Consider the following 72089-nt stretch of genomic DNA (forward strand, 5'->3'; position numbering starts at 1 on the left):
GCGCATTCGCGTCTAAACCATTCATCAGTCCAGAACATTCGCGTCTACACCATTCATCTGTCCAGCGAATTCCCCTCTACACTATTCATCAGTCCAGAGCATTCACGTGTACACCATTCATCAATCCAGATGATACGCGTACACCATTTGTCAGTCCAGCGCATTCGCGTGTACACCGTTCATCAGTCCAGAGCAATCGCGTCTACAGCATTCATTAGTCCAGCACATTTGCGTCCAAACCATTAATCAGTCCAGAGCATTTAAGTATACACCATTCATCAGTCCAGAGCATTCGCGTCCACACCATTCATCAGTAAAGATAATTCGCGTCTAAACTATTCATCAGACCAAACCATTAGCGTCCACACCATTCATCAGACCAGAGTATTCGCGTCCAAACCATTCATCAGTACAGAGCATTCGCGTCTACACCATTCATCAGTCCCGAGCATTGGCATCTAAACAATTCAGCAGTCCAAACCATTCCCGTCTACACCATTCATAAGTCCAGAGCATTCGCGTCCACATCATTCATTAGTACAGATCATTCGCGTCTAATCCATTCATCAGTCCAGAGCATTCGCGTCTAAACGATTCTGATGTCCAGAGCATTCGCGTTTACACCATTCATCAGTCCAGAGCATTCGCGTGTACACCATTCATCAGTCCGGAGTATTCGCGTCCACACCATTCATCAGTCCAGACCATTCGCGTCCACACCATTCATCAGTCCAGACCATTCGCGTCCAAACCATTTATCAGTCCAGAGTATTCGCGTCTTAACCATTCAACAGTCAAGAGCATTCAATCAAACACCATTCATCAGTCCAGAGAAATTGCGCGTACACCATTCATCTGTCGAGAGCATTCGCGTCTACAGCATTCTTCATCCCAGAGCATTCACGTCTACACCTTTAATCAGTCCAGAGCATTCGCGTGTACACCATTCATCCGTCCAGCGAATTCCCCTCTACACCATTCATCTTTCCAGCGCATTCGCCTCTACACAATCATTCAGTTCAAAGCATTTGCAGCTAAACCATTCATCAGTCCAGAGCATTTGTGTATACACCATTCATCATCCCAGAGCATTCGCGTCTACACCTTTAATCAGTCCAGAGCATTCGCGTGTACACCATTCATCAGTCCTGAGCATTCGCACGTACACCATTCATCAGTCCAGAGAGTTTGTGCATACACCATTCATCTGTCCAGAGCATTCACGACTACACCTTTCATCTGTCCAGAGCATTTGCACGTACACCATTCATCAGTCCAGAGCATTCGCGCGTACACCATTCATCAGTCCAGCGCATTCGCGTGTACACCGTTCTTCAACCAGAGCATTCACATCTACACCATTCATCAGTCCAGAGCAATCGCGTCTACAGCATTCATCAGTCCAGTACATTTGCGTCCACACCATTCATCAGTCCAGAGCATTTGCGTATACACCATTCATCAGTCCACAGCATTTGGGTCTACACCATTCATCAGTCCAGAGCATTCACGTCCACACCTTTCAACAGTCTAGAGCATTTGCGTGTACACCATTCATCAGTCCAGAGAATTCACGCGTACACCATTCATCAGTCCAGAGTATTCGCTTCCACACCATTCATCAGTCCAGAGCATTCGCATCCACACCATTCATCAGTCCAGAGAAATTGCGCGTACACCATTCATCTGTCGAGAGCATTCGCGTCTACAGCATTTTTCATCCCAGAGCATTCGCGTCTACATCTTTAATCAGTCCAGAGCATTCGCGTCTACACCATTCATCTGTCCAGCGAATTCGCCTCTACACAATTCATCCGTTCAGGAAAGTCGCGTCTACACCATTCATCAGTCCAGAGCAACCGCGTCTACAGCATTCATCAGTCCAGCACATTTGCGTCCACACCATTCATCAGTCCAGAGCATTCGCGTCTACACCATTCATCAATCCAGAGGATTCACGTCCACAACTTTCATCAGTCTAGAGCATTTGCGTGTACACCATTCATCAGTCAGGAGAATTCGCGCGTACACCATTCATCAGTCCAGAATATTCGCTTCCACACCATTCATCAGTCCAGCGCATTACCATTCATCAGTCCAGCGCATTCGCGTCAAAACCATTCATCAGTCCAGAACATTCGCATCTACACCATTCATCAGTCCAGAGCATTCGCTTTTCCAGCATTCATCAGTGCAATACATTCGCGTCAACACCATTCATCAGTCCAGAGCATTCGCGTCTACACCTTTAATCAGTACAGAGCATTCACGTCTTAACCATTCATCTGTCCAGAGGATTCGCGTCTGCACCATTCATCAGTCCTGATCTTTCGCGTCTAAACCTTTCATCAGTTTATAACATTCGCGTCCACGACATTCATCAGTCCAGAGCATTCACGTCCACACCATCAGTCTAGCGCCTTCGCGTCTACACCATTCATCAGTCAAGAGCATTCAATCGAACACCATTCATCAGTCCAGAGAAATCGCGCGTACACCATTCATCAGTCCAGAGCATTCGATCGTACACCATTCATCAGTCCAGAGAAATCGCGCGTACACCATTCATCTGTCGAGAGCATTCGCGTCTACAGCATTCTTCATCCCAGAGCATTCGCGTCTACATCTTTAATCAGTCCAGAGCATTCGCGTTTACACCATTCATCTGTCCAGCGAATTCCCCTCTACACCATTCATCTTTCCAGCGCATTCGCCTCTACACAATCATTCAGTTCAAAGCATTTGCAGCAAAACCATTCATCAGTCCAGAACATTTGTGTATAGACTATTCATCAGTCCAGCGCATTCGCCTCTACACAATTCATCCGTCCAGAAAAGTCGCGTCTACACCATTCATCTGTCCAGAGCATTCGCGTCTAGACAATTCATCAGTCCAGAGCATTTGCGTCTACACCATTCATCAGTCCAGAGCATTCTCGTCTAAACCAATCAGCAGTCCAGACCATTCACCTCTACACCATTCATCAGTCCAGACAATTCGCGTCCACACCATTCATTAGTCCAGAGTATTCGCGTCCAAACCATTCAACATTCCAGAGCATTCGCGTCTACACCATTCATCAGTCCAGAGCATTCACGTTTACAGCATTCATCAGTCCAGCGCATTCACGTCCAAACCATTCATCAGTCCAGATCATTCGCTTCCAAATATTCATCAGTCCAGCGCATTCACTTCCAAACCATTCATCAGTCCAGATCATTCGCGTCTGCACCATTCATCAGTCCAGGGCATTCGCGTCTGCACCATTCATCAGTACAGATCATTCGCGTCCAAACCATTCATCAGTATATATCATCTACGTCTAAACCATTCATCTGTCCAGAACATTCGCGTCTACAACATTCATCAGTCCAGAGCATTCGCGTCCACACCATTCATCAGTAAAGATCATTCGCGTCTAAACTATTCATCAGACCAAACTATTAGCGTCCACACAATTCATCAGTCAAGAGTATTCGCGTCCAAACCATTCATCAGTACAGAGCATTCGTGTCTACACCATTCATCTGTCCAGAGCATTCGCGTCTACACCATTCATCAGTCCAGATCATTCGCGTCTAAACCATTCATCAGTCCAGATCTTTCGCGTCTAAACCATTCATCAGTCCAGAGCATTCACGTCTACACCATCAGTCTAGAGCATTTGCGTGTACACCATTAATCAGTGCAGAGAATTCACGTGTACACCATTCATCAGTCCAGAGCATTCGCGTCCACACCATTAATCAGTCCAGATAATTGGGTCTACACCATTCCGCAGTCCAGAGCATTTGCGTCTACACCATTCATCAGTCCAGAACATTCGCGTCTACACCATTCATCCGTCCAGAGGATTCGCGTCTGCACCATTCATCATTCCACATCATTCGCGTCTAAACCATTCATCAGTCCATAACATTTGCGTCTACACCATTCATCAGTCAAGAGAAATCGCGCGTACACCATTCATCATTCCAGAGCATTCGATCGTACACCATGCATCAGTCCAGAGAAATTGCGCGTACACCATTCATCTGTCCAGCGAATTCCCCTCTACACCATTCATCTTTCCAGCGCATTCGCCTCTACACAATCATTCAGTTCAAAGCATTTGCAGCTAAACAATTCATCAGTCCAGAGCATTCCCGTGTACACCATTCATCAGTCCGGAGTATTCGCGTCCAGACCATTCGCGTCCACACCATTCATCAGTCCAGACCATTCGCGTCTAAACCATTCATCAGTCCAGAACATTTGCGTCTACACCATTCATCTGTCCAGCGAATTCCCCTCTACACCATTCATCAGTCCAGAGCATTCACGCGTACACCATTCATCATTCCAGATAATTCGCGCGTACACCATTAATCAGTCCAGACCATTCGCGTCCACACCATTCATCAGTCCAGAGCAATCTCGTCTGCAACATTCATCAGTCCAGAGCATTCGCGCGTAAACCATTCATCAGTCCAGAGAATTCGCGCGTACAACATTCATCAGTCCAGAGCATTCGCTTCCACGTCATTCATCAGTCCAGACCATTTGCGTCCACACCATTCATCAGACCAGAGCAATCTCGTCTACACCATTAGTCAGTCCAGCGCATTCGCGTGTACACCGTTCATCAGTCCAGAGCAATCTCGTCTGCACCATTCATCAGTCCAGGGCATTCGCGTCTAAAACATTCAGTAGTCCTGATCTTTCGCGTCTAAACCATTTATCAGTCCATAACATTCGCGTCCGCAACATTCATCAGTCCAGAGCATTCGCGCGTAAACCATTCATCAGTCCAGAGAATTCGCGCGTACACCATTCATCAGTCCAGAGCATTCGCTTCCACGTCATTCATCAGTCCAGAGCATTCACGTCCACACCATCAGTCTAGCGCATTCGCGTCTACACCATTCATCAGTCAAGAGCATTCAATCGTACACCATTCATCAGTCCAGAGAAATCGCGCGTACACCATTCATCATTCCAGAGCATTCGATCGTACACCATTCATCAGTCCAGAGAAATTGCGCGTACACCATTCATCTGTCCAGGGAATTCCCCTCTACACCATTCATCTTTCCAGCGCATTCGCCTCTACACAATCATTCAGTTCAAAGCATTTGCAGCTAAACCATTCATCAGTCCAGAGCATTCGCGTCTACACAATTCATCAGTCCAGAGAATTTGCGCATACACCATTCATCTATCCAGAGCATTCACGTCTACACCATTCATCTGTCCAGAGCATTCGCGTCTACACCATTCCTCAGTCCAGATCATTCGCGTCGAAACCATTCATCAGTCCAGATCTTTCATGTCTAAACCATTCTTCAGTCCATAACATTCGCGTCCACGACATTCATCAGTCTAGAGCATTCACGTCCACAACATTCATCAGTCCAGACCATTCGCGTCCACACCATTCATCAGTCCAGACCATTCGCGTCCAAACCATTCATCAGTCCAGAGTATTCGCGTCTAAAACATTCAACAGTCCAGAGCATACGCGTCTACAACATTCTCAAGTCCAGATCATTCGCGTCTACACCATTCATCAGTCCAGAGCATTCGCGTCTAAACCATTCATCAGTCCAGACCATTTGCGTCTACACCATTCATCAGACCAGAGAAATCTCATCTACACCATTATTCAGTCCAGCGCATTCGCGTGTACACCATTCATCAGTCCAGGGCATTCGCGTCTGCACCATTCATCAGTACAGATCATTCGCGTCTACACAATTCATCAGTCCAGAGCATTCGCGTCTACACCATTCATCAGTCCAGAGCATTCGCGTCCACACCATTCATCAGTCCAGAGCATTCGCGTTTACAGCATTCATCAGTCCAGCGCATTCGCGTCCAAACCATTCATCAGTCCAGATCATTCGCGTCCAAACCATTCATCAGTCCAGAACATTCGCGTCTACACCATTCATCAGTCCAGAGCAATCTCGTCTGCACCATTCATCAGTCCAGAGCATTCGCTTCTGCACCATTCATCAGTACAGATCATTCGCGTCCAAACCTTTCATCAGTATAGAGCATCTACGTCCAAACCATTCATCAGTCCAGAACATTCGCGTCTACAACATTCATAAGACCAAACCATCAGCATCCACACCATTCATCAGTCCAGAGTATTCGCGTCCAAACCATTCATCAGTACGGAGCATTCGCGTCTAAACCATTCATCAGTCCAGATCTTTCGCGTCTAAACCATTCATCAGTCCAGAGCATTCACGTCCACACCATCAGTCTAGAGCATTTGCGTGTACACCATTAATCAGTCCAGAGAATTCACGTGTACACCATTCATCAGTCCAGATAATTGGGTCTACACCATTCTGCAGTCCAGAGCATTTGCGTCTACACCATTCATCAGTCCAGCGCATTCGCGACAAAAATATTCATCAGTCCAGAACATTCGCGTCTACACCATTCATCAGTCCAGAGAATTCGCGTCCAAACCATTCATCTGTCCAGAGTATTCGCGTCTACACCATTCATAAGACCAGAGCATTTGCGTCAAAACCATTCATCAGTCCAGAGCATTTGCGTCTACACCATTCATCAGTCCAGAGTACTCGCGTCAAAACCATTCATCAGTCCAGAGCATTTGTGTCTACACCATTTATCAGTCCAGAGCATTCGCGTCTACACCATTCATCAGTACAGCGCATTCGCGTCAAAACCATTCATCAGTCCAGAGCATTTGCGTCCACACCATCCTGCAGTCCAGCGCATTCGCGTCCAAACCATCCATCAGTCCAGACCGTTCGCGTCCACACCATTCATCAGTCCAGACCATTCGCGTCCACACCATTCATCATTCCAGAGTATTCGCGTCCAAACCATTCATCGGTCCGGAGAATTTGCGTCCACACCATTCTGCAGTCCACAGCATTCGTGTCTACACCATTCATCAGTCCAGCGCATTCGCGTCTAAACCATTCATCAGTCCAGAACATTCGCGTCTACACCATTCATCTGTCCAGCGAATTCCCCTCTACACTATTCATCAGTCCAGAGCATTCACGTGTACACCATTCATCAATCCAGATGATACGCGCGTACACCATTTGTCAGTCCAGCGCATTCGCGTGTACACCGTTCATCAGTCCAGAGCAATCGCGTCTACAGCATTCATCAGTCCAGCACATTTGCGTCCAAACCATTAATCAGTCCAGAGCATTTAAGTATACACCATTCATCAGTCCAGAGCATTTGTGTCAACACCATTCATCAGTACAGATCATTCGCGTCTACAACATTCATCAGTCCAGAGCATTCGCGTCCACACCATTCATCAGCAAAGATAATTCGAGTCTAAACTATTCATCAGACCAAACCATTAGCGTCCACACCATTCATCAGTACAGAGCACTCGCGTCCACACCATTCATCAGTCCCGAGCATTGGCATCTAAACCATTCAGCAGTCCAAACCATTCCCGTCTACACCATTCATCAGTCCAGAGCATTCGCGTCCACATCATTCATTAGTACAGATCATTCGCGTCTAATCCATTCATCAGTCCAGAGCATTCGCGTCCAAACGATTCTGATGTCCAGAGCATTCGCGTTTACACCATTCATCAGTCCAGAGCATTTGTGTCTACACCATTCATCAGTCCAGAGCATTCGCGTCTACACCATTCATCAGTACAGCGCATTCGCGTCAAAACCATTCATCAGTCCAGAGCATTTGCGTCCACACCATTCTGCAGTCCAGCGCATTCGCGTCCAAACCATTTTACAGTCCAGAACATTTGCGTCCATACCATTCATCAGTCCAGAGCATTTACGTACACACCATTTATCAGTACAGATCATTCGCGTCCAAATCATTCATCACTACAGATCATTTGCGTCTAAACCATTCATCACTCCAGAGCATTCACGTCCACACCATTCATCAGTCCAGAGCATTCGCGTCCAAACCATCCATCAGTCCAGACTGTTCGCGTCCACACCATTCATCAGTCCAGACCATTCGCGTCCACACCATTCATCATTCCAGAGTATTCGCGTCCAAACCATTCATCGGTCCGGAGAATTTGCGTCCACACCATTCTGCAGTCCACAGCATTCGCGTGTACACCATTCATCAGTCCAGCGCATTCGCGTCTAAACCATTCATCAGGCCAGAACATTCGCGTCTACACCATTCATCTGTCCAGCGAATTCCCCTCTACACTATTCATCAGTCCAGAGCATTCACGTGTACACCATTCATCAATCCAGATGATACGCGCGTACACCATTTGTCAGTCCAGCGCATTCGCGTGTACACCGTTCATCAGTCCAGAGCAATCGCGTCTACAGCATTCATCAGTCCAGCACATTTGCGTCCAAACCATTAATCAGTCCAGAGCATTTAAGTATACACCATTCATCAGTCCAGAGCATTCGTGTCAACACCATTCATCAGTACAGATCATTCGCGTCTACAACATTCATCAGTCCAGAGCATTCGCGTCCACACCATTCATCAGCAAAGATAATTCGAGTCTAAACTATTCATCAGACCAAACCATTAGCGTCCACACCATTCATCAGACCAGAGTATTCGCGTCCAAACCATTCATCAGTACAGAGCACTCGCGTCTACACCATTCATCAGTCCCGATCATTGGCATCTAAACCATTCAGCAGTCCAAACCATTCCTGTCTACACCATTCATCAGTCCAGAGCATTCGCGTCTACATCATTCATTAGTACAGATCATTCGCGTCTAATCCATTCATCAGACCAGAGCATTCGCGTCCAAACGATTCTGATGTCCAGAGCATTCGCGTTTACACCATTCATCAGTCCAGAGCATTCGCGTGTACACCATTCATCAGTCCGGACCATTCGCGTCCACACCATTCATCAGTCCAGACCATTCGCGTCCACACCATTCATCAGTCCAGACCATTCGCGTCCAAACCATTTATCAGTCCAGAGTATTCGCGTCTTAACCATTCAACAGTCAAGAGCATTCAATCAAACACCATTCATCAGTCCAGAGAAATCGCGCGTACACCATTCATCAGTCCAGAGCATTCGATGGTACACCATTCATCAGTCCAGAGAAATTGCACGTACACCATTCATCAGTCCAGAGCATTCGCGCGTACACCATTCATCAGTCCAGCGCATTCGCGTGTACACCGTTCTTCAACCAGAGCATTCACATCTACACCATTCATCAGTCCAGAGCAATCGCGTCTACAGCATTCATCAGTCCAGTACATTTGCGTCCACACCATTCATCAGTCCAGAGCATTTGCGTATACACCATTCATCAGTCCACAGCATTTGGGTCTACACCATTCATCAGTCCAGAGCATTCACGTCCACACCTTTCAACAGTCTAGAGCATTTGCGTGTACACCATTCATCAGTCCAGAGAATTCACGCGTACACCATTCATCAGTCCAGAGTATTCGCTTCCACACCATTCATCAGTCCAGAGCATTCGCATCCACACCATTCATCAGTCCAGAGAAATTGCGCGTACACCATTCATCTGTCGAGAGCATTCGCGTCTACAGCATTCTTCATCCCAGAACATTCGCGTCTACATCTTTAATCAGTCCAGAGCATTCGCGTCTACACCATTCATCTGTCCAGCGAATTCGCCTCTACACAATTCATCCGTTCAGGAAAGTCGCGTCTACACCATTCATCAGTCCAGAGCAACCGCGTCTACAGCATTCATCAGTCCAGCACATTTGCGTCCACACCATTCATCAGTCCAGAGCATTCGCGTCTACACCATTCATCAATCCAGAGGATTCACGTCCACAACTTTCATCAGTCTAGAGCATTTGCGTGTACACCATTCATCAGTCAGGAGAATTCGCGCGTACACCATTCATCAGTCCAGAGTATTCGCTTCCACACCATTCATCAGTCCAGCGCATTACCATTCATCAGTCCAGCGCATTCGCGTCAAAACCATTCATCAGTCCAGAACATTCGCATCTACACCATTCATCGGTCCAGAGCATTCGCTTTTCCAGCATTCATCAGTGCAATACATTCGCGTCAACACCATTCATCAGTCCAGAGCATTCGCGTCCACACCATTCAACAGTACAGATCATTCGCGTCCAAATCATTCATCAGACTAAACCATTTGCGTCCACACCATTCATCAGTACAGAGCATTCACGTCTACACCATTCATCTGTCCAGAGGATTCGCGTCTGCACTATTCATCAGTCCTGATCTTTCGCGTCTAAACCTTTCATCAGTTCATAACATTCGCGTCCACGACATTCATCAGTCCAGAGCATTCACGTCCACACCATCAGTCTAGCGCCTTCGCGTCTACACCATTCATCAGTCAAGAGCATTCAATCGAACACCATTCATCAGTCCAGAGAAATCGCGCGTACACCATTCATCAGTCCAGAGCATTCGAACGTACACCATTCATCAGTCCAGAGAAATCGCGCGTACACCATTCATCTGTCGAGAGCATTCGCGTCTACAGCATTCTTCATCCCAGAGCATTCGCGTCTACATCTTTAATCAGTCCAGAGCATTCGCGTTTACACCATTCATCTGTCCAGCGAATTCCCCTCTACACCATTCATCTTTCCAGCGCATTCGCCTTTACACAATCATTCAGTTCAAAGCATTTGCAGCAAAACCATTCATCAGTCCAGAGCATTTGTGTATAGACCATTCATCAGTCCAGCGCATTCGCCTCTACACAATTCATCCGTCCAGAAAAGTCGCGTCTACACCATTCATCTGTCCAGAGCATTCGCGTCTAGACAATTCATCAGTCCAGAGCATTTGCGTCTACACCATTCATCAGTCCAGAGCATTCTCGTCTAAACCAATCAGCAGTCCAGACCATTCACCTCTACACCATTCATCAGTCCAGACAATTCGCGTCCACACCATTCATTAGTCCAGAGTATTCGCGTCCAAACCATTCAACATTCCAGAGCATTCGCGTCTACACCATTCATCTGTCCAGAGCATTCACATTTACAGCATTCATCAGTCCAGCGCATTCACGTCCAAACCATTCATCAGTCCAGATCATTCGCTTCCAAATATTCATCAGTCCAGCGCATTCACTTCCAAACCATTCATCAGTCCAGATCATTCGCGTCTGCACCATTCATCAGTCCAGGGCATTCGCGTCTGCACCATTCATCAGTACAGATAGTTCAAGTCCAAACCATTCATCAGTATATATCATCTACGTCTAAACCATTCATCTGTCCAGAACATTCGCGTCTACAACATTCATCAGTCCAGAGCATTCGCGTCCACACCATTCATCAGTAAAGATCATTCGCGTCTAAACTATTCATCAGACCAAACTATTAGCGTCCACACAATTCATCAGTCAAGAGTATTCGCGTCCAAACCATTCATCAGTACAGAGCATTCGTGTCTACACCATTCATCTGTCCAGAGCATTTGCGTCTACACCATTCATCAGTCCAGATCATTCGCGTCTAAACCATTCATCAGTCCAGATCTTTCACGTCTAAACCATTCATCAGTCCAGAGCATTCATGTCTACACCATCAGTCTAGAGCATTTGCGTGTACACCATTAATCAGTGCAGAGAATTCACGTGTACACCATTCATCGGTCCAGAGCATTCGCGTCCACACCATTAATCAGTCCAGATAATTGGGTCTACACCATTCCGCAGTCCAGAGCATTCGCGTCTAAAACATTCATCAGTCCTGATCTTTCGCGTCTAAACCATTCATCAGTCCAAAACATTCGCGTTTACACCATTCATCAGTCCAGAGACTTTGCGTCTACACCATTCATCAGTAAAGATCATGCGCATCTAAATCATTTATAAGACCAAACTATTTGCGTCCACACCATTCATCAGTACAGAGCATTCACGTCTACACCATTCATCCGTCCAGAGGATTCGCGTCTGCACCATTCATCATTCCACATCATTCGCGTCTAAACCATTCATCAGTCCTGATCTTTCGCGTCTAAACCGTTCATCAGTCCATAACATTCGCGTCCACGACATTCATCAGTCCAGAGCATTCACCTCCACACCATCAGTCTAGCGCATTCGCGTCTACACCATTCATCAGTCAAGAGAAATCGCGCGTACACCATTCATCATTCCAGAGCATTCGATCGTACACCATTCATCAGTCCAGAGAAATTCCCCTCTACACCATTCATCTTTCCAGCGCATTCGCCTCTACACAATCGTTCAGTTCAAAGCATTTGCAGCTAAACAATTCATCAGTCCAGAGCATTCCCGTGTACACCATTCATCAGTCCGGAGTATTCGCGTCCAGACCATTCGCGTCCACACCATTCATCAGTCCAGACCATTCGCGTCTAAACCATTCATCAGTCCAGAACATTTGCGTCTACACCATTCTTCTGTCCAGCGAATTCCCCTCTACACCATTCATCAGTCCAGAGCATTCACGCGTACACCATTCATCAGTCCAGATAATTCGCGCGTACACCATTAATCAGTCCAGACCATTCGCGTCCACACCATTCATCAGTCCAGAGCAATCTCGTCTGCACCATTCATCAGTCCAGAGTATTCGCGTCCGCAACATTCATCAGTCCAGAGCATTCGCGCGTAAACCATTCATCAGTCCAGAGAATTCGCGCGTACACCATTCATCAGTCCAGAGCATTCGCTTCCACGTCATTCATCAGTCCAGACCATTTGCGTCCACACCATTCATCAGACCAGAGCAATCTCGTCTACACCATTAGTCAGTCCAGCGCATTCGCGTGTACACCGTTCATCAGTCCAGAGCAATCTCGTCTGCACCATTCATCAGTCCAGGGCATTCGCGTCTAAAACATTCATCAGTCCTGATCTTTCGCGTCTAAACCATTTATCAGTCCATAACATTCGCGTCCACGACATTCATCAGTCCAGAGCATTCACGTCCACACCATCAGTCTAGCGCATTCGCGTCTACACCATTCATCAGTCAAGAGCATTCAATCGTACACCATTCATCAGTCCAGAGAAATCGCGCGTACACCATTCATCATTCCAGAGCATTCGATCGTACACCATTCATCAGTACAGAGAAATTGCGCGTACACCATTCATCTGTAAATCCTTGAAAAAGTTGTAGTAAAACAGCTTTGTCGCCACCTGCAGGACAATAACTTATTTGAAGTTTTCCAGTCAGGGTTCAGAGCCCACCACAGCACTGAAACTGCACTAGTTAAAGTCACAAATGATTTGTTATTAGCCGCTGACGATGGACTGGTCTCAATCCTGGTTCTGTTGGACCTCAGCGCAGCGTTTGACACCATCGACCACAACATTCTACTGCAGAGGTTAGAATGTGATGTAGGTGTTGGAGGAACAGCCCTCAGCTGGTTTAAATCCTATCTATCTGATAGGTTCCAATTTGTTAATGTAAACCAGAGCTCCTCACCAAGCTCTAAAGTAATTTACGGTGTGCCACAGGGTTCGGTACTCGGTCCAATTCTGTTTACTCTTTATATGCTACCATTAGGCAACATTATCAGAAAGCATGACATTAACTTCCACTGCTATGCAGACGACACTCAGCTGTATTTATCAATGAAACCTGATCAGAGCGATCAAGTAGACAGACTTAGTACTTGTGTGAAGGAGATAAAAACCTGGATGACACTAAACTACCTGCTTCTTAACCCTGAAAAAACCGAGGTCATTGTGCTTGGCCCTAAGCATCTACGAGACGCTCTATCTGAGCAGATAGTCACACTGGACAATGTCAGTGTAGCCTCCAGTTCTACTGTAAGAAACCTTGGAGTCTTATTTGACCAGGAGCTCTCATTTAAAGCTCATATAAATCAAGCTTGTAAAACAGCCTATTTCCATTTGCGCAACATCGCCAAAATCAGAAGAATCCTGCCTAAAAGTGATGCCGAAAAACTTATCCATGCATTTGTAACGACTAGATTAGACTACTGTAACTCCCTGCTTGCAGCGTGTCCTAAAAGCTCCATAAAAAGCTTTCAACTGGTTCAAAATGCAGCAGCAAGATTACTAACAGGAACAAAAAGAAGAGAGCACATTACGCCAGTGCTGAAGTCTCTTCACTGGCTCCCCGTCGAGTCCAGAATCAAATTCAAAATTCTACTCTTGACCTACAAAGCCATAAATGACATGGCCCCATCCTACCTCAAAGATGCTATAGAACCATATCATCCAAACAGAGCTCTTCGCTCTCAGAATGCCGGCCTTCTGGTGGTGCCAAGAGTCTCTAAAAGTACTGTAGGAGGTAGAGCGTTTAGCTACCAAGCCCCTGTGTTATGGAATCAGCTCCCGACCCATGTTAAATATGCTGACACAGTCTCTTCATTTAAGTCCAGGCTTAAAACGTTCCTCTTCGAAATCGCTTATGGTCAGAGTAGTTAGGAACAGAAAGATAAACCCACAGCTTCAGCTACGCTGCCCTAGGAGTAACTGTGCTGGGGGAAGTATGACAGCTTGAGCACTATCCTCTTCTTCTGACTACTTATGCTATCAAACAATATTTATTTTTTAATTCCACTTGCAAACTGTTCACCGCCTTCTTTTTCTTTCTCTCACTCCTGAGGACCTGTGGACCCAGATGTCCCTCTCCTGGTGAAGTGGTCCCTGCCCCATGTGGACGGTCCCTCATCTGCCTGAAGAGTGGCTCCAGTTCGCCTCAGTCGGTCCCTCATCTGCCTGAAGAGTGGGTCCAGCTCGCCTCCCACGGTCCCTCATCTGCCTGAGGAGTGGGTCCAGTTCGCCTCCGACGGTCCCTCATCTGCCTGAAGAGTGGGTCCTGCTCGACTCCGACGGTCCCTCATCTGCCTGAAGAGTGGGTCCAGTTCGCCTCAGACGGTCCCTCTTCTGCCTGAAGAGTGGGTCCAGCTCCAGTCTCCTCGTGTCCGTCTGTCCGTCTGTGAGAGTCGGATCTCTCCTTCACTGGAACTCCTCCAGGTTTCTACGCTTTTTTCCCAAAGAGGTTTTTTTTGTAGTTTTTCCTGGCCGAGAAGGAGAGTCTAAGGACAGAGGACCCTGGGACATCGTCCCTCGCCACCACAGACATTGTCTGACTTCATCGCCACCACAGACATTGTTGATTCATTTCTCCCTGTGGCCCTCAGAGGCAACTGTTGTTGTGATTTTGGGCCTTACAAAAATAAATTGATTTGATTTGATTTGATCTGTTCAGCGAATTCCCCTCTACACCATTCATCTTTCCAGCGCATTCGCCTCTACACAATCATTCAGTTCAAAGCATTTGCAGCTAAACCATTCATCAGTCCAGAGCATTTGTGTATACACCATTCTTCAGTCCAGCGCATTCGCCTCTACACAATTCATCCGTCCAGAAAAGTCGCGTCTACACCAATCATCTGTCCAGTGCATTCGCGTCTACACAATTCATCAGTCCAGAGAATTTGCGCATACACCATTCATCTATCCAGAGCATTCACGTCTACACCATTCATCTGTCCAGAGCATTCGCGTCTACACCATTCCTCAGTCCAGATCATTCGCGTCTAAACCATTCATCAGTCCAGATCATTCATGTCTAAACCATTCATCAGTCCATAACATTCGCGTCCACGACATTCATCAGTCTAGAGCATTCACTTCCACAACATTCATCAGTCCAGACCATTCGCGTCCACACCATTCATCAGTCCAGACCATTTGCGTCCAAACCATTCATCAGTCCAGAGCATTCGCGTCTACACCATTCTCAAGTCCAGATCATTCGCGTCTACACCATTCATCAGTCCAGAGCATTCGCGTCTAAACCATTCATCAGTCCAGACCATTTGCGTCTACACCATTCATCAGACCAGAGAAATCTCATCTACACCATTATTCAGTCCAGCGCATTCGCGTGTACACCATTCATCAGTCCAGGGCATTCGCGTCTGCACCATTCATCAGTACAGATCATTCGCGTCTACACAATTCATCAGTCCAGAGCATTCAGGTCTACACCATTCATCAGTCCAGAGCATTCGCGTCCACACCATTCATCAGTCCAGAGCATTCGCGTTTACAGCATTCATCAGTCCAGCGCATTTGCGTCCAAACCATTCATCAGTCCAGATCATTCGCGTCCAAACCATTCATCAGTCCAGAACATTCGCGTCTACACCATTCATCAGTCCAGAGCATTCGCTTCTGCACCATTCATCAGTACAGATCATTCGCGTCCAAACCTTTCATCAGTATAGAGCATCTACGTCCAAACCATTCATCAGTCCAGAACATTCGCGTCTACAACATTCATAAGACCAAACCATTAGCATCCACACCATTCATCAGTCCAGAGTATTCGCGTCCAAACCATTCATCAGTACCGAGCATTCGCGTCTAAACCATTCATCAGTCCAGATCTTTCGCGTCTAAACCATTCATCAGTCCAGAGCATTCACGTCCACACCATCAGTCTAGAGCATTTGCGTGTACACCATTAATCAGTCCAGAGAATTCACGTGTACACCATTCATCAGTCCAGATAATTGGGTCTACACCATTCTGCAGTCCAGAGCATTTGCGTCTACACCATTCATCAGTCCAGCGCATTTGCGTCAAAAATATTCATCAGTCCAGAACATTCGCGTCTACACTATTCATCAGTCCAGAGAATTCGCGTCCAAACCATTCATCTGTCCAGAGTATTCGCGTCTACACCATTCATCAGTCCAGAGTACTCGCGTCAAAACCATTCATCAGTCCAGAGCATTTGCGTCTACACCATTCATCAGTCCAGAGCATTCGCGTCTACACCATTCATCAGTCCAGCGCATTCGCGTCAAAACCATTCATCAGCCCAGAGCATTTGCGTCCACACCATTCTGCAGTCCAGCGCATTCGCGTCCAAATCATTCATCACTACAGATCATTTGCGTCTAAACCATTCATCACTCCAGAGCATTCACGTCCACACCATTCATCAGTCCAGAGCATTCGCGTCCAAACCATCCATCAGTCCAGACCGTTCGCGTCCACACCATTCATCAGTCCAGACCATTCGCGTCCACACCATTCATCATTCCAGAGTATTCGCGTCCAAACCATTCATCGGTCCAGAGCATTTGCGTCCACACCATTCTGCAGTCCACAGCATTCGCGTCTACACCATTCATCAGTCCAGCGCATTCGCGTCTAAACCATTCATCAGTCCAGAACATTCGCGTCTACACCATTCATCTGTCCAGCGAATTCCCCTCTACACTATTCATCAGTCCAGAGCATTCACGTGTACACCATTCATCAATCCAGATGATACGCGCGTACACCATTTGTCAGTCCAGCGCATTCGCGTGTACACCGTTCATCAGTCCAGAGCAATCGCGTCTACAGCATTCATCAGTCCAGCACATTTGCGTCCAAACCATTAATCAGTCCAGAGCATTTAAGTATACACCATTCATCAGTCCAGAGCATTCGTGTCAACACCATTCATCAGTACAGATCATTCGCGTCTACAACATTCATCAGTCCAGAGCATTCGCGTCCACACCATTCATCAGCAAAGATAATTCGCGTCTAAACTATTCATCAGACCAAACCATTAGCGTCCACACCATTCATCAGACCAGAGTATTCGCGTCCAAACCATTCATCAGTACAGAGCATTCGCGTCTACACCATTCATCAGTCCCGAGCATTGGCATCTAAACCATTCAGCAGTCCAAACCATTCCCGTCTACACCATTCATCAGTCCAGAGCATTCGCGTCCACATCATTCATTAGTACAGATCATTCGCGTCTAATCCATTCATCAGTCCAGAGCATTCGCGTCCAAACGATTCTGATGTCCAGAGCATTCGCGTTTACACCATTCATCAGTCCAGAGCATTTGCGTGTACACCATTCATCAGTCCGGACCATTCGCGTCCACACCATTCATCAGTCCAGACCATTCGCGTCCACACCATTCATCAGTTCAGACCATTCGCGTCCAAACCATTTATCAGTCCAGAGTATTCGCGTCTTAACCATTCAACAGTCAAGAGCATTCAATCAAACACCATTCATCAGTCCAGAGAAATCGCGCGTACACCATTCATCAGTCCAGAGCATTCGATGGTACACCATTCATCAGTCCAGAGAAATTGCGCGTACACCATTCATCTGTCGAGAGCATTCGCGTCTACAGCATTCTTCATCCCAGAGCATTCACGTCTACACCTTTAATCAGTCCAGAGCATTTGCGTCTACACCATTCATCAGTCCAGAGTACTCGCGTCAAAACCATTCATCAGTCCAGAGCATTTGCGTCTACACCATTCATCAGTCCAGAGCATTCGCGTCTACAACATTCATCAGTCCAGCGCATTCGCGTCAAAACCATTCATCAGTCCAGAGCATTTGCGTCCACACCATTCTGCAGTCCAGCGCATTCGCGTCCAAACCATTTTACAGTCCAGAACATTTGCGTCCATACCATTCATCAGTCCAGAGCATTTACGTACACACCATTTATCAGTACAGATCATTCGCGTCCAAATCATTCATCACTACAGATCATTTGCGTCTAAACCATTCATCACTCCAGAGCATTCACGTCCACACCATTCATCAGTCCAGAGCATTCGCGTCCAAACCATCCATCAGTCCAGACCGTTCGCGTCCACACCATTCATCAGTCCAGACCATTCGCGTCCACACCATTCATCATTCCAGAGTATTCGCGTCCAAACCATTCATCGGTCCAGAGCATTTGCGTCCACACCATTCTGCAGTCCACAGCATTCGCGTCTACACCATTCATCAGTCCAGCGCATTCGCGTCTAAACCATTTATCAGTCCAGAACATTCTCGTCTACACCATTCATCTGTCCAGCGAATTCCCCTCTACACTATTCATCAGTCCAGAGCATTCACGTGTACACCATTAATCAAACCAGATGATACGCGCGTACACCATTTGTCAGTCCAGCGCATTCGCGTGTACACCATTCATCAGTCCAGAGTATTCGCATCCGCAACATTCATCAGTCCAGAGCATTCGCGCGTAAACCATTCATCAGTCCAGAGAAATCGCGCGTACACCATTCATCATTCCAGAGCATTCGATCGTACACCATTCATCAGTCCAGAGAAATTGCGCGTACACCATTCATCTGTCCAGCGAATTCCCCTCTACACCATTCATCTTTCCAGCGCATTCGCCTCTACACAATCATTCAGTTCAAAGCATTTGCAGCTAAACCATTCATCAGTCCAGAGCATTTGTGTATACACCATTCTTCAGTCCAGCGCATTCGCCTCTACACAATTCATCCGTCCAGAAAAGTCGCGTCTACACCAATCATCTGTCCAGAGCATTCGCGTCTACACAAATCATCAGTCCAGAGAATTTGCGCATACACCATTCATCTATCCAGAGCATTCACGTCTACACCATTCATCTGTCCAGAGCATTCGCGTCTACACCATTCCTCAGTCCAGATCATTCGCGTCTAAATCATTCATCAGTCCAGATCTTTCATGTCTAAACCATTCATCAGTCCATAACATTCGCGTCCACGACATTCATCAGTCTAGAGCATTCGCGTCCACACCATTCATCAGTCCAGACCATTCGCGTCCAAACCATTCATCAGTCAAGAGTATTCGCGTCTAAAACATTCAACAGTCCAGAGCATTCGCGTCTACACCATTCTCAAGTCCAGATCATTCGCGTCTACACCATTCATCAGTCCAGAGCATTCGCGTCTAAACCATTCATCAGTCCAGACCATTTGCGTCTACACCATTCATCAGACCAGAGAAATCTCATCTACACCATTATTCAGTCCAGCGCATTCGCGTGTACACCATTCATCAGTCCAGGGCATTCGTGTCTGCACCATTCATCAGTACAGATCATTCGCGTCTACACAATTCATCAGTCCAGAGCATTCGCGTCTACACCATTCATCAGTCCAGAGCATTCGCGTCCACACCATTCATCAGTCCAGAGCATTCGCGTTTACAGCATTCATCAGTCCAGCGCATTCGCGTCCAAACCATTCATCAGTCCAGATCATTCGCGTCCAAACCATTCATCAGTCCAGAACATTCGCGTCTACACCATTCATCAGTCCAGAGCAATCTCGTCTGAGCCATTCATCAGTCCAGAGCATTCGCTTCTGCACCATTCATCAGTACAGATCATTCTCGTCCAAACCTTTCATCAGTATAGAGCATCTACGTCCAAACCATTCATCAGTCCAGAACATTCGCGTCTACAACATTCATAAGCCCAAACCATTAGCATCCACACCATTCATCAGTCCAGAGTATTCGCGTCCAAACCATTCATCAGTCCCGAGCATTCGCGTCTAAACCATTCATCAGTCCAGAACTTTCGCGTCTAAAGCATTCATCAGTCCAGAGCATTCACGTCCACACCATCAGTCTAGAGCATTTGCGTGTACACCATTAATCAGTCCAGAGAATTCACGTGTACACCATTCATCAGTCCAGATAATTGGGTCTACACCATTCTGCAGTCCAGAGCATTTGCGTCTACACCATTCATCAGTCCAGCGCATTCGCGTCAAAAATATTCATCAGTCCAGAACATTCGCGTCTACACCATTCATCAGTCCAGAGAATTCGCGTCCAAACCATTCATCTGTCCAGAGTATTCGCGTCTACACCATTCATAAGACCAGAGCATTTGCGTCCAAACCATTCATCAGTCCAGAGCATTTAAGTATACACCATTCATCAGTCCAGAGCATTCGTGTCAACACCATTCATCAGTACAGATCATTCGCGTCTACAACATTCATCAGTCCAGAGCATTCGCGTCCACACCATTCATCAGCAAAGATAATTCGCGTCTAAACTATTCATCAGACCAAACCATTAGCGTCCACACCATTCATCAGACCAGAGTATTCGCGTCCAAACCATTCATCAGTACAGAGCATTCGCGTCTACACCATTCATCAGTCCCGAGCATTGGCATCTAAACCATTCAGCAGTCCAAACCATTCCCGTCTACACCATTCATCAGTCCAGAGCATTCGCGTCCACATCATTCATTAGTACAGATCATTCGCGTCTAATCCATTCATCAGTCCAGAGCATTCGCGTCCAAACGATTCTGATGTCCAGAGCATTCGCGTTTACACCATTCATCAGTCCAGAGCATTCGCATGTACACCATTCATCAGTCCGGACCATTCGCGTCCACACCATTCATCAGTCCAGACCATTCGCGTCCACACCATTCATCAGTCCAGACCATTCGCGTCCAAACCATTTATCAGTCCAGAGTATTCGCGTCTTAACCATTCAACAGTCAAGAGTTTTCAATCAAACACCATTCATCAGTCCAGAGAAATCGCGCGTACACCATTCATCAGTCCAGAGCATTCGATGGTACACCATTCATCAGTCCAGAGAAATTGCGCATACACCATTCATCTGTCGAGAGCATTCGCGTCTACAGCATTCTTCATCCCAGAGCATTCACGTCTACACCTTTAATCAGTCCAGAGCATTTGCGTCTACACCATTCATCAGTCCAGAGTACTCGCGTCAAAACCATTCATCAGTCCAGAGCATTTGCGTCTACACCATTCATCAGTCCAGAGCATTCGCGTCGACACCATTCATCAGTCCAGCGCATTCGCGTCAAAACCATTCATCAGTCCAGAGCATTTGCGTCCACATCATTCTGCAGTCCAGCGCATTCGCGTCCAAACCATTTTACAGTCCAGAACATTTGCGTCCATACCATTCATCAGTCCAGAGCATTTACGTACACACCATTTATCAGTACAGATCATTCGCGTCCAAATCATTCATCACTACAGATCATTTGCGTCTAAACCATTCATCACTCCAGAGCATTCACGTCCACACCATTCATCAGTCCAGAGCATTCGCGTCCAAACCATCCATCAGTCCAGACCGTTCGCGTCCACACCATTCATCAGTCCAGACCATTCGCGTCCACACCATTCATCATTCCAGAGTATTCGCGTCCAAACCATTCATCGGTCCAGAGCATTTGCGTCCACACCATTCTGCAGTCCACAGCATTCGCGTCTACACCATTCATCAGTCCAGCGCATTCGCGTCTAAACCATTCATCAGTCCAGAACATTCGCGTCTACACCATTCATCTGTCCAGCGAATTCCCCTCTACACTATTCATCAGTCCAGAGCATTCACGTGAACACCATTAATCAAACCAGATGATACGCGCCTAAACCATTTGTCAGTCCAGCGCATTCGCGTGTACACCATTCATCAGTCCAGAGTATTCGCATCCGCAACATTCATCAGTCCAGAGCATTCGCGCGTAAACCATTCATCAGTCCAGAGAATTCGCGCGTACACCATTCATCAGTCCAGAGCATTCGCTTCCACGTCATTCATCAGTCCAGACCATTTGCGTCCACACCATTCATCAGACCAGAGCAATCTCGTCTACACCATTAGTCAGTCCAGCGCATTCGCGTGTACACCGTTCATCAGTCCAGAGCAATCTCGTCTGCACCATTCATCAGTCCAGGGCATTCGCGTCTAAAACATTCATCAGTCCTGATCTTTCGCGTCTAAACCATTCATCAGTCCAGAACTTTCGCGTCTAAAGCATTCATCAGTCCAGAGCATTCACGTCCACACCATCAGTCTAGAGCATTTGCGTGTACACCATTAATCAGTCCAGAGAATTCACGTGTACACCATTCATCAGTCCAGATAATTGGGTCTACACCATTCTGCAGTCCAGAGCATTTGCGTCTACACCATTCATCAGTCCAGCGCATTCGCGTCAAAAATATTCATCAGTCCAGAACATTCGCGTCTACACCATTCATCAGTCCAGAGAATTCGCGTCCAAACCATTCATCTGTCCAGAGTATTCGCGTCTACACCATTCATAAGACCAGAGCATTTGCGTCCAAACCATTCATCAGTCCAGAGCATTTAAGTATACACCATTCATCAGTCCAGAGCATTCGTGTCAACACCATTCATCAGTACAGATCATTCGCGTCTACAACATTCATCAGTCCAGAGCATTCGCGTCCACACCATTCATCAGCAAAGATAATTCGCGTCTAAACTATTCATCAGACCAAACCATTAGCGTCCACACCATTCATCAGACCAGAGTATTCGCGTCCAAACCATTCATCAGTACAGAGCATTCGCGTCTACACCATTCATCAGTCCCGAGCATTGGCATCTAAACCATTCAGCAGTCCAAACCATTCCCGTCTACACCATTCATCAGTCCAGAGCATTCGCGTCCACATCATTCATTAGTACAGATCATTCGCGTCTAATCCATTCATCAGTCCAGAGCATTCGCGTCCAAACGATTCTGATGTCCAGAGCATTCGCGTTTACACCATTCATCAGTCCAGAGCATTCGCATGTACACCATTCATCAGTCCGGACCATTCGCGTCCACACCATTCATCAGTCCAGACCATTCGCGTCCACACCATTCATCAGTCCAGACCATTCGCGTCCAAACCATTTATCAGTCCAGAGTATTCGCGTCTTAACCATTCAACAGTCAAGAGTTTTCAATCAAACACCATTCATCAGTCCAGAGAAATCGCGCGTACACCATTCATCAGTCCAGAGCATTCGATGGTACACCATTCATCAGTCCAGAGAAATTGCGCATACACCATTCATCTGTCGAGAGCATTCGCGTCTACAGCATTCTTCATCCCAGAGCATTCACGTCTACACCTTTAATCAGTCCAGAGCATTTGCGTCTACACCATTCATCAGTCCAGAGTACTCGCGTCAAAACCATTCATCAGTCCAGAGCATTTGCGTCTACACCATTCATCAGTCCAGAGCATTCGCGTCGACACCATTCATCAGTCCAGCGCATTCGCGTCAAAACCATTCATCAGTCCAGAGCATTTGCGTCCACACCATTCTGCAGTCCAGCGCATTCGCGTCCAAACCATTTTACAGTCCAGAACATTTGCGTCCATACCATTCATCAGTCCAGAGCATTTACGTACACACCATTTATCAGTACAGATCATTCGCGTCCAAATCATTCATCACTACAGATCATTTGCGTCTAAACCATTCATCACTCCAGAGCATTCACGTCCACACCATTCATCAGTCCAGAGCATTCGCGTCCAAACCATCCATCAGTCCAGACCGTTCGCGTCCACACCATTCATCAGTCCAGACCATTCGCGTCCACACCATTCATCATTCCAGAGTATTCGCGTCCAAACCATTCATCGGTCCAGAGCATTTGCGTCCACACCATTCTGCAGTCCACAGCATTCGCGTCTACACCATTCATCAGTCCAGCGCATTCGCGTCTAAACCATTCATCAGTCCAGAACATTCGCGTCTACACCATTCATCTGTCCAGCGAATTCCCCTCTACACTATTCATCAGTCCAGAGCATTCACGTGTACACCATTAATCAAACCAGATGATACGCGCGTAAACCATTTGTCAGTCCAGCGCATTCGCGTGTACACCATTCATCAGTCCAGAGTATTCGCATCCGCAACATTCATCAGTCCAGAGCATTCGCGCGTAAACCATTCATCAGTCCAGAGAATTCGCGCGTACACCATTCATCAGTCCAGAGCATTCGCTTCCACGTCATTCATCAGTCCAGACCATTTGCGTCCACACCATTCATCAGACCAGAGCAATCTCGTCTACACCATTAGTCAGTCCAGCGCATTCGCGTGTACACCGTTCATCAGTCCAGAGCAATCTCGTCTGCACCATTCATCAGTCCAGGGCATTCGCGTCTAAAACATTCATCAGTCCTGATCTTTCGCGTCTAAACCATTTATCAGTCCATAGCATTCGCGTCCACGACATTCATCAGTCCAGAGCATTCACGTCCACACCATCAGTCTAGCGCATTCGCGTCTACACCATTCATCAGTCAAGAGCATTCAATCGTACACCATTCATCAGTCCAGAGAAATCGCGCGTACACCATTCATCATTCCAGAGCATTCGATCGTACACCATTCATCAGTCCAGAGAAATTGCGCGTACACCATTCATCTGTCCAGCGAATTCCCCTCTACACCATTCATCTTTCCAGCGCATTCGCCTCTACACAATCATTCAGTTCAAAGCATTTGCAGCTAAACCATTCATCAGTCCAGAGCATTTGGGTATACACCATTCTTCAGTCCAGCGCATTCGCCTCTACACAATTCATCCGTCCAGAAAAGTCGCATCTACACCAATCATCTGTCCAGAGCATTCGCGTCTACACAATTCATCAGTCCAGAGAATTTGCGCATACACCATTCATCTATCCAGAGCATTCACGTCTACACCATTCATCTGTCCAGAGCATTCGCGTCTACACCATTCCTCAGTCCAGATCATTCGCGTCTAAACCATTCATCAGTCCAGATCTTTCATGTCTAAACCATTCATCAGTCCATAACATTCGCGTCCACGACATTCATCAGTCTAGAGCATTCACGTCCACAACATTCATCAGTCCAGACCATTCGCGTCCACACCATTCATCAGTCCAGACCATTCGCGTCCAAACCATTCATCAGTCCAGAGTATTCGCGTCTAAAACATTCAACAGTCCAGAGCATTCGCGTCTACACCATTCTCAAGTCCAGATCATTCGCGTCTACACCATTCATCAGTCCAGAGCATTCGCGTCTAAACCATTCATCAGTCCAGACCATTTGCGTCTACACCATTCATCAGACCAGAGAAATCTCATCTACACCATTATTCAGTCCAGCGCATTTGCGTGTACACCATTCATCAGTCCAGGGCATTCGCGTCTGCACCATTCATCAGTACAGATCATTCGCGTCTACACAATTCATCAGTCCAGAGCATTCGCGTCTACACCATTCATCAGTACAGAGCATTCGCGTCCACACCATTCATCAGTCCAGAGCATTCGCGTTTACAGCATTCATCAGTCCAGCGCATTCGCGTCCAAACCATTCATCAGTCCAGATCATTCGCGTCCAAACCATTCATCAGTCCAGAACATTCGCGTCTACACCATTCATCAGTCCAGAGCAATCTCGTCTGCACCATTCATCAGTCCAGAGCATTCGCTTCTGCACCATTCATCAGTACAGATCATTCGCGTCCAAACCTTTCATCAGTATAGAGCATCTACGTCCAAACCATTCATCAGTCCAGAACATTCGCGTCTACAACATTCATAAGCCCAAACCATTAGCATCCACACCATTCATCAGTCCAGAGTATTCGCGTCCAAACCATTCATCAGTACCGAGCATTCGCGTCTAAACCATTCATCAGTCCAGATCTTTCGCGTCTAAACCATTCATCAGTCCAGAGCATTCACGTCCACACCATCAGTCTAGAGCATTTGCGTGTACACCATTAATCAGTCCAGAGAATTCACGTGTACACCATTCATCAGTCCAGATAATTGGGTCTACACCATTCTGCAGTCCAGAGCATTTGCGTCTACACCATTCATCAGTCCAGCGCATTCGCGTCAAAAATATTCATCAGTCCAGAACATTCGCGTCTACACCATTCATCAGTCCAGAGAATTCGCGTCCAAACCATTCATCTGTCCAGAGTATTCGCGTCTACACCATTCATCAGTCCAGAGTACTCGCGTCAAAACCATTCATCAGTCCAGAGCATTTGCGTCTACACCATTCATCAGTCCAGAGCATTCGGGTCTACACCATTCATCAGTCCAGCGCATTCGCGTCAAAACCATTCATCAGTCCAGAGCATTTGCGTCCACACCATTCTGCAGTCCAGCGCATTCGCGTCCAAACCATTTTACAGTCCAGAACATTTGCGTCCATACCATTCATCAGTCCAGAGCATTTACGTACACACCATTTATCAGTACAGATCATTCGCGTCCAAATCATTCATCACTACAGATCATTTGCGTCTAAACCATTCATCAGTCCAGACCATTCGCGTCCACACCATTCATCATTCCAGAGTATTCGCGTCCAAACCATTCATCGGTCCAGAGCATTTGCGTCCACACCATTCTGCAGTCCACAGCATTCGCGTCTACACCATTCATCAGTCCAGCGCATTCGCGTCTAAACCATTCATCAGTCCAGAACATTTGCGTCTACACCATTCATCTGTCCAGCGAATTCCCCTCTACACTATTCATCAGTCCAGAGCATTCACGTGTACACCATTCATCAATCCAGATGATACGCACGTACACCATTTGTCAGTCCAGCGCATTCGCGTGTACACCGTTCATCAGTCCAGAGCAATCGCGTCTACAGCATTCATCAGTCCAGCACATTTGCGTCCAAACCATTAATCAGTCCAGAGCATTTAAGTATACACCATTCATCAGTCCAGAGCATTCGTGTCAACACCATTCATCAGTACAGATCATTCGCGTCTACAACATTCATCAGTCCAGAGCATTCGCGTCCACACCATTCATCAGCAAAGATAATTCGCGTCTAAACTATTCATCAGTACAGAGCATTCGCGTCTACACCATTCATCAGTCCCGAGCATTGGCATCTAAACCATTCAGCAGTCCAAACCATTCCCGTCTACACCATTCATCAGTCCAGAGCATTCGCGTCCACATCATTCATTAGTACAGATCATTCGCGTCTAATCCATTCATCAGTCCAGAGCATTCGCGTCCAAACGATTCTGATGTCCAGAGCATTCGCGTTTACACCATTCATCAGTCCAGAGCATTCGCGTGTACACCATTCATCAGTCCGGACCGTTCGCGTCCACACCATTCATCAGTCCAGACCATTCGCGTCCACACCATTCATCAGTCCAGACCATTCGCGTCCAAACCATTTATCAGTCCAGAGTATTCGCGTCTTAACCATTCAACAGTCAAGAGCATTCAATCAAACACCATTCATCAGTCCAGAGAAATCGTGCGTACACCATTCATCAGTCCAGAGCATTCGATGGTACACCATTCATCAGTCCAGAGAAATTGCGCGTACACCATTCATCTGTCGAGAGCATTCGCGTCTACAGCATTCTTCATCCCAGAGCATTCACGTCTACACCTTTAATCAGTCCAGAGCATTTGCGTCTACACCATTCATCAGTCCATAGTACTCGCGTCAAAACCATTCATCAGTCCAGAGCATTTGCGTCTACACCATTCATCAGTCCAGAGCATTCGCGTCTACACCATTCATCAGTCCAGCGCATTCGCGTCAAAACCATTCATCAGTCCAGAGCATTTGCGTCCACACCATTCTGCAGTCCAGCGCATTCGCGTCCAAACCATTTTACAGTCCAGAACATTTGCGTCCATACCATTCATCAGTCCAGAGCATTTACGTACACACCATTTATCAGTACAGATCATTCGCGTCCAAATCATTCATCACTACAGATCATTTGCGTTCAAACCATTCATCACTCCAGAGCATTCACGTCCACACCATTCATCAGTCCAGAGCATTCGCGTCCAAACCATCCATCAGTCCAGACCGTTCGCGTCCACACCATTCATCAGTCCAGACCATTCGCGTCCACACCATTCATCATTCCAGAGTATTCGCGTCCAAACCATTCATCGGTCCAGAGCATTTGCGTCCACACCATTCTGCAGTCCACAGCATTCGCGTCTACACCAATCATCAGTCCAGCGCATTCGCGTCTAAACCATTCATCAGTCCAGAACATTCGCGTCTACACCATTCATCTGTCCAGCGAATTCCCCTCTACGCTATTCATCAGTCCAGAGCATTCACGTGTACACCATTCATCAATCCAGATGATACGCGCGTACACCATTTGTCAGTCCAGCGCATTCGCGTGTACACCGTTCATCAGTCCAGAGCAATCGCGTCTACAGCATTCATCAGTCCAGCACATTTGCGTCCAAACCATTAATCAGTCCAGAGCATTTAAGTATACACCATTCATCAGTCCAGAGCATTCGTGTCAACACCATTCATCAGTACAGATCATTCGCGTCTACAACATTCATCAGTCCAGAGCATTCGCGTCCACACCATTCATAGGCAAAGATAAGTCGCGTCTAAACTATTCATCAGACCAAACCATTACCGTCCACACCATTCATCAGACCAGAGTATTCGCGTCCAAACCATTCATCAGTCCAGAGCATTCGCGTGTACACCATTCATCAGTCCAGAGTATTCGCATCCGCAACATTCATCAGTCCAGAGCATTCGCGCGTAAACCATTCATCAGTCCAGAGAATTCGCGCGTACACCATTCATCAGTCCAGAGCATTCGCTTCCACGTCATTCATCAGTCCAGACCATTTGCGTCCACACCATTCATCAGACCAGAGCAATCTCGTCTACACCATTAGTCAGTCCAGCGCATTCGCGTGTACACCGTTCATCAGTCCAGAGCAATCTCGTCTGCACCATTCATCAGTCCAGGGCATTCGCGTCTAAAACATTCATCAGTCCTGATCTTTCGCGTCTAAACCATTTATCAGTCCATAGCATTCGCGTCCACGACATTCATCAGTCCAGAGCATTCACGTCCACACCATCAGTCTAGCGCATTCGCGTCTACACCATTCATCAGTCAAGAGCATTCAATCGTACACCATTCATCAGTCCAGAGAAATCGCGCGTACACCATTCATCATTCCAGAGCATTCGATCGTACACCATTCATCAGTCCAGAGAAATTGCGCGTACACCATTCATCTGTCCAGCGAATTCCCCTCTACACCATTCATCTTTCCAGCGCATTCGCCTCTACACAATCATTCAGTTCAAAGCATTTGCAGCTAAACCATTCATCAGTCCAGAGCATTTGGGTATACACCATTCTTCAGTCCAGCGCATTCGCCTCTACACAATTCATCCGTCCAGAAAAGTCGCATCTACACCAATCATCTGTCCAGAGCATTCGCGTCTACACAATTCATCAGTCCAGAGAATTTGCGCATACACCATTCATCTATCCAGAGCATTCACGTCTACACCATTCATCTGTCCAGAGCATTCGCGTCTACACCATTCCTCAGTCCAGATCATTCGCGTCTAAACCATTCATCAGTCCAGATCTTTCATGTCTAAACCATTCATCAGTCCATAACATTCGCGTCCACGACATTCATCAGTCTAGAGCATTCACGTCCACAACATTCATCAGTCCAGACCATTCGCGTCCACACCATTCATCAGTCCAGACCATTCGCGTCCAAAACATTCATCAGTCCAGAGTATTCGCGTCTAAAACATTCAACAGTCCAGAGCATTCGCGTCTACACCATTCTCAAGTCCAGATCATTCGCGTCTACACCATTCATCAGTCCAGAGCATTCGCGTCTAAACCATTCATCAGTCCAGACCATTTGCGTCTACACCATTCATCAGACCAGAGAAATCTCATCTACACCATTATTCAGTCCAGCGCATTTGCGTGTACACCATTCATCAGTCCAGGGCATTCGCGTCTGCACCATTCATCAGTACAGATCATTCGCGTCTACACAATTCATCAGTCCAGAGCATTCGCGTCTACACCATTCATCAGTACAGAGCATTCGCGTCCACACCATTCATCAGTCCAGAGCATTCGCGTTTACAGCATTCATCAGTCCAGCGCATTCGCGTCCAAACCATTCATCAGTCCAGATCATTCGCGTCCAAACCATTCATCAGTCCAGAACATTCGCGTCTACACCATTCATCAGTCCAGAGCAATCTCGTCTGCACCATTCATCAGTCCAGAGCATTCGCTTCTGCACCATTCATCAGTACAGATCATTCGCGTCCAAACCTTTCATCAGTATAGAGCATCTACGTCCAAACCATTCATCAGTCCAGAACATTCGCGTCTACAACATTCATAAGCCCAAACCATTAGCATCCACACCATTCATCAGTCCAGAGTATTCGCGTCCAAACCATTCATCAGTACCGAGCATTCGCGTCTAAACCATTCATCAGTCCAGATCTTTCGCGTCTAAACCATTCATCAGTCCAGAGCATTCACGTCCACACCATCAGTCTAGAGCATTTGCGTGTACACCATTAATCAGTCCAGAGAATTCACGTGTACACCATTCATCAGTCCAGATAATTGGGTCTACACCATTCTGCAGTCCAGAGCATTTGCGTCTACACCATTCATCAGTCCAGCGCATTCGCGTCAAAAATATTCATCAGTCCAGAACATTCGCGTCTACACCATTCATCAGTCCAGAGAATTCGCGTCCAAACCATTCATCTGTCCAGAGTATTCGCGTCTACACCATTCATCAGTCCAGAGTACTCGCGTCAAAACCATTCATCAGTCCAGAGCATTTGCGTCTACACCATTCATCAGTCCAGAGCATTCGGGTCTACACCATTCATCAGTCCAGCGCATTCGCGTCAAAACCATTCATCAGTCCAGAGCATTTGCGTCCACACCATTCTGCAGTCCAGCGCATTCGCGTCCAAACCATTTTACAGTCCAGAACATTTGCGTCCATACCATTCATCAGTCCAGAGCATTTACGTACACACCATTTATCAGTACAGATCATTCGCGTCCAAATCATTCATCACTACAGATCATTTGCGTCTAAACCATTCATCAGTCCAGACCATTCGCGTCCACACCATTCATCATTCCAGAGTATTCGCGTCCAAACCATTCATCGGTCCAGAGCATTTGCGTCCACACCATTCTGCAGTCCACAGCATTCGCGTCTACACCATTCATCAGTCCAGCGCATTCGCGTCTAAACCATTCATCAGTCCAGAACATTTGCGTCTACACCATTCATCTGTCCAGCGAATTCCCCTCTACACTATTCATCAGTCCAGAGCATTCACGTGTACACCATTCATCAATCCAGATGATACGCACGTACACCATTTGTCAGTCCAGCGCATTCGCGTGTACACCGTTCATCAGTCCAGAGCAATCGCGTCTACAGCATTCATCAGTCCAGCACATTTGCGTCCAAACCATTAATCAGTCCAGAGCATTTAAGTATACACCATTCATCAGTCCAGAGCATTCGTGTCAACACCATTCATCAGTACAGATCATTCGCGTCTACAACATTCATCAGTCCAGAGCATTCGCGTCCACACCATTCATCAGCAAAGATAATTCGCGTCTAAACTATTCATCAGTACAGAGCATTCGCGTCTACACCATTCATCAGTCCCGAGCATTGGCATCTAAACCATTCAGCAGTCCAAACCATTCCCGTCTACACCATTCATCAGTCCAGAGCATTCGCGTCCACATCATTCATTAGTACAGATCATTCGCGTCTAATCCATTCATCAGTCCAGAGCATTCGCGTCCAAACGATTCTGATGTCCAGAGCATTCGCGTTTACACCATTCATCAGTCCAGAGCATTCGCGTGTACACCATTCATCAGTCCGGACCGTTCGCGTCCACACCATTCATCAGTCCAGACCATTCGCGTCCACACCATTCATCAGTCCAGACCATTCGCGTCCAAACCATTTATCAGTCCAGAGTATTCGCGTCTTAACCATTCAACAGTCAAGAGCATTCAATCAAACACCATTCATCAGTCCAGAGAAATCGTGCGTACACCATTCATCAGTCCAGAGCATTCGATGGTACACCATTCATCAGTCCAGAGAAATTGCGCGTACACCATTCATCTGTCGAGAGCATTCGCGTCTACAGCATTCTTCATCCCAGAGCATTCACGTCTACACCTTTAATCAGTCCAGAGCATTTGCGTCTACACCATTCATCAGTCCATAGTACTCGCGTCAAAACCATTCATCAGTCCAGAGCATTTGCGTCTACACCATTCATCAGTCCAGAGCATTCGCGTCTACACCATTCATCAGTCCAGCGCATTCGCGTCAAAACCATTCATCAGTCCAGAGCATTTGCGTCCACACCATTCTGCAGTCCAGCGCATTCGCGTCCAAACCATTTTACAGTCCAGAACATTTGCGTCCATACCATTCATCAGTCCAGAGCATTTACGTACACACCATTTATCAGTACAGATCATTCGCGTCCAAATCATTCATCACTACAGATCATTTGCGTTCAAACCATTCATCACTCCAGAGCATTCACGTCCACACCATTCATCAGTCCAGAGCATTCGCGTCCAAACCATCCATCAGTCCAGACCGTTCGCGTCCACACCATTCATCAGTCCAGACCATTCGCGTCCACACCATTCATCATTCCAGAGTATTCGCGTCCAAACCATTCATCGGTCCAGAGCATTTGCGTCCACACCATTCTGCAGTCCACAGCATTCGCGTCTACACCAATCATCAGTCCAGCGCATTCGCGTCTAAACCATTCATCAGTCCAGAACATTCGCGTCTACACCATTCATCTGTCCAGCGAATTCCCCTCTACGCTATTCATCAGTCCAGAGCATTCACGTGTACACCATTCATCAATCCAGATGATACGCGCGTACACCATTTGTCAGTCCAGCGCATTCGCGTGTACACCGTTCATCAGTCCAGAGCAATCGCGTCTACAGCATTCATCAGTCCAGCACATTTGCGTCCAAACCATTAATCAGTCCAGAGCATTTAAGTATACACCATTCATCAGTCCAGAGCATTCGTGTCAACACCATTCATCAGTACAGATCATTCGCGTCTACAACATTCATCAGTCCAGAGCATTCGCGTCCACACCATTCATAGGCAAAGATAAGTCGCGTCTAAACTATTCATCAGACCAAACCATTACCGTCCACACCATTCATCAGACCAGAGTATTCGCGTCCAAACCATTCATCAGTCCAGAGCATTCGCGTGTACACCATTCATCAGTCCAGAGTATTCGCATCCGCAACATTCATCAGTCCAGAGCATTCGCGCGTAAACCATTCATCAGTCCAGAGAATTCGCGCGTACACCATTCATCAGTCCAGAGCATTCGCTTCCACGTCATTCATCAGTCCAGACCATTTGCGTCCACACCATTCATCAGACCAGAGCAATCTCGTCTACACCATTAGTCAGTCCAGCGCATTCGCGTGTACACCGTTCATCAGTCCAGAGCAATCTCGTCTGCACCATTCATCAGTCCAGGGCATTCGCGTCTAAAACATTCATCAGTCCTGATCTTTCGCGTCTAAACCATTTATCAGTCCATAGCATTCGCGTCCACGACATTCATCAGTCCAGAGCATTCACGTCCACACCATCAGTCTAGCGCATTCGCGTCTACACCATTCATCAGTCAAGAGCATTCAATCGTACACCATTCATCAGTCCAGAGAAATCGCGCGTACACCATTCATCATTCCAGAGCATTCGATCGTACACCATTCATCAGTCCAGAGAAATTGCGCGTACACCATTCATCTGTCCAGCGAATTCCCCTCTACACCATTCATCTTTCCAGCGCATTCGCCTCTACACAATCATTCAGTTCAAAGCATTTGCAGCTAAACCATTCATCAGTCCAGAGCATTTGGGTATACACCATTCTTCAGTCCAGCGCATTCGCCTCTACACAATTCATCCGTCCAGAAAAGTCGCATCTACACCAATCATCTGTCCAGAGCATTCGCGTCTACACAATTCATCAGTCCAGAGAATTTGCGCATACACCATTCATCTATCCAGAGCATTCACGTCTACACCATTCATCTGTCCAGAGCATTCGCGTCTACACCATTCCTCAGTCCAGATCATTCGCGTCTAAACCATTCATCAGTCCAGATCTTTCATGTCTAAACCATTCATCAGTCCATAACATTCGCGTCCACGACATTCATCAGTCTAGAGCATTCACGTCCACAACATTCATCAGTCCAGACCATTCGCGTCCACACCATTCATCAGTCCAGACCATTCGCGTCCAAACCATTCATCAGTCCAGAGTATTCGCGTCTAAAACATTCAACAGTCCAGAGCATTCGCGTCTACACCATTCTCAAGTCCAGATCATTCGCGTCTACACCATTCATCAGTCCAGAGCATTCGCGTCTAAACCATTCATCAGTCCAGACCATTTGCGTCTACACCATTCATCAGACCAGAGAAATCTCATCTACACCATTATTCAGTCCAGCGCATTTGCGTGTACACCATTCATCAGTCCAGGGCATTCGCGTCTGCACCATTCATCAGTACAGATCATTCGCGTCTACACAATTCATCAGTCCAGAGCATTCGCGTCTACACCATTCATCAGTACAGAGCATTCGCGTCCACACCATTCATCAGTCCAGAGCATTCGCGTTTACAGCATTCATCAGTCCAGCGCATTCGCGTCCAAACCATTCATCAGTCCAGATCATTCGCGTCCAAACCATTCATCAGTCCAGAACATTCGCGTCTACACCATTCATCAGTCCAGAGCAATCTCGTCTGCACCATTCATCAGTCCAGAGCATTCGCTTCTGCACCATTCATCAGTACAGATCATTCGCGTCCAAACCTTTCATCAGTATAGAGCATCTACGTCCAAACCATTCATCAGTCCAGAACATTCGCGTCTACAACATTCATAAGCCCAAACCATTAGCATCCACACCATTCATCAGTCCAGAGTATTCGCGTCCAAACCATTCATCAGTACCGAGCATTCGCGTCTAAACCATTCATCAGTCCAGATCTTTCGCGTCTAAACCATTCATCAGTCCAGAGCATTCACGTCCACACCATCAGTCTAGAGCATTTGCGTGTACACCATTAATCAGTCCAGAGAATTCACGTGTACACCATTCATCAGTCCAGATAATTGGGTCTACACCATTCTGCAGTCCAGAGCATTTGCGTCTACACCATTCATCAGTCCAGCGCATTCGCGTCAAAAATATTCATCAGTCCAGAACATTCGCGTCTACACCATTCATCAGTCCAGAGAATTCGCGTCCAAACCATTCATCTGTCCAGAGTATTCGCGTCTACACCATTCATCAGTCCAGAGTACTCGCGTCAAAACCATTCATCAGTCCAGAGCATTTGCGTCTACACCATTCATCAGTCCAGAGCATTCGGGTCTACACCATTCATCAGTCCAGCGCATTCGCGTCAAAACCATTCATCAGTCCAGAGCATTTGCGTCCACACCATTCTGCAGTCCAGCGCATTCGCGTCCAAACCATTTTACAGTCCAGAACATTTGCGTCCATACCATTCATCAGTCCAGAGCATTTACGTACACACCATTTATCAGTACAGATCATTCGCGTCCAAATCATTCATCACTACAGATCATTTGCGTCTAAACCATTCATCAGTCCAGACCATTCGCGTCCACACCATTCATCATTCCAGAGTATTCGCGTCCAAACCATTCATCGGTCCAGAGCATTTGCGTCCACACCATTCTGCAGTCCACAGCATTCGCGTCTACACCATTCATCAGTCCAGCGCATTCGCATCTAAACCATTCATCAGTCCAGAACATTTGCGTCTACACCATTCATCTGTCCAGCGAATTCCCCTCTACACTATTCATCAGTCCAGAGCATTCACGTGTACACCATTCATCAATCCAGATGATACGCACGTACACCATTTGTCAGTCCAGCGCATTCGCGTGTACACCGTTCATCAGTCCAGAGCAATCGCGTCTACAGCATTCATCAGTCCAGCACATTTGCGTCCAAACCATTAATCAGTCCAGAGCATTTAAGTATACACCATTCATCAGTCCAGAGCATTCGTGTCAACACCATTCATCAGTACAGATCATTCGCGTCTACAACATTCATCAGTCCAGAGCATTCGCGTCCACACCATTCATCAGCAAAGATAATTCGCGTCTAAACTATTCATCAGTACAGAGCATTCGCGTCTACACCATTCATCAGTCCCGAGCATTGGCATCTAAACCATTCAGCAGTCCAAACCATTCCCGTCTACACCATTCATCAGTCCAGAGCATTCGCGTCCACATCATTCATTAGTACAGATCATTCGCGTCTAATCCATTCATCAGTCCAGAGCATTCGCGTCCAAACGATTCTGATGTCCAGAGCATTCGCGTTTACACCATTCATCAGTCCAGAGCATTCGCGTGTACACCATTCATCAGTCCGGACCGTTCGCGTCCACACCATTCATCAGTCCAGACCATTCGCGTCCACACCATTCATCAGTCCAGACCATTCGCGTCCAAACCATTTATCAGTCCAGAGTATTCGCGTCTTAACCATTCAACAGTCAAGAGCATTCAATCAAACACCATTCATCAGTCCAGAGAAATCGTGCGTACACCATTCATCAGTCCAGAGCATTCGATGGTACACCATTCATCAGTCCAGAGAAATTGCGCGTACACCATTCATCTGTCGAGAGCATTCGCGTCTACAGCATTCTTCATCCCAGAGCATTCACGTCTACACCTTTAATCAGTCCAGAGCATTTGCGTCTACACCATTCATCAGTCCATAGTACTCGCGTCAAAACCATTCATCAGTCCAGAGCATTTGCGTCTACACCATTCATCAGTCCAGAGCATTCGCGTCTACACCATTCATCAGTCCAGCGCATTCGCGTCAAAACCATTCATCAGTCCAGAGCATTTGCGTCCACACCATTCTGCAGTCCAGCGCATTCGCGTCCAAACCATTTTACAGTCCAGAACATTTGCGTCCATACCATTCATCAGTCCAGAGCATTTACGTACACACCATTTATCAGTACAGATCATTCGCGTCCAAATCATTCATCACTACAGATCATTTGCGTTCAAACCATTCATCACTCCAGAGCATTCACGTCCACACCATTCATCAGTCCAGAGCATTCGCGTCCAAACCATCCATCAGTCCAGACCGTTCGCGTCCACACCATTCATCAGTCCAGACCATTCGCGTCCACACCATTCATCATTCCAGAGTATTCGCGTCCAAACCATTCATCGGTCCAGAGCATTTGCGTCCACACCATTCTGCAGTCCACAGCATTCGCGTCTACACCAATCATCAGTCCAGCGCATTCGCGTCTAAACCATTCATCAGTCCAGAACATTCGCGTCTACACCATTCATCTGTCCAGCGAATTCCCCTCTACGCTATTCATCAGTCCAGAGCATTCACGTGTACACCATTCATCAATCCAGATGATACGCGCGTACACCATTTGTCAGTCCAGCGCATTCGCGTGTACACCGTTCATCAGTCCAGAGCAATCGCGTCTACAGCATTCATCAGTCCAGCACATTTGCGTCCAAACCATTAATCAGTCCAGAGCATTTAAGTATACACCATTCATCAGTCCAGAGCATTCGTGTCAACACCATTCATCAGTACAGATCATTCGCGTCTACAACATTCATCAGTCCAGAGCATTCGCGTCCACACCATTCATAGGCAAAGATAAGTCGCGTCTAAACTATTCATCAGACCAAACCATTACCGTCCACACCATTCATCAGACCAGAGTATTCGCGTCCAAACCATTCATCAGTACAGAGCATTCGCGTCTACACCATTCATCAGTCCCGAGCATTGGCATCTAAACCATTCAGCAGTCCAAACCATTCCCGTCTACACCATTCATCAGTCCAGAGCATTCGCGTCCACATCATTCATTAGTGCAGATCATTCGCGTCTAATCCATTCATCAGTCCAGAGCATTCGCGTCCAAACGATTCTGATGTCCAGAGCATTCGCGTTTACACCATTCATCAGTCCAGAGCATTCGCGTGTACACCATTCATCAGTCCGGACCATTCGCGTCCACACCATTCATCAGTCCAGACCATTCGCGTCCACACCATTCATCAGTCCAGACCATTCGCGTCCAAACCATTTATCAGTCCAGAGTATTCGCGTCTTAACCATTCAACAGTCAAGAGCATTCAATCAAACACCATTCATCAGTCCAGAGAAATCGCGCGTACACCATTCATCAGTCCAGAGCATTCGATGGTACACCATTCATCAGTCCAGAGAAATTGCGCGTACACCATTCATCTGTCGAGAGCATTCGCGTCTACAGCATTCTTAATCCCAGAGCATTCACGTCTACACCTTTAATAAGTCCAGAGCATTCGCGTCTACACCATTCATCCGTCCAGCGAATTCCCCTCTAAACCATTCATCTTTCCAGCGCATTCGCCTCTACACAATCATTCAGTTCAAAGCATTTGCAGCTAAACCATTCATCAGTCCAGAGCATTTGTGTATACACCATTTATCATCCCAGAGCATTCGCGTCTACACCTTTAATCAGTCCAGAGCATTCGCGTGTACACCATTCATCAGTCCTGAGCATTCACACGTACACCATTCATCAGTCCAGAGCAGTCGCGCTTACACCATTCATCAGTCCAGAGAGTTTGTGCATACACCATTCATCTGTCCAGAGCATTCGCGACTACACCTTTCATCTGTCCAGAGCATTTGCACGTACACCATTCATCAGTCCAGAGCATTCGCGCGTACACCATTCATCAGTCCAGCGCATTCGCGTGTACACCGTTCTTCAACCAGAGAATTCACATCTACACCATTCATCAGTCCAGAGCATTTGCGTATACACCATTCATCAGTCCACAGCATTTGGGTCTACACCATTCATCAGTCCAGAGCATTCACGTCCACACCTTTCAACAGTCTAGAGCATTTGCGTGTACACCATTCATCAGTCCAGAGAATTCACGCGTACACCATTCATCAGTCCAGAGTATTCGCTTCCACACCATTCATCAGTCCAGAGCATTCGCATCAACACCATTCATCAGTCCAGGGAAATTGCGCGTACACCATTCATCTGTCGAGAGCATTCGCGTCTACAGCATTCTTCATCCCAGAGCATTCGCGTCTACATCTTTAATCAGTCCAGAGCATTCGCGTCTACACCATTCATCTATCCAGCGGATTCGCCTCTACACAATTCATCCGTCCAGAAAAGTCGCGTCTACACCATTCATCAGTCCAGAGCAACCGCGTCTACAGCATTCATCAGTCCAGCACATTTGCGTCCACACCATTCATCAGTCCAGAGCATTCGCGTCTACACCATTCATCAATCCAGAGGATTCACGTCCACAACTTTCATCAGTCTAGAGCATTTGCGTGTACACCATTCATCAGTCAGGATAATTCCCAAGTACACCATTCATCAGTCCACAGCATTTGGGTCTACACCATTCATCAGTCCAGAGCATTCACGTCCACACCTTTCAACAGTCTAGAGCATTTGCGTGTACACCATTCATCAGTCAGGAGAATTCGCGCGTACACCATTCATCAGTCCAGAGTATTCGCTTCCACACCATTCATCAGTCCAGCGCATTACCATTCATCAGTCCAGCGCATTTGCGTCAAAACCATTCATCAGTCCAGAACATTCTTATCTACACCATTCATCAGTCCAGAGCATTCGCTTTTCCAGCATTCATCAGTGCAATACATTCGCGTCAACACCATTCATCAGACTAAACCATTTGCGTCCACACCATTCATCAGTACAGAGCATTCACGTCTACACCATTCATCTGTCCAGAGGATTCGCGTCTGCACCATTCATCAGTCCTGATCTTTCGCGTCAAAACCATTCATCAGTCCAGAGCATTTGCGTCTACACCATTCATCAGTCCAGAGCATTCGCGTCTACACCATTCATCAGTCCAGCGCATTCGCGTCAAAACCATTCATCAGTCCAGAGCATTTGCGTCCACACCATTCTGCAGTCCAGCGCATTCGCGTCCAAACCATTTTACAGTCCAGAACATTTGCGTCCATACCATTCATCAGTCCAGAGCATTTACGTACACACCATTTATCAGTACAGATCATTCGCGTCCAAATCATTCATCACTACAGATCATTTGCGTTCAAACCATTCATCACTCCAGAGCATTCACGTCCACACCATTCATCAGTCCAGAGCATTCGCGTCCAAACCATCCATCAGTCCAGACCGTTCGCGTCCACACCATTCATCAGTCCAGACCATTCGCGTCCACACCATTCATCATTCCAGAGTATTCGCGTCCAAACCATTCATCGGTCCAGAGCATTTGCGTCCACACCATTCTGCAGTCCACAGCATTCGCGTCTACACCATTCATCAGTCCAGCGCATTCGCGTCTAAACCATTCATCAGTCCAGAACATTCGCGTCTACACCATTCATCTGTCCAGCGAATTCCCCTCTACGCTATTCATCAGTCCAGAGCATTCACGTGTACACCATTCATCAATCCAGATGATACGCGCGTACACCATTTGTCAGTCCAGCGCATTCGCGTGTACACCGTTCATCAGTCCAGAGCAATCGCGTCTACAGCATTCATCAGTCCAGCACATTTGCGTCCAAACCATTAATCAGTCCAGAGCATTTAAGTATACACCATTCATCAGTCCAGAGCATTCGTGTCAACACCATTCATCAGTACAAATCATTCGCGTCTACACCATTCATCAGTCCATAGTACTCGCGTCAAAACCATTCATCAGTCCAGAGCATTTGCGTCTACACCATTCATCAGTCCAGAGCATTCGCGTCTACACCATTCATCAGTCCAGCGCATTCGCGTCAAAACCATTCATCAGTCCAGAGCATTTGCGTCCACACCATTCTGCAGTCCAGCGCATTCGCGTCCAAACCATTTTACAGTCCAGAACATTTGCGTCCATACCATTCATCAGTCCAGAGCATTTACGTACACACCATTTATCAGTACAGATCATTCGCGTCCAAATCATTCATCACTACAGATCATTTGCGTTCAAACCATTCATCACTCCAGAGCATTCACGTCCACACCATTCATCAGTCCAGAGCATTCGCGTCCAAACCATCCATCAGTCCAGACCGTTCGCGTCCACACCATTCATCAGTCCAGACCATTCGCGTCCACACCATTCATCATTCCAGAGTATTCGCGTCCAAACCATTCATCGGTCCAGAGCATTTGCGTCCACACCATTCTGCAGTCCACAGCATTCGCGTCTACACCAATCATCAGTCCAGCGCATTCGCGTCTAAACCATTCATCAGTCCAGAACATTCGCGTCTACACCATTCATCTGTCCAGCGAATTCCCCTCTACGCTATTCATCAGTCCAGAGCATTCACGTGTACACCATTCATCAATCCAGATGATACGCGCGTACACCATTTGTCAGTCCAGCGCATTCGCGTGTACACCGTTCATCAGTCCAGAGCAATCGCGTCTACAGCATTCATCAGTCCAGCACATTTGCGTCCAAACCATTAATCAGTCCAGAGCATTTAAGTATACACCATTCATCAGTCCAGAGCATTCGTGTCAACACCATTCATCAGTACAGATCATTCGCGTCTACAACATTCATCAGTCCAGAGCATTCGCGTCCACACCATTCATAGGCAAAGATAAGTCGCGTCTAAACTATTCATCAGACCAAACCATTACCGTCCACACCATTCATCAGACCAGAGTATTCGCGTCCAAACCATTCATCAGTACAGAGCATTCGCGTCTACACCATTCATCAGTCCCGAGCATTGGCATCTAAACCATTCAGCAGTCCAAACCATTCCCGTCTACACCATTCATCAGTCCAGAGCATTCGCGTCCACATCATTCATTAGTGCAGATCATTCGCGTCTAATCCATTCATCAGTCCAGAGCATTCGCGTCCAAACGATTCTGATGTCCAGAGCATTCGCGTTTACACCATTCATCAGTCCAGAGCATTCGCGTGTACACCATTCATCAGTCCGGACCATTCGCGTCCACACCATTCATCAGTCCAGACCATTCGCGTCCACACCATTCATCAGTCCAGACCATTCGCGTCCAAACCATTTATCAGTCCAGAGTATTCGCGTCTTAACCATTCAACAGTCAAGAGCATTCAATCAAACACCATTCATCAGTCCAGAGAAATCGCGCGTACACCATTCATCAGTCCAGAGCATTCGATGGTACACCATTCATCAGTCCAGAGAAATTGCGCGTACACCATTCATCTGTCGAGAGCATTCGCGTCTACAGCATTCTTAATCCCAGAGCATTCACGTCTACACCTTTAATAAGTCCAGAGCATTCGCGTCTACACCATTCATCCGTCCAGCGAATTCCCCTCTAAACCATTCATCTTTCCAGCGCATTCGCCTCTACACAATCATTCAGTTCAAAGCATTTGCAGCTAAACCATTCATCAGTCCAGAGCATTTGTGTATACACCATTTATCATCCCAGAGCATTCGCGTCTACACCTTTAATCAGTCCAGAGCATTCGCGTGTACACCATTCATCAGTCCTGAGCATTCACACGTACACCATTCATCAGTCCAGAGCAGTCGCGCTTACACCATTCATCAGTCCAGAGAGTTTGTGCATACACCATTCATCTGTCCAGAGCATTCGCGACTACACCTTTCATCTGTCCAGAGCATTTGCACGTACACCATTCATCAGTCCAGAGCATTCGCGCGTACACCATTCATCAGTCCAGCGCATTCGCGTGTACACCGTTCTTCAACCAGAGAATTCACATCTACACCATTCATCAGTCCAGAGCATTTGCGTATACACCATTCATCAGTCCACAGCATTTGGGTCTACACCATTCATCAGTCCAGAGCATTCACGTCCACACCTTTCAACAGTCTAGAGCATTTGCGTGTACACCATTCATCAGTCCAGAGAATTCACGCGTACACCATTCATCAGTCCAGAGTATTCGCTTCCACACCATTCATCAGTCCAGAGCATTCGCATCAACACCATTCATCAGTCCAGGGAAATTGCGCGTACACCATTCATCTGTCGAGAGCATTCGCGTCTACAGCATTCTTCATCCCAGAGCATTCGCGTCTACATCTTTAATCAGTCCAGAGCATTCGCGTCTACACCATTCATCTATCCAGCGGATTCGCCTCTACACAATTCATCCGTCCAGAAAAGTCGCGTCTACACCATTCATCAGTCCAGAGCAACCGCGTCTACAGCATTCATCAGTCCAGCACATTTGCGTCCACACCATTCATCAGTCCAGAGCATTCGCGTCTACACCATTCATCAATCCAGAGGATTCACGTCCACAACTTTCATCAGTCTAGAGCATTTGCGTGTACACCATTCATCAGTCAGGATAATTCCCAAGTACACCATTCATCAGTCCACAGCATTTGGGTCTACACCATTCATCAGTCCAGAGCATTCACGTCCACACCTTTCAACAGTCTAGAGCATTTGCGTGTACACCATTCATCAGTCAGGAGAATTCGCGCGTACACCATTCATCAGTCCAGAGTATTCGCTTCCACACCATTCATCAGTCCAGCGCATTACCATTCATCAGTCCAGCGCATTTGCGTCAAAACCATTCATCAGTCCAGAACATTCTTATCTACACCATTCATCAGTCCAGAGCATTCGCTTTTCCAGCATTCATCAGTGCAATACATTCGCGTCAACACCATTCATCAGACTAAACCATTTGCGTCCACACCATTCATCAGTACAGAGCATTCACGTCTACACCATTCATCTGTCCAGAGGATTCGCGTCTGCACCATTCATCAGTCCTGATCTTTCGCGTCAAAACCATTCATCAGTCCAGAGCATTTGCGTCTACACCATTCATCAGTCCAGAGCATTCGCGTCTACACCATTCATCAGTCCAGCGCATTCGCGTCAAAACCATTCATCAGTCCAGAGCATTTGCGTCCACACCATTCTGCAGTCCAGCGCATTCGCGTCCAAACCATTTTACAGTCCAGAACATTTGCGTCCATACCATTCATCAGTCCAGAGCATTTACGTACACACCATTTATCAGTACAGATCATTCGCGTCCAAATCATTCATCACTACAGATCATTTGCGTTCAAACCATTCATCACTCCAGAGCATTCACGTCCACACCATTCATCAGTCCAGAGCATTCGCGTCCAAACCATCCATCAGTCCAGACCGTTCGCGTCCACACCATTCATCAGTCCAGACCATTCGCGTCCACACCATTCATCATTCCAGAGTATTCGCGTCCAAACCATTCATCGGTCCAGAGCATTTGCGTCCACACCATTCTGCAGTCCACAGCATTCGCGTCTACACCATTCATCAGTCCAGCGCATTCGCGTCTAAACCATTCATCAGTCCAGAACATTCGCGTCTACACCATTCATCTGTCCAGCGAATTCCCCTCTACGCTATTCATCAGTCCAGAGCATTCACGTGTACACCATTCATCAATCCAGATGATACGCGCGTACACCATTTGTCAGTCCAGCGCATTCGCGTGTACACCGTTCATCAGTCCAGAGCAATCGCGTCTACAGCATTCATCAGTCCAGCACATTTGCGTCCAAACCATTAATCAGTCCAGAGCATTTAAGTATACACCATTCATCAGTCCAGAGCATTCGTGTCAACACCATTCATCAGTACAAATCATTCGCGTCTACAACATTCATCAGTCCAGAGCATTCGCGTCCACACCATTCATAGGCAAAGATAAGTCGCGTCTAAACTATTCATCAGACCAAACCATTACCGTCCACACCATTCATCAGACCAGAGTATTCGCGTCCAAACCATTCATCAGTACAGAGCATTCGCGTCTACACCATTCATCAGTCCCGAGCATTGGCATCTAAACCATTCAGCAGTCCAAACCATTCCCGTCTACACCATTCATCAGTCCAGAGCATTCGCGTCCACATCATTCATTAGTGCAGATCATTCGCGTCTAATCCATTCATCAGTCCAGAGCATTCGCGTCCAAACGATTCTGATGTCCAGAGCATTCGCGTTTACACCATTCATCAGTCCAGAGCATTCGCGTGTACACCATTCATCAGTCCGGACCATTCGCGTCCACACCATTCATCAGTCCAGACCATTCGCGTCCACACCATTCATCAGTCCAGACCATTCGCGTCCAAACCATTTATCAGTCCAGAGTATTCGCGTCTTAACCATTCAACAGTCAAGAGCATTCAATCAAACACCATTCATCAGTCCAGAGAAATCGCGCGTACACCATTCATCAGTCCAGAGCATTCAATGGTACACCATTCATCAGTCCAGAAAAGTCGCGTCTACACCATTCATCAGTCCAGAGCAACCGCGTCTACAGCATTCATCAGTCCAGCACATTTGCGTCCACACCATTCATCAGTCCAGAGCATTCGCGTCTACACCATTCATCAATCCAGAGGATTCACGTCCACAACTTTCATCAGTCTAGAGCATTTGCGTGTACACCATTCATCAGTCAGGATAATTCCCAAGTACACCATTCATCAGTCCACAGCATTTGGGTCTACACCATTCATCAGTCCAGAGCATTCACGTCCACACCTTTCAACAGTCTAGAGCATTTGCGTGTACACCATTCATCAGTCAGGAGAATTCGCGCGTACACCATTCATCAGTCCAGAGTATTCGCTTCCACACCATTCATCAGTCCAGCGCATTACCATTCATCAGTCCAGCGCATTTGCGTCAAAACCATTCATCAGTCCAGAACATTCTTATCTACACCATTCATCAGTCCAGAGCATTCGCTTTTCCAGCATTCATCAGTGCAATACATTCGCGTCAACACCATTCATCAGTCCAGAGCATTCGCGTCCACACCATTCAACAGTACAGATCATTCGCGTCCAAATCATTCATCAGACTAAACCATTTGCGTCCACACCATTCATCAGTACAGAGCATTCACGTCTACACCATTCATCTGTCCAGAGGATTCGCGTCTGCACCATTCATCAGACCTGATCTTTCGCGTCTAAACCTTTCATCAGTTCATAACATTCGCGTCCACCACATTCATCAGTCCAGAGCATTCACGTCCACACCATCAGTCTAGCGCATTCGCGTCTACACCATTCATCAGTCAAGAGCATTCAATCGAACACCATTCATCAGTCCAGAGAAATCGCGCGTACACCATTCATCAGTCCAGAGCATTCGATCGTACACCATTCATCAGTCCAGAGAAATCGCGCGTACACCATTCATCTGTCGAGAGCATTCGCGTCTACAGCATTCTTCATCCCAGAGCATTCGCGTCTACATCTTTAATCAGTCCAGAGCATTCGCGTCTACATCTTTAATCAGTCCAGAGCATTCGCGTCTACACCATTCATCTGTCCAGCGAATTCCCCTCTACACCATTCATCTTTCCAGCGCATTCGCCTCTACACAATCATTCAGTTCAAAGCATTTGCAGCAAAACCATTCATCAGTCCAGAGCATTTGTGTATAGACCATTCATCAGTCCAGCGCATTCGCCTCTACACAATTCATCCGTCCAGAAAAGTCGCGTCTACACCATTTATCTGTCCAGAGCATTCGCGTCTAGACAATTCATCAGTCCAGAGCATTTGCGTCTACACCATTCATCAGTCCAGAGCATTCTCGTCTAAACCAATCAGCAGTCCAGACCGTTCACCTCTACACCATTCATCAGTCCAGACAATTCGCGTCCACATCATTCATTAGTCCAGAGTATTCGCGTCCAAACCATTCAACATTCCAGAGCATTCGCGTCTACACCATTCATCAGTCCAGAGCATTCACGTTTACAGCATTCATCAGTCCAGCGCATTCACGTCCAAACCATTCATCAGTCCAGATCATTCGCGTCCAAATATTCATCAGTCCAGCCCATTCACTTCCAAACCATTCATCAGTCCAGATCATTCGCGTCCAAACCATTCATCAGTATATATCATCTACGTCTAAACCATTCATCTGTCCAGAACATTCGCGTCTACAACATTCATCAGTCCAGAGCATTCGCGTCCACACCATTCATCAGTAAAGATCATTCGCGTCTAAACTATTCATCAGACCAAACTATTAGCGTCCACACAATTCATCAGTCCAGAGTATTCGCGTCAAAACCATTCATCAGTACAGAGCATTCGTGTCTACACCATTCATCTGTCCAGAGCATTCGCGTCTACACCATTCATCAGTCCAGATCATTCACGTCCAAACCATTCATCAGTCCAGATCTTTCGCGTCCAAACCATTCATCAGTCCAGAGCATTCACGTCTACACCATCAGTCTAGAGCATTTGCGTGTACACCATTAATCAGTGCAGAGAATTCACGTGTACACCATTCATCAGTCCAGAGCATTCGCGTCCACACCATTAATCAGTCCAGATAATTGGGTCTACACCATTCCGCAGTCCAGAGCATTTGCGTCTACACCATTCATCAGTCCAGAACATTCGCGTCTACACCATTCATCAGTCCAGAGAATTTGGGTCTACACCATTCATCAGTAAAGATCATTCGCATCTAAATCATTTATCAGACCAAACTATTTGCGTCCACACCATTCATCAGTACAGAGCATTCACGTCTACACCATTAATCCGTCCAGAGGATTCGCGTCTGCACCATTCATCATTCCAGATCATTCGCGTCTAAACCATTCATCAGTCCTGATCTTTCGCGTCTAAACCGTTCATCAGTCCATAACATTCGCGTCCACGACATTCATCAGTCCAGAGCATTCACCTCCACACCATCAGTCTAGCGCATTCGCGTCTACACCATTCATCAGTCAAGAGCATTCAATCGTACACCATTCATCAGTCCAGAGAAATCGCGCTTACACCATTCATAAATCCAGAGCATTCGATCGTACACCATTCATCAGTCCAGAGAAATTGCGCGTACACCATTCATCTGTCGAGAGCATTCGCGTCTACAGCATTCTTCATCCCAGAGCATTCGCGTCTACACCTTTAATCAGTCCAGAGCATTTGCGTCTACACCATTCATCTGTCCAGCGAATTCCCCTCTACACCATTCATCTTTCCAGCGCATTCGCCTCTACACAATTCATCCGTCCAGAAAAGTCGCGTCTACACCATTCATCTGTCCAGAGCATTCGCGTCTAGACAATTCATCAGTCCAGAGCATTTGCGTCTACACCATTCATCAGTCCAGAGCATTCTCGTCTAAACCAATCAGCAGTCCAGACCATTCACCTCTACACCATTCATCAGTCCAGACAATTCGCGTCCACATCATTCATTAGTCCAGAGTATTCGCGTCCAAACCATTCAACATTCCAGAGCATTCGCGTCTACACCATTCATCAGTCCAGAGAATTCACGTTTACAGCATTCATCAGTCCAGCGCATTCACGTCCAAACCATTCATCAGTCCAGATCATTCGCGTCCAAATATTCATCAGTCCAGCGCATTCACTTCCAAACCATTCATCAGTCCAGATCATTCGCGTCCAAACCATTCATCAGTATATATCATCTACGTCTAAACCATTCATCTGTCCAGAACATTCGCGTCTACAACATTCATCAGTCCAGAGCATTCGCGTCCACACCATTCATCAGTAAATATCATTCGCGTCTAAACTATTCATCAGACCAAACTATTAGCGTCCACACAATTCATCAGTCCAGAGTATTCGCGTCAAAACCATTCATCAGTACAGAGCATTCGTGTCTACACCATTCATCTGTCCAGAGCATTCGCGTCTACACCATTCATCAGTCCAGATCATTCGCGTCCAAACCATTCATCAGTCCAGATCTTTCGCGTCTAAACCATTCATCAGTCCAGAGCATTCACCTCCACACCATCAGTCTAGCGCATTCGCGTCTACACCATTCATCAGTCAAGAGCATTCAATCGTACACCATTCATCAGTCCAGAGAAATCGCGCTTACACCATTCATAAATCCAGAGCATTCGATCGTACACCATTCATCAGTCCAGAGAAATTGCGCGTACACCATTCATCTGTCGAGAGCATTCGCGTCTACAGCATTCTTCATCCCAGAGCATTCGCGTCTACACCTTTAATCAGTCCAGAGCATTTGCGTCTACACCATTCATCTGTCCAGCGAATTCCCCTCTACACCATTCATCTTTCCAGCGCATTCGCCTTTACACAATCATTCAGTTCAAAGTATTTGCAGCTAAACCATTCATCATTCCAGAGCATTTGTGTATACACAATTCATCAGTCCAGCGCATTCACCTCTACACAATTCATCCCTCCAGAAAAGTCGCGTCTACACCATTCATCAGTCCAGAGAATTTGAACATACACCATTCATCTGTCCAGAGTATTCACGTCTACAGAATTCATCTGTCCAGAGCATTCGCTTCTACACCATTCATCAGTCCAGATCATTCGCATCCAAACCATTCATCAGTCCAGATCTTTCATGTCTAAACCATTCATCAGTCCATAACATTCGAGTCCACGACATTCATCAGTCCAGAGCAATCACGTCCACACCTTTCATCAGTCCAGAGCATTGACATCTAAACCATTCATCAGTCCAAACCATTCGCGTCTACACCATTCATCAGTCCAGAGCATTCGCGTCTAAACCATTCATCAGTCCAGAACATTCGCGTCTACACCATTCATCAGTCCAGAGCAATCTCCTCTGCACCATTCATCAGTCCAGAGCATTCGCGCGTAAACCATTCATCAGTCCAGAGAATTCGCGCGTACACCATTCATCAGTCCAGAGCATTCGCTTCCACGTCATTCATCAGTCCAGACCATTTGCGTCCACACCATTCATCAGACCAGAGCAATCTCGTCTACACCATTAGTCAGTCCTGCGCATTCGCGTGTACACCGTTCATCAGTCCAGAGCAATCTCGTCTGCACCATTCATCAGTCCAGGGCATTCGCGTCCAAACCATTCATCAGTCCTGATCTTTCGCGTCTAAACCATTTATCAGTCCATAACATTCGCGTCCACGACATTCATCAGTCCAGAGCATTCACGTCCACACCATCAGTCTAGCGCATTCGCGTCTACACCATTCATCAGTCAAGAGCATTCAATCGTACACCATTCATCAGTCCAGAGAAATCGCGCGTACACCATTCATCAATCCAGAGCATTCGATCGTACACCATTCATCAGTTCAGAGAAATTGCGCGTACACCATTCATCTGTCGAGAGCATTCGCGTCTACAGCATTCTTCATCCCAGAGCATTCGCGTCTACACCTTTAATCAGTCCAGAGCATTTGCGTCTACACCATTCATCTGTCCAGCGAATTCCCCTCTACACCATTCATCTTTCCAGCGCATTCGCCTCTACACAATCATTCAGTTCAAAGCATTTGCAGCTAAACCATTCATCAGTCCAGAGCATTTGTGTATACACCATTCATCAGTCCAGCGCATTCGCCTCTACACAATTCATCCGTCCAGAAAAGTCGCGTCTACACCAATCATCTGTCCAGAGCATTCGCGTCTACACAATTCATCAGTCCAGAGAATTTGCGCATACACCATTCATCTGTCCAGAGCATTCACGTCTACACCATTCATCTGTCCAGAGCATTCGCGTCTACACCATTCATCAGTCCAGATCTTTCATGTCTAAACCATTCATCAGTCCATAACATTCGCGTCCACGACATTCATCAGTCTAGAGCATTCACGTCCACAACATTCATCAGTCCAGAGAATTCGCGTCTACACCATTCTCAAGTCCAGATCATTCGCGTCTGCACCATTCATCAGTACAGATCATTTGCGTCCAAACCATTCATCAGTATATATCATCTACGTCCAAACCATTCATCTGTCCAGAGTATTCGCGTCTACAACATTCATCAGTCCAGAGCATTCGCGTCCACACCATTCATCAGTAAAGATCATTCGCGTCTAAACTATTCATCAGACCAAACTATTAGCGTCCACACAATTCATCAGTCCAGAGTATTCGCGTCAAAACCATTCATCAGTACAGAGCATTCGTGTCTACACCATTCATCAGTCCAGATCATTCGCGTCCAAACCATTCATCAGTCCAGATCTTTCGCGTCTAAACCATTCATCAGTCCAGAGCATTCACGTCTACACCATCAGTCTAGAGCATTTGCGTGTACACCATTAATCAGTGCAGAGAATTCACGTGTACACCATTCATCAGTCCAGAGCATTCGCGTCCACACCATTAATCAGTCCAGATAATTGGGTCTACACCATTCCGCAGTCCAGAGCATTTGCGTCTACACCATTCATCAGTCCAGAACATTCGCGTCTACACCATTCATCAGTCCAGAGAATTTGGGTCTACACCATTCATCAGTAAAGATCATTCGCATCTAAATCATTTATCAGACCAAACTATTTGCGTCCACACCATTCATCAGTACAGAGCATTCACGTCTACACCATTAATCCGTCCAGAGGATTCGCGTCTGCACCATTCATCATTCCAGATCATTCGCGTCCAAACCATTCATCAGTCCTGATCTTTCGCGTCTAAACCGTTCATCAGTCCATAACATTCGCGTCCACGACATTCATCAGTCCAGAGCATTCAATCGTACACCATTCATCAGTCCAGAGAAATCGCGCTTACACCATTCATAAATCCAGAGCATTCGATCGTACACCATTCATCAGTCCAGAGAAATTGCGCGTACACCATTCATCTGTCGAGAGCATTCGCGTCTACAGCATTCTTCATCCCAGAGCATTCGCGTCTACACCTTTAATCAGTCCAGAGCATTTGCGTCTACACCATTCATCTGTCCAGCGAATTCCCCTCTACACCATTCATCTTTCCAGCGCATTCGCCTTTACACAATCATTCAGTTCAAAGTATTTACAGCTAAACCATTCATCATTCCAGAGCATTTGTGTATACACCATTCATCAGTCCAGCGCATTCACCTCTACACAATTCATCCCTCCAGAAAAGTCGCGTCTACACCATTCATCAGTCCAGAGAATTTGAACATACACCATTCATCTGTCCAGAGTATTCACGTCTACAAAATTCATCTGTCCAGAGCATTCGCTTCTACACCATTCATCAGTCCAGATCATTCGCATCCAAACCATTCATCAGTCCAGATCTTTCATGTCTAAACCATTCATCAGTCCATAACATTCGAGTCCACGACATTCATCAGTCCAGAGCAATCACGTCCACACCTTTCATCAGTCCAGAGCATTGACATCTAAACCATTCATCAGTGCAAACCATTCGCGTCTACACCATTCATCAGTCCAGAGCATTCGCGTCTAAACCATTCATCAGTCCAGAACATTCGCGTCTACACCATTCATCAGTCCAGAGCAATCTCCTCTGCACCATTCATCAGTCCAGAGTATTCGCGTCCGCAACATTCATCAGTCCAGAGCATTCGCGCGTAAACCATTCATCAGTCCAGAGCATTCGCTTCTACACCATTCATCAGTCCAGATCATTCGCATCCAAACCATTCATCAGTCCAGATCTTTCATGTCTAAACCATTCATCAGTCCATAACATTCGAGTCCACGACATTCATCAGTCCAGAGCAATCACGTCCACACCTTTCATCAGTCCAGAGCATTGACATCTAAACCATTCATCAGTCCAAACCATTCGCGTCTACACCATTCATCAGTCCAGAGCATTCGCGTCTAAACCATTCATCAGTCCAGAACATTCGCGTCTACACCATTCATCAGTCCAGAGCAATCTCCTCTGCACCATTCATCAGTCCAGAGTATTCGCGTCCGCAACATTCATCAGTCCAGAGCATTCGCGCGTAAACCATTCATCAGTCCAGAGAATTCGCGCGTACACCATTCATCAGTCCAGAGCATTCGCTTCCACGTCATTCATCAGTCCAGACCATTTGCGTCCACACCATTCATCAGACCAGAGCAATCTCGTCTACACCATTAGTCAGTCCTGCGCATTCGCGTGTACACCGTTCATCAGTCCAGAGCAATCTCGTCTGCACCATTCATCAGTCCAGGGCATTCGCGTCCAAACCATTCATCAGTCCTGATCTTTCGCGTCTAAACCATTTATCAGTCCATAACATTTGCGTCCACGACATTCATCAGTCCAGAGCATTCACGTCCACACCATCAGTCTAGCGCATTCGCGTCTACACCATTCATCAGTCAAGAGCATTCAATCGTACACCATTCATCAGTCCAGAGAAATCGCGCGTACACCATTCATCAATCCAGAGCATTCGATCGTACACCATTCATCAGTCCAGAGAAATTGCGCGTACACCATTCATCTGTCGAGAGCATTCGCGTCTACAGCATTCTTCATCCCAGAGCATTCGCGTCTACACCTTTAATCAGTCCAGAGCATTTGCGTCTACACCATTCATCTGTCCAGCGAATTCCCCTCTACACCATTCATCTTTCCAGCGCATTCGCCTCTACACAATCATTCAGTTCAAAGCATTTGCAGCTAAACCATTCATCAGTCCAGAGCATTTGTGTATACACCATTCTTCAGTCCAGCGCATTCGCCTCTACACAATTCATCCGTCCAGAAAAGTCGCGTCTACACCAATCATCTGTCCAGAGCATTCGCGTCTACACAATTCATCAGTCCAGAGAATTTGCGCATACACCATTCATCTGTCCAGAGCATTCACGTCTACACCATTCATCTGTCCAGAGCATTCGCGTCTACACCATTCATCAGTCCAGATCTTTCATGTCTAAACCATTCATCAGTCCATAACATTCGCGTCCACGACATTCATCAGCCTAGAGCATTCACGTCCACAACATTCATCAGTCCAGACCATTCGCATCCACACCATTCATCAGTCCAGACCATTCGCGTCCACACCATTCATCAGTCCAGAGTATTCGCGTCCAAACCATTCAACAGTCCAGAGAATTCGCGTCTACACCATTCTCAAGTCCAGAGCATTTGCGTCTAAACCATTCATCAGTCCAGCGCATTCGCGTCCACACCATTCATCAGTCCAGAGAATTCGCGTCTACACCATTCTCAAGTCCAGATCATTCGCGTCTGCACCATTCATCAGTACAGATCATTCGCGTCCAAACCATTCATCAGTATATATCATCTACGTCCAAACCATTCATCTGTCCAGAGTATTCGCGTCTACAACATTCATCAGTCCAGAGCATTCGCGTCCACACCATTAATCAGTCCAGATAATTGGGTCTACACCATTCCGCAGTCCAGAGCATTTGCGTCTACACCATTCATCAGTCCAGAACATTCGCGTCTACACCATTCATCAGTCCAGAGAATTTGGGTCTACACCATTCATCAGTAAAGATCATTCGCATCTAAATCATTTATCAGACCAAACTATTTGCGTCCACACCATTCATCAGTACAGAGCATTCACGTCTACACCATTAATCCGTCCAGAGGATTCGCGTCTGCACCATTCATCATTCCAGATCATTCGCGTCTAAACCATTCATCAGTCCTGATCTTTCGCGTCTAAACCGTTCATCAGTCCATAACATTCGCGTCCACGACATTCATCAGTCCAGAGCATTCACGTCCACACCATCAGTCTAGCGCATTCGCGTCTACACCATTCATCAGTCAAGAGCATTCAATCGTACACCATTCATCAGTCCAGAGAAATCGCGCGTACACCATTCATCAATCCAGAGCATTCGATCGTACACCATTCATCAGTCCAGAGAAATTGCGCGTACACCATTCATCTGTCGAGAGCATTCGCGTCTACAGCATTCTTCATCCCAGAGCATTCGCGTCTACACCTTTAATCAGTCCAGAGCATTTGCGTCTACACCATTCATCTGTCCAGCGAATTCCCCTCTACACCATTCATCTTTCCAGCGCATTCGCCTCTACACAATCATTCAGTTCAAAGCATTTGCAGCTAAACCATTCATCAGTCCAGAGCATTTGTGTATACACCATTCATCAGTCCAGCGCATTCGCCTCTACACAATTCATCCGTCCAGAAAAGTCGCGTCTACACCAATCATCTGTCCAGAGCATTCGCGTCTACACAATTCATCAGTCCAGAGAATTTGCGCATACACCATTCATCTGTCCAGAGCATTCACGTCTACACCATTCATCTGTCCAGAGCATTCGCGTCTACACCATTCATCAGTCCAGATCTTTCATGTCTAAACCATTCATCAGTCCATAACATTCGCGTCCACGACATTCATCAGTCTAGAGCATTCACGTCCACAACATTCATCAGTCCAGACCATTCGCATCCACACCATTCATCAGTCCAGACCATTCGCGTCCACACCATTCATCAGTCCAGAGTATTCGCGTCCAAACCATTCAACAGTCCAGAGAATTCGCGTCTACACCATTCTCAAGTCCAGAGCATTTGCGTCTAAACCATTCATCAGTCCAGCGCATTCGCGTCCACACCATTCATCAGTCCAGAGAATTCGCGTCTACACCATTCTCAAGTCCAGATCATTCGCGTCTGCACCATTCATCAGTACAGATCATTCGCGTCCAAACCATTCATCAGTATATATCATCTACGTCCAAACCATTCATCTGTCCAGAGTATTCGCGTCTACAACATTCATCAGTCCAGAGCATTCGCGTCCACACCATTCATCAGTAAAGATCATTCGCGTCTAAACTATTCATCAGACCAAACTATTAGCGTCCACACAATTCATCAGTCCAGAGTATTCGCGTCAAAACCATTCATCAGTACAGAGCATTCGTGTCTACACCATTCATCTGTCCAGAGCATTCGCGTCTACACCATTCATCAGTCCAGATCATTCGCGTCCAAACCATTCATCAGTCCAGATCTTTCGCGTCTAAACCATTCATCAGTCCAGAACATTCGCGTCTACACCATTCATCAGTCCAGAACATTCGCGTCTACACCATTCCGCAGTCCAGAGCATTTGCGTCTACACCATTCATCAGTCCAGAACATTCGCGTCTACACCATTCATCAGTCCAGAGAATTTGGGTCTACACCATTCATCAGTAAAGATCATTCGCATCTAAATCATTTATCAGACCAAACTATTTGCGTCCACACCATTCATCAGTACAGAGCATTCACGTCTACACCATTAATCCGTCCAGAGGATTCGCGTCTGCACCATTCATCATTCCAGATCATTCGCGTCTAAACCATTCGTCAGTCCTGATCTTTCGCGTCTAAACCGTTCATCAGTCCATAACATTCGCGTCCACGACATTCATCAGTCCAGAGCATTCACCTCCACACCATCAGTCTAGCGCATTCGCGTCTACACCATTCATCAGTCAAGAGCATTCAATCGTACACCATTCATCAGTCCAGAGAAATCGCGCTTACACCATTCATAAATCCAGAGCATTCGATCGTACACCATTCATCAGTCCAGAGAAATTGCGCGTACACCATTCATCTGTCGAGAGCATTCGCGTCTACAGCATTCTTCATCCCAGAGCATTCGCGTCTACACCTTTAATCAGTCCAGAGCATTTGCGTCTACACCATTCATCTGTCCAGCGAATTCCCCTCTACACCATTCATCTTTCCAGCGCATTCGCCTTTACACAATCATTCAGTTCAAAGTATTTGCAGCTAAACCATTCATCATTCCAGAGCATTTGTGTATACACCATTCATCAGTCCAGCGCATTCACCTCTACACAATTCATCCCTCCAGAAAAGTCGCGTCTACACCATTCATCAGTCCAGAGAATTTGAACATACACCATTCATCTGTCCAGAGTATTCACGTCTACAAAATTCATCTGTCCAGAGCATTCGCTTCTACACCATTCATCAGTCCAGATCATTCGCATCCAAACCATTCATCAGTCCAGATCTTTCATGTCTAAACCATTCATCAGTCCATAACATTCGAGTCCACGACATTCATCAGTCCAGAGCAATCACGTCCACACCTTTCATCAGTCCAGAGCATTGACATCTAAACCATTCATCAGTGCAAACCATTCGCGTCTACACCATTCATCAGTCCAGAGCATTCGCGTCTAAACCATTCATCAGTCCAGAACATTCGCGTCTACACCATTCATCAGTCCAGAGCAATCTCCTCTGCACCATTCATCAGTCCAGAGTATTCGCGTCCGCAACATTCATCAGTCCAGAGCATTCGCGCGTAAACCATTCATCAGTCCAGAGAATTCGCGCGTACACCATTCATCAGTCCAGAGCATTCGCTTCCACGTCATTCATCAGTCCAGACCATTTGCGTCCACACCATTCATCAGACCAGAGCAATCTCGTCTACACCATTAGTCAGTCCAGCGCATTCGCGTGTACACCGTTCATCAGTCCAGAGCAATCTCGTCTGCACCATTCATCAGTCCAGGGCATTCGCGTCCAAACCATTCATCAGTCCTGATCTTTCGCGTCTAAACCATTTATCAGTCCATAACATTCGCGTCCACGACATTCATCAGTCCAGAGCATTCACGTCCACACCATCAGTCTAGCGCATTCGCGTCTACACCATTCATCCGTCCAGAAAAGTCGCGTCTACACCAATCATCTGTCCAGAGCATTCGCGTCTACACAATTCATCAGTCCAGAGAATTTGCGCATACACCATTCATCTGTCCAGAGCATTCACGTCTACACCATTCATCTGTCCAGAGCATTCGCGTCTACACCATTCATCAGTCCAGATCTTTCATGTCTAAACCATTCATCAGTCCATAACATTCGCGTCCACGACATTCATCAGTCTAGAGCATTCACGTCCACAACATTCATCAGTCCAGACCATTCGCATCCACACCATTCATCAGTCCAGACCATTCGCGTCCACACCATTCATCAGTCCAGAGTATTCGCGTCCAAACCATTCAACAGTCCAGAGAATTCGCGTCTACACCATTCTCAAGTCCAGAGCATTCGCGTCTAAACCAATCATCAGTCCAGACCATTTGCGTCCACACCATTCATCGGACCAGAGCAATCTCGTCTACACCATTCATCAGTCCAGCGCATTCGCGTCTACACCATTCTCAAGTCCAGATCATTCGCGTCTGCACCATTCATCAGTACAGATCATTCGCGTCCAAACCATTCATCAGTATATATCATCTACGTCCAAACCATTCATCTGTCCAGAGTATTCGCGTCTACAACATTCATCAGTCCAGAGCATTCGCGTCCACACCATTCATCAGTAAAGATCATTCGCGTCTAAACTATTCATCAGACCAAACTATTAGCGTCCACACAATTCATCAGTCCAGAGTATTCGCGTCCAAACCATTCATCAGTACAGAGCATTCGTGTCTACACCATTCATCTGTCCAGAGCATTCGCGTCTACACCATTCATCAGTCCAGATCATTCGCGTCTAAACCATTCATCAGTCCAGATCTTTCGCGTCTAAACCATTCATCAGTCCAGAGCATTCACGTCCACACCATCAGTCTAGAGCATTTGCGTGTACACCATTAATCAGTGCAGAGAATTCACGTGTACACCATTCATCAGTCCAGAGCATTCGCGTCCACACCATTAATCAGTCCAGATAATTAGGTCTACACCATTCATCAGTCCAGAACCTTCGCGTCTACACCATTCATCAGTCCAGAACATTCGCGTCCACACCATTCATCAGACTAAACCATTTGCGTCCACACCATTCATCAGTACAGAGCATTCACGTCCACACCATTCATCTGTCCAGAGGATTCGCGTCTGCACCATTTATCATTCCAGATCATTCGCGTCCAAACCATTCATCAGTCTTGATCTTTCGCTTCCAAACCTTTCATCAGTCCATAACATTCGCGTCCACGACATTCATCAGTCCAGAGCATTCACGTCCACACCATCAGTCTAGCGCATTCGCGTCTACACCATTCATCAGTCCAGAGCATTCGATCGTACGCCATTCATCAGTCCAGAGAAATTGCGCGTACACCATTCATCTGTCGAGAGCATTCGCGTCTACAGGATTCTTTATCCCAGAGCATTCGCGTCTACATTTTTAATCAGTCCAGAGCATTCGCGTCTTCACCATTCATCTGTCCAGCGAATTCCCCTCTACACCATTCATCTTTACAGCGCATTCACCTCTACACAATCATTCAGTTCAAAGCATTTGCAGCTAAACCATTCATCAGTCCAGAGCATTTGTGTATACACCATTCATCAGTCCAGTGCATTCGCCTCTACACAATTCATCCGTCCAGAAAAGTCGCGTCTACACAATTCATCAGTCCAGAGCATTCGCGTCTACACCATTCATCAGTCCAGAGCATTCGCGTCCAAACCATTCAGCAGTCCAGACCATTCGCCTCTACACCATTCATCAGACCAGACCATTCGCGTCCACACCATTCATCAGTCCAGAGTATTCGCATCCAAACCATTCAACATTCCAGAGCATTCGCGTCCACACCATTCATCAGTAAAGATCCTTCGCGTCTAAACTATTCATCAGACCAAACCATTAGCGTCCACACCATTCATCAGTCCAGAGTATTCGCGTCCAAAACATTCATCAGTACAGAACATTCGTGTCTACACCATTCATCTGTCCAGAGCATTCGCGTCTACACCATTCATCAGTCCAGATCATTCGCGTCTAAACCATTCATCAGTCCAGATCTTTCGCGTCTAAACCATTCATCAGTCCAGAGCATTCACGTCCACACCATCAGTCTAGAGCATTTGCGTGTACACCATTAATCAGTGCAGAGAATTCACGTGTACACCATTCATCAGTCCAGAGCATTCGCGTCCACACCATTAATCAGTCCAGATAATTAGGTCTACACCATTCATCAGTCCAGAACCTTCGCGTCTACACCATTCATCAGTCCAGAACATTCGCGTCCACACCATTCATCAGACTAAACCATTTGCGTCCACACCATTCATCAGTACAGAGCATTCACGTCCACACCATTCATCTGTCCAGAGGATTCGCGTCTGCACCATTTATCATTCCAGATCATTCGCGTCCAAACCATTCATCAGTCTTGATCTTTCGCTTCCAAACCTTTCATCAGTCCATAACATTCGCGTCCACGACATTCATCAGTCCAGAGCATTCACGTCCACACCATCAGTCTAGCGCATTCGCGTCTACACCATTCATCAGTCCAGAGCATTCGATCGTACACCATTCATCAGTCCAGAGAAATCGCGCTTACACCATTCATAAATCCAGAGCATTCGATCGTACACCATTCATCAGTCCAGAGAAATTGCGCGTACACCATTCATCTGTCGAGAGCATTCGCGTCTACAGCATTCTTCATCCCAGAGCATTCGCGTCTACACCTTTAATCAGTCCAGAGCATTTGCGTCTACACCATTCATCTGTCCAGCGAATTCCCCTCTACACCATTCATCTTTCCAGCGCATTCGCCTTTACACAATCATTCAGTTCAAAGTATTTGCAGCTAAACCATTCATCATTCCAGAGCATTTGTGTATACACCATTCATCAGTCCAGCGCAATCGTCCCCCGAAACAATTCATCCCTCCAGAAAAGTCGCGTCTACACCATTCATCAGTCCAGAGAATTTGAACATACACCATTCATCTGTCCAGAGTATTCACGTCTACAAAATTCATCTGTCCAGAGCATTCGCTTCTACACCATTCATCAGTCCAGATCATTCGCATCCAAACCATTCATCAGTCCAGATCTTTCATGTCTAAACCATTCATCAGTCCATAACATTCGAGTCCACGACATTCATCAGTCCAGAGCAATCACGTCCACACCTTTCATCAGTCCAGAGCATTGACATCTAAACCATTCATCAGTGCAAACCATTCGCGTCTACACCATTCATCAGTCCAGAGCATTCGCGTCTAAACCATTCATCAGTCCAGAACATTCGCGTCTACACCATTCATCAGTCCAGAGCAATCTCCTCTGCACCATTCATCAGTCCAGAGTATTCGCGTCCGCAACATTCATCAGTCCAGAGCATTCGCGCGTAAACCATTCATCAGTCCAGAGAATTCGCGCGTACACCATTCATCAGTCCAGAGCATTCGCTTCCACGTCATTCATCAGTCCAGACCATTTGCGTCCACACCATTCATCAGACCAGAGCAATCTCGTCTACACCATTAGTCAGTCCAGCGCATTCGCGTGTACACCGTTCATCAGTCCAGAGCAATCTCGTCTGCACCATTCATCAGTCCAGGGCATTCGCGTCCAAACCATTCATCAGTCCTGATCTTTCGCGTCTAAACCATTTATCAGTCCATAACATTCGCGTCCACGACATTCATCAGTCCAGAGCATTCACGTCCACACCATCAGTCTAGCGCATTCGCGTCTACACCATTCATCCGTCCAGAAAAGTCGCGTCTACACCAATCATCTGTCCAGAGCATTCGCGTCTACACAATTCATCAGTCCAGAGAATTTGCGCATACACCATTCATCTGTCCAGAGCATTCACGTCTACACCATTCATCTGTCCAGAGCATTCGCGTCAACACCATTCATCAGTCCAGATCTTTCATGTCTAAACCATTTATCAGTCCATAACATTCGCGTCCACGACATTCATCAGTCTAGAGCATTCACGTCCACAACATTCATCAGTCCAGACCATTCGCATCCACACCATTCATCAGTCCAGACCATTCGCGTCCACACCATTCATCAGTCCAGAGTATTCGCGTCCAAACCATTCAACAGTCCAGAGAATTCGCGTCTACACCATTCTCAAGTCCAGAGCATTCGCGTCTAAACCATTCATCAGTCCAGACCATTTGCGTCCACACCATTCATCGGACCAGAGCAATCTCGTCTACACCATTAGTCAGTCCAGCGCATTCGCGTCCACACCATTCATCAGTCCAGAGAATTCGCGTCTACACCATTCTCAAGTCCAGATCATTCGCGTCTGCACCATTCATCAGTACAGATCATTCGCGTCCAAACCATTCATCAGTATATATCATCTACGTCCAAACCATTCATCTGTCCAGAGTATTCGCGTCTACAACATTCATCAGTCCAGAGCATTCGCGTCCACACCATTCATCAGTAAAGATCATTCGCGTCTAAACTATTCATCAGACCAAACTATTAGCGTCCACACAATTCATCAGTCCAGAGTATTCGCGTCCAAACCATTCATCAGTACAGAGCATTCGTGTCTACACCATTCATCTGTCCAGAGCATTCGCGTCTACACCATTCATCAGTCCAGATCATTCGCGTCTAAACCATTCATCAGTCCAGATCTTTCGCGTCTAAACCATTCATCAGTCCAGAGCATTCACGTCCACACCATCAGTCTAGAGCATTTGCGTGTACACCATTAATCAGTGCAGAGAATTCACGTGTACACCATTCATCAGTCCAGAGCATTCGCGTCCACACCATTAATCAGTCCAGATAATTAGGTCTACACCATTCATCAGTCCAGAACCTTCGCGTCTACACCATTCATCAGTCCAGAACATTCGCGTCCACACCATTCATCAGACTAAACCATTTGCGTCCACACCATTCATCAGTACAGAGCATTCACGTCCACACCATTCATCTGTCCAGAGGATTCGCGTCTGCACCATTTATCATTCCAGATCATTCGCGTCCAAACCATTCATCAGTCTTGATCTTTCGCTTCCAAACCTTTCATCAGTCCATAACATTCGCGTCCACGACATTCATCAGTCCAGAGCATTCACGTCCACACCATCAGTCTAGCGCATTCGCGTCTACACCATTCATCAGTCCAGAGCATTCGATCGTACGCCATTCATCAGTCCAGAGAAATTGCGCGTACACCATTCATCTGTCGAGAGCATTCGCGTCTACAGGATTCTTTATCCCAGAGCATTCGCGTCTACATTTTTAATCAGTCCAGAGCATTCGCGTCTTCACCATTCATCTGTCCAGCGAATTCCCCTCTACACCATTCATCTTTACAGCGCATTCACCTCTACACAATCATTCAGTTCAAAGCATTTGCAGCTAAACCATTCATCAGTCCAGAGCATTTGTGTATACACCATTCATCAGTCCAGTGCATTCGCCTCTACACAATTCATCCGTCCAGAAAAGTCGCGTCTACACAATTCATCAGTCCAGAGCATTCGCGTCTACACCATTCATCAGTCCAGAGCATTCGCGTCCAAACCATTCAGCAGTCCAGACCATTCGCCTCTACACCATTCATCAGACCAGACCATTCGCGTCCACACCATTCATCAGTCCAGAGTATTCGCATCCAAACCATTCAACATTCCAGAGCATTCGCGTCCACACCATTCATCAGTAAAGATCCTTCGCGTCTAAACTATTCATCAGACCAAACCATTAGCGTCCACACCATTCATCAGTCCAGAGTATTCGCGTCCAAAACATTCATCAGTACAGAACATTCGTGTCTACACCATTCATCTGTCCAGAGCATTCGCGTCTACACCATTCATCAGTCCAGATCATTCGCGTCTAAACCATTCATCAGTCCAGATCTTTCGCGTCTAAACCATTCATCAGTCCAGAGCATTCACGTCCACACCATCAGTCTAGAGCATTTGCGTGTACACCATTAATCAGTGCAGAGAATTCACGTGTACACCATTCATCAGTCCAGAGCATTCGCGTCCACACCATTAATCAGTCCAGATAATTAGGTCTACACCATTCATCAGTCCAGAACCTTCGCGTCTACACCATTCATCAGTCCAGAACATTCGCGTCCACACCATTCATCAGACTAAACCATTTGCGTCCACACCATTCATAAGTACAGAGCATTCACGTCCACACCATTCATCTGTCCAGAGGATTCGCGTCTGCACCATTTATCATTCCAGATCATTCGCGTCCAAACCATTCATCAGTCTTGATCTTTCGCTTCCAAACCTTTCATCAGTCCATAACATTCGCGTCCACGACATTCATCAGTCCAGAGCATTCATGTCCACACCATCAGTCTAGCGCATTCGCGTCTACACCATTCATCAGTCCAGAGCATTCGATCGTACGCCATTCATCAGTCCAGAGAAATTGCGCGTACACCATTCATCTGTCGAGAGCATTCGCGTCTACAGGATTCTTTATCCCAGAGCATTCGCGTCTACATTTTTAATCAGTCCAGAGCATTCGCGTCTTCACCATTCATCTGTCCAGCGAATTCCCCTCTACACCATTCATCTTTACAGCGCATTCACCTCTACACAATCATTCAGTTCAAAGCATTTGCAGCTAAACCATTCATCAGTCCAGAGCATTTGTGTATACACCATTCATCAGTCCAGTGCATTCGCCTCTACACAATTCATCCGTCCAGAAAAGTCGCGTCTACACAATTCATCAGTCCAGAGCATTCGCGTCTACACCATTCATCAGTCCAGAGCATTCGCGTCCAAACCATTCAGCAGTCCAGACCATTCGCCTCTACACCATTCATCAGACCAGACCATTCGCGTCCACACCATTCATCAGTCCAGAGTATTCGCATCCAAACCATTCAACATTCCAGAGCATTCGCGTCCACACCATTCATCAGTAAAGATCCTTCGCGTCTAAACTATTCATCAGACCAAACCATTAGCGTCCACACCATTCATCAGTCCAGAGTATTCGCGTCCAAAACATTCATCAGTACAGAACATTCGCGTCTACACCATTCATCTATCCAGAGCATTCTCGTCTACACCATTGATCAGTCCAGATCATTCGCGTCCAAACCATTCATCAGTCCAGATCTTTCACGTCCAAACCATTCATCAGTCCAGAACATTCACGTCCACACCATCAGTCTAGAGCATTTGCGCGTACACCATTAATCAGTCCAGAGAACTCACGTGTACACCATTCATCAGTCCAGAGTATTCGCTTCCACACCATTCATCAGTCCAGAGCATTCGCGTCCACACCATTCACCAGGCCAAAGAATTGGGTCTACACCATTCTGCAGTCCAGCGCATTCGCGTCAAAAACATTCATCAGTCCAGAACATTCGCGCCTACACCATTCTTCATTCCAGAGCATTCGCGTCCACACCATTCAACAGTACAGATCATTCGCGTCCAAATCATTCATCAGTACAGATCATTTGCGTCTAAACCATTCATCAGTCCAGAACATTCGCGTCTACACCATTCATCAGTCCAGATCTTTCATGTCTAAACCATTCATCAGTCCATAACATTCGCGTCCACGACATTCATCAGTCTAGAGCATTCACGTCCACAACATTCATCAGTCCAGACCATTCGCATCCACACCATTCATCAGTCCAGACCATTCGCGTCCACACCATTCATCAGTCCAGAGTATTTGCGTCCAAACCATTCAACAGTCCAGAGAATTCGCGTCTACACCATTCTCAAGTCCAGAGCATTCGCGTCTAAACCATTCATCAGTCCAGACCATTTGCGTCCACACCATTCATCGGACCAGAGCAATCTCGTCTACACCATTAGTCAGTCCAGCGCATTCGCGTCCACACCATTCATCAGTCCAGAGAATTCGCGTCTACACCATTCTCAAGTCCAGATCATTCGCGTCTGCACCATTCATCAGTACAGATCATTCGCGTCCAAACCATTCATCAGTATATATCATCTACGTCCAAACCATTCATCTGTCCAGAGTATTCGCGTCTACAACATTCATCAGTCCAGAGCATTCGCGTCCACACCATTCATCAGTAAAGATCATTCGCGTCTAAACTATTCATCAGACCAAACTATTAGCGTCCACACAATTCATCAGTCCAGAGTATTCGCGTCCAAACCATTCATCAGTACAGAGCATTCGTGTCTACACCATTCATCTGTCCAGAGCATTTGCGTCTACACCATTCATCAGTCCAGATCATTCGCGTCTAAACCATTCATCAGTCCAGATCTTTCGCGTCTAAACCATTCATCAGTCCAGAGCATTCACGTCCACACCATCAGTCTAGAGCATTTGCGTGTACACCATTAATCAGTGCAGAGAATTCACGTGTACACCATTCATCAGTCCAGAGCATTCGCGTCCACACCATTAATCAGTCCAGATAATTAGGTCTACACCATTCATCAGTCCAGAACCTTCGCGTCTACACCATTCATCAGTCCAGAACATTCGCGTCCACACCATTCATCAGACTAAACCATTTGCGTCCACACCATTCATCAGTACAGAGCATTCACGTCCACACCATTCATCTGTCCAGAGGATTCGCGTCTGCACCATTTATCATTCCAGATCATTCGCGTCCAAACCATTCATCAGTCTTGATCTTTCGCTTCCAAACCTTTCATCAGTCCATAACATTCGCGTCCACGACATTCATCAGTCCAGAGCATTCACGTCCACACCATCAGTCTAGCGCATTCGCGTCTACACCATTCATCAGTCCAGAGCATTCGATCGTACGCCATTCATCAGTCCAGAGAAATTGCGCGTACACCATTCATCTGTCGAGAGCATTCGCGTCTACAGGATTCTTTATCCCAGAGCATTCACGTCTACATTTTTAATCAGTCCAGAGCATTTGCGTCTACACCATTCATCTGTCCAGCGAATTCCCCTCTACACCATTCATCTTTACAGCGCATTCACCTCTACACAATCATTCAGTTCAAAGCATTTGCAGCTAAACCATTCATCAGTCCAGAGCATTTGTGTATACACCATTCATCAGTCCAGTGCATTCGCCTCTACACAATTCATCCCTCCAGAAAAGTCGCGTCTACACAATTCATCAGTCCAGAGCATTCGCGTCTACACCATTCATCAGTCCAGAGCATTCGCGTCCAAACCATTCAGCAGTCCAGACCATTCGCCTCTACACCATTCATCAGACCAGACCATTCGTGTCCACACCATTCATCAGTCCAGAGTATTCGCATCCAAACCATTCAACATTCCAGAGCATTCGCGTCCACACCATTCATCAGTAAAGATCCTTCGCGTCTAAACTATTCATCAGACCAAACCATTAGCGTCCACACCATTCATCAGTCCAGAGTATTCGCGTCCAAAACATTCATCAGTACAGGACATTCGCGTCTACACCATTCATCTATCCAGAGCATTCTCGTCTACACCATTGATCAGTCCAGATCATTCGCGTCCAAACCATTCATCAGTCCAGATCTTTCACGTCCAAACCATTCATCAGTCCAGAACATTCACGTCCACACCATCAGTCTAGAGCATTTGCGCGTACACCATTAATCAGTCCAGAGAACTCACGTGTACACCATTCATCAGTCCAGAGTATTCGATTCCACACCATTCATCAGTCCAGAGCATTCGCGTCCACACCATTCACCAGGCCAAAGAATTGGGTCTACACCATTCTGCAGTCCAGCGCATTCGCGTCAAAAACATTCATCAGTCCAGAACATTCGCGCCTACACCATTCTTCATTCCAGAGCATTCGCGTCCACACCATTCAACAGTACAGATCATTCGCGTCCAAATCATTCATCAGTACAGATCATTTGCGTCTAAACCATTCATCAGTCCAGAACATTCGCGTCTACACCATTCATCAGTCCAGATCTTTCATGTCTAAACCATTCATCAGTCCATAACATTCGCGTCCACGACATTCATCAGTCTAGAGCATTCACGTCCACAACATTCATCAGTCCAGACCATTCGCATCCACACCATTCATCAGTCCAGACCATTCGCGTCCACACCATTCATCAGTCCAGAGTATTCGCGTCCAAACCATTCAACAGTCCAGAGAATTCGCGTCTACACCATTCTCAAGTCCAGAGCATTCGCGTCTAAACCATTCATCAGTCCAGACCATTTGCGTCCACACCATTCATCGGACCAGAGCAATCTCGTCTACACCATTAGTCAGTCCAGCGCATTCGCGTCCACACCATTCATCAGTCCAGAGAATTCGCGTCTACACCATTCTCAAGTCCAGATCATTCGCGTCTGCACCATTCATCAGTACAGATCATTCGCGTCCAAACCATTCATCAGTATATATCATCTAAGTCCAAACCATTCATCTGTCCAGAGTATTCGCGTCTACAACATTCATCAGTCCAGAGCATTCGCGTCCACACCATTCATCAGTAAAGATCATTCGCGTCTAAACTATTCATCAGACCAAACTATTAGCGTCCACACAATTCATCAGTCCAGAGTATTCGCGTCCAAACCATTCATCAGTACAGAGCATTCGTGTCTACACCATTCATCTGTCCAGAGCATTCGCGTCTACACCATTCATCAGTCCAGATCATTCGCGTCTAAACCATTCATCAGTCCAGATCTTTCGCGTCTAAACCATTCATCAGTCCAGAGCATTCACGTCCACACCATCAGTCTAGAGCATTTGCGTGTACACCATTAATCAGTGCAGAGAATTCACGTGTACACCATTCATCAGTCCAGAGCATTCGCGTCCACACCATTAATCAGTCCAGATAATTAGGTCTACACCATTCATCAGTCCAGAACCTTCGCGTCTACACCATTCATCAGTCCAGAACATTCGCGTCCACACCATTCATCAGACTAAACCATTTGCGTCCACACCATTCATCAGTACAGAGCATTCACGTCCACACCATTCATCTGTCCAGAGGATTCGCGTCTGCACCATTTATCATTCCAGATCATTCGCGTCCAAACCATTCATCAGTCTTGATCTTTCGCTTCCAAACCTTTCATCAGTCCATAACATTCGCGTCCACGACATTCATCAGTCCAGAGCATTCACGTCCACACCATCAGTCTAGCGCATTCGCGTCTACACCATTCATCAGTCCAGAGCATTCGATCGTACGCCATTCATCAGTCCAGAGAAATTGCGCGTACACCATTCATCTGTCGAGAGCATTCGCGTCTACAGGATTCTTTATCCCAGAGCATTCGCGTCTACATTTTTAATCAGTCCAGAGCATTCGCGTCTTCACCATTCATCTGTCCAGCGAATTCCCCTCTACACCATTCATCTTTACAGCGCATTCACCTCTACACAATCATTCAGTTCAAAGCATTTGCAGCTAAACCATTCATCAGTCCAGAGCATTTGTGTATACACCATTCATCAGTCCAGTGCATTCGCCTCTACACAATTCATCCGTCCAGAAAAGTCGCGTCTACACAATTCATCAGTCCAGAGCATTCGCGTCTACACCATTCATCAGTCCAGAGCATTCGCGTCCAAACCATTCAGCAGTCCAGACCATTCGCCTCTACACCATTCATCAGACCAGACCATTCGCGTCCACACCATTCATCAGTCCAGAGTATTCGCATCCAAACCATTCAACATTCCAGAGCATTCGCGTCCACACCATTCATCAGTCCAGAGCATTCGCGTTTAAAGCATTCATCAGTCCAGTGCATTCGCGTCCAAACCATTCATCAGTCCAGATCATTCGCGTCTAAACCATTCATCAGTCCAGAACATTCGCGTGTACACCATTCATCAGACCAGAGCAATCTCATCTGCACCATTCATCAGACCAGGGCATTCGCGTCTGCACCATTCATCAGCACAGATCATTCGCCTCTAAACCATTCATCACTACAGATCATCTACGTCTAAACCATTCATCAGTCCACAACATTCGCGTCTACAACATTCATCAGTCCAGAGCATTCGCGTCCACACCATTCATCAGTAAAGATCCTTCGCGTCTAAACTATTCATCAGACCAAACCATTAGCGTCCACACCATTCATCAGTCCAGAGTATTCGCGTCCAAAACATTCATCAGTACAGAACATTCGCGTCTACACCATTCATCTATCCAGAGCATTCTCGTCTACACCATTCATCAGTCCAGATCATTCGCGTCCAAACCATTCATCAGTCCAGATCTTTCACGTCCAAACCATTCATCAGTCCAGAACATTCACGTCCACACCATCAGTCTAGAGCATTTGCGCGTACACCATTAATCAGTCCAGAGAACTCACGTGTACACCATTCATCAGTCCAGAGTATTCGCTTCCACACCATTCATCAGTCCAGAGCATTCGCGTCCACACCATTCACCAGGCCAAAGAATTGGGTCTACACCATTCTGCAGTCCAGAGCATTTGCGTCTACACCATTCATCAGTCCAGCGCATTCGCGTCAAAAACATTCATCAGTCCAGAACATTCGCGCCTACACCATTCTTCATTCCAGAGCATTCGCGTCCACACCATTCAACAGTACAGATCATTCGCGTCCAAATCATTCATCAGTACAGATCATTTGCGTCTAAACCATTCATCAGTCCAGAACATTCGCGTCTACACCATTCATCAGTCCAGAGAATTTGCGTCTACACCATTCATCAGTAAAGTTCATTCGCATCTAAATCATTTATCAGACCAAACCATTTGCGTCCACACCATTCATCAGTACAGAGCATTCACGTCTACACCATTCATCCGTCCAGAGGATTCGCGTCTGCACCATTCATCATTCCAGATCATTCGCGTCTAAACCATTCATCAGTCCATAACATTCGCGTCCACGACATTCATCAGTCCAGAGCATTCACGTCCACACCATCAGTCTAGAGCATTCGCGTCTACACCATTCATCAATCCAGAGCATTCGATCGTACACCATTCATCAGTCCAGAGAAATTGCGCGTACACCATTCATCTGTCGAGAGCATTCGCGTCTACAGCATTCTTCATCCCAGAGCATTCGCGTCTACACCTTTAATCAGTCCAGAACATTTGCGTCTACACCATTCATCTGTCCAGCGAATTCCCCTCTACACCATTCATCTTTCCAGCGCATTCGCCTCTACACAATCATTCAGTTCAAAGTATTTGCAGCTAAACCATTCATCATTCCAGAGCATTTGTGTATACACCATTCATCAGACCAGCGCATTCGCCTCTACACAATTCATCCCTCCAGAAAAGTCGCGTCTACATTATTCATCAGTCCAGATCATTCGCGTCTACACAATTCATCAGTCCAGTGCATTCGCGTGTACACCATTCATCAGTCCAGAGAATTTGAACATACACCATTCATCTGTCCAGAGCGTTCACGTCTACAAAATTCATCTGTCCAGAGCATTCGCGTCTACACCATTCATCAGTCCAGATCATTCGCATCCAAACCATTCATCAGTCCAGATCTTTCATGTCTAAACCATTCATCAGTCCATAACATTCGCGTCCACGACATTCATCAGTCCAGAGCATTCACGTCAACAACATTCATCAGTCCAGACCATTCGCGTCCACACCATTCATCAGTCCAGACCATTTGCGTCCACACCATTCATCAGTCCAGAGCATTCGCGTCTAAACCATTCATCAGTCCAGAACATTCGCGTCTACACCATTCATCAGTCCAGAGCAATCTCGTCTGCACCATTCATCAGTCCAGGGTATTCGCGTCCGCAACATTCATCAGTCCAGAGCATTCGCGCGTAAACCATTCATCAGTCCATAGAATTCGCGCGTACACCATTCATCAGACCAGAGCATTCGATTCCACGTCATTCATCAGTCCAGACCATTTGCATCCACACCGTTCATCAGTCCAGAGCAATCTCGTTTGC

Source organism: Eucyclogobius newberryi, unplaced genomic scaffold (assembly GCF_026437365.1).
Source record: "Eucyclogobius newberryi isolate DKJ021-1_F unplaced genomic scaffold, fEucNew1.0.hap1 SCAF_2, whole genome shotgun sequence".
Classification (NCBI taxonomy): domain Eukaryota; kingdom Metazoa; phylum Chordata; class Actinopteri; order Gobiiformes; family Gobiidae; genus Eucyclogobius; species Eucyclogobius newberryi.